Source organism: Amblyraja radiata, chromosome 6, assembly GCF_010909765.2.
Source record: "Amblyraja radiata isolate CabotCenter1 chromosome 6, sAmbRad1.1.pri, whole genome shotgun sequence".
NCBI lineage: Eukaryota > Metazoa > Chordata > Chondrichthyes > Rajiformes > Rajidae > Amblyraja > Amblyraja radiata.
The window spans coordinates 40,157,684-40,229,772 of NC_045961.1; the positions used below are offsets into that span (position 1 = coordinate 40,157,684).

Consider the following 72,089-nt stretch of genomic DNA (forward strand, 5'->3'; position numbering starts at 1 on the left):
AGCAAGTGGGAATACCCCCCCCCCTCCCCTTATGTATCTCATCTTGACCTGTCATAATTTTGTATATTTTCGAGTTATATTTGCTATCCTGAAACTTAGAAATCTGACTCCTAATGTGGACACAAGGCACTGCAGATGCTGGAATCTTTGACGAACCACAAAGCGCTGGAGTAACTCAGCAGATTTGGCAGCATCTATGGAGGGAATGATAGGTGACACGTTGGGTCGGGACCCTTTGTTAGAATGGATATCCACTCGGACAGATACCTACATGTGTTATGCTGCCCATAGTTAGTTACGTTAAGTGACTGAGAATTTGGCAACACGTTGTGAAACAGAGATCGTATCCGAACTGGATCGCAGTAGGGTGTCTGTGGAAAGGAATTTGGAATAGAACAGAATCAAACAGCAAGAGACCCATGGGATCACATTGAATCTTATCAAATCAAATGAATGTGCATGCTCATTATCTTGATTAAACGAACATTTGACCTTGAATTGTGGTTAACTCATCAGGAAGGCCCAGCTCTCCCGCCCAGGGAGGAAGTAGTTGGATGGAGGGCCAGGAAGCAGACCGGCAGCAGGAGGGAGTGCACTGGCTTGATGTTAGAGTGGGCCGCTGAAGAACCTGCAACAGCATGGGGCTCAGCTGGACCGGGCGCTGCTCTAAGAGGACGAGCCCGTGGACCGGACACGACCTGCAGCGGTGGAGCAGCGGCAGAGGACACGACAGCTATGCTTAGCCAGGCCGACCCTGCGACGCCGCTAGGACAACGGGCCTTTATGGTCAGGCCATAACCCCTGCATTTGCAACAACTGACATTTGAAAATAATGTCAAATCTGGCGACTCTGTATACTCTCAGTGTACTACTGCTCTATGCTTGTATTGCATCTGAGATGTTTATCTAAGATATATCTAAATGCTTTTGTACAGTGATACTTGTACTGAGCAGAATCCAAAAAGATTTCACTGTGCCACGGTACATGTGACAATAAAGTACTATTGGACCTTTGAAAAGTTATGATTTACTTATCAATTAAATACTTGGTATATACGACATCTAGGTTTCCTGAATGATAACAAGGTTGAGATGTTATCAGAAAGTTTTGCTGAGAGTACCATTCTGCTCAAGCACATATATCTGATGTTGTGACAGTTTTTGTTTCGTTTAGTTTAGAGATAGAGTGTGGAAACATGCCTTTGGCCCATCAAGTGCGTGCCGACCAGCGATCACCCCGTACACTAGTTCTGTGATGTTCGACTTTCGCATCCTACACAATAGCGATAATTTACAGAGGCCAATTAACCTCCAAACCCGCATGTCTCTGGAATGAGGGAGCAAACTGGAGCACCTGGAGAAAACCCATGCAGTCACAGGGAGTACGTACAATCTCTTTATAGACAGCACCCGTAGTCAGGAGCACACCCGGGTTTCTGGCGCTGTATGGCTGCAACTTTACTGCGCCTCTGTGCTGTCCCACATATACCTCACAGAGATGAGTGGAGAAAGATTTAATAGGAACTTGAGGGGTAACGTTTTCACACAAAGGGTGGTGGGTGAATGGAACGAGCTGCCAAAAGAGGTAGTTGAAGCAGGTTCAAGAAACATTTAGGCAGGTACATGGATAGGACAGGTTTAGTGGGATGGGCCAAATGCAGCCAGGTGGGACTAGTATAGATGGCACGTTGATCAGTGTGGGCAACTTGAACCTGTGGACCATGCTGTGTGACTATGAGATTTACCATAGAAACAGGCCATCGACCCACAGAGTCTACATCAAGCAGTGTAAGAATAAATAATGAGATGAAGTTGGGATAAATAGTTGCATATTAATGTGTGGACTCACATGGGGCTTATGAACATAGTGGTATCGGAAACAGATCTGATTTGGAGATGTGTGATGCTATGAAGAATTGGGGTATCCTGGATATGCAAAATAACATAATAATGTTTAATTCAGGGAGGGACATAGGGCAGCTATGGAAATTTAGTGTAAATGTAAAGGTGCAAATTCAGAACTGAAAAATGGTACAACCCCAGACACAGATCTGTGTTTTATTTGAGGTAGACATGAATCATTTGTTTGATATTATTTTTCCAGAACATTGCATAAATTTACATTTTGTTAATATGGAATTCCTAATATTACTTGCATAATTCCTAAAGTAGACTTTACATAGACACTGTAAGTTTTAAATAGTTTCATGGTGTTATCCTGCATATTTTTTTCATCATAAGCAAACATAATTGCAACATGCCCATTTCAACTACTGAGAATGAAAACATTGTTTAAAATAGAAACTTGTATATGAGGAAGACCTAATAATTTCAAGTGACTTATATCACGGGTTTGTTATGAAGGTCTTTCCCAATAGTTAAATTATTATTTTACCACCTTGTATTGTTTCCACAACATAGGCAGGCCCCCAGAACAAATGTTGTAATGAAATTATAACAACTATGGATGGTGGAAACAAGGAACTGCAGATGTTGGTTTACAGAGTCAAAGTGCTGGAGGAACTCGGAGTTTGGCAGCATCTTTGGAAAACATGGATTAGTGATGTTTTGGGTCGGGAACCTTCTTTAGACCTTTCATGAACTGAAACGTCACCTATCCATGATCTCCAGATATCCTGCCTAACCCACTGCTTTAGAGTCATCTATGGTGAAAACAGGCCCTTCGTCCCAACTTGCCCACGCCGACCAACAAGCCCCATCTACACTACCCACCTGCCTATGCATGGCCCTTAACCCTATCTCAACTGCCTCTTCTGGCCGCTTGTTCAATATACCCACCACCCTTTGTGTTAAAAAGTTACCACCCAGGTTCCACTTAAATCTTTCCCCCTCACCTTGAACCAACGTCCTAGAGTTCTTCCCCAACTCTGGGCAAAAGACTGCATTTTCCCAATTTATCCCTCTCACGATCTTGTATATCTCGTACACAGATCCAGATCAGAATCAGAGCTGATCTGGAGATGTGTGTGGTATGTAAGATCAGAGGTTCCTCCAGGGATACACTTGATCCCAGCTGCCTTTACGTGTCTCATGCCTCCTCCTTACTCTTGACCAGAGCCTCGGTTTCTTTCATCATCCAAGTTTCCTTATGGCCCTGTCCCACGGTACGAGTTCATTCCAAGAGCTCTCCCGAGTTTAAAAAAATCAAGCTCGTAGTAAGCACATAGAATGTACGTAGCGGGCACATCGGAGCTCGGGGACGTCTCTTAGCGGCTCGTAACGCTAACGGCAGGCACTTGGGAAGACTCGCTAACGGCAGGTAAGCACGGGAAGACTCGTGAAGATTTTTCAACATGATGAAAAATGTCTACGTGAGCCCCGAGTACCGACGAGTGGCCATTACCGTAAATCTCCGAGTTCGAACCTGGGCAAACTCGGGAGAACTCTTGGAATGAACTCGTACCATGGGACAGGGGTTTTAGCCCACCTGCCTTGCCCTGCACTCTTAACAGAAACATGCATGTCCTGGACTATTGTCAGCACTCCAAGTTACTCCAACATTTTGTGTCTTTCCTTGAAGAAACAGCATCTGAAAGTTCATTGTGGAGGAAGGAACTGCAAATGCTGGTTTGTACCGAGATAGACACAGTGCTGGAGCAACTCAGCGGGTCACGCAGCATCTCAGGAGAAAAATAATGGAGAAGGGTCCCGACCCGAAACCTCACCCATCCTTTTTCTCCAGAGATGCTACCTGGCCCGCTGAGTAACTCCAGCACGTTGTGTTTGTCTATCTACTATCTACAGTTCTTTGTTTCGACTATTTAACTCGCGTTTACTGTTCTAACCCGAAGTAAATGTAATTGTGTCAAACTGGGGTAAATATCAAGCAGAAAAGTCGCGTGAAACGCAATTAAAGGTTTGTAAAATCAGGTTAAGATTGGCAATGATGGAAACCCCTATGGATAAGTCATGTTGAGTGCGAGCGGGCAGACCGGGGGCGGACTCACCTCGCCCGGCACGCAGGCGGGCGGCTTCGCCACGACAGACCTTGTGACAGCTCCGGCTTCCAGCCTGGGAAAGGGGAGGCGCAGCGGCTGACGTGTAGGAAAGAAACTTGCGAAATCTCCGTTCGTGTCAGCGGCGGACGGGGGCTCCGGGCTGCAGTCTCGCCCTTTCCCGCAGAGACAACCGCTCCGGCAGCGCAAGGTAAGTGAACGTTTAGGGAGCGATATTGTAATTGTTGTTCGGTGTTTCTGAGGAACCGAGGGAATCCGCATCGTGCTTTTTGCAAAGTGGCTGTGAATGGGAGGCGCGTTGTTTTAGCAAAATAGACAGCGGGTTGTTTTGGCGTTTTGCAGCGGGTGGTGAAAGAGTTGAGCGAAGGTCCCTCGTGGGATCCCCGAGCTCTGGCCCGGGAGCGCGAGGCAGGGTGCACGTGCGCCCGCCTCCCCACACACTTTGCATTGAAACTAAAGGGCACAAAGTGCTGGAGGAACTCAGCGGGTCAGTCGGCAACTCTGGAGAACACGGATAGGTAACGTTTCGGGTCGGGACCCTTCTTACACACCTTTCTACACTTTGCATTGATCTCCTTGTGCTCTGCCCAAAGGTGATGCACGGTGGTCACGGTGGCGCAGCGGTAGAGTTGCTGCCTTATAGCTTGCAGCGCCGGAGACCCGGGTTCGATCCCGATTACGGGTTTGTACGATCTCCCCGTGACTTTAGTGGGGTTTCTCCTCCCACATTCCAAAGACCTACAGGTTTGTAGGTTAATTGGCTTGATAAATGTAAAAATTGTCCAGTATAAAATTGTCCAACTTCCAGTATAGGACTCTTCGGAAGTGATAAGCACAAGGTACACTGCCACCCAAGAAGTTGCACGGACATACTCTGTTATGTCATCCTTGAAATCCAGGCATCACTGACAACTATACACTCCTTCCAAGGCCTCTGTTTCCTTCTTAATAATTCCACAATTTCTGGATGGTATATACTCTATACATGTAAGAGTGCTTTTGCTCTTTAATAAATCCTATTCAGTTCTCTTCTATGGTATATATTATATGTGGTTGTTGTATAATATTTAACAAAAACATGAATGGAACATCAAGGGTGTTTATTTGAATCTGTAAACATGGAAATTCTGTTTCTGTGGAGGAAATGGGATCCAGATTAGAGAAGCTTTTCCCCACAGATATATTGTATTATACCAGATGGTGAGTATGTCAACAATGAAGCCAATTTCTTTTGTTATTGTTTAATTTAATTTTATTTATGCCTTGTTTCCTTACGATGCATCGGAGAAAGGGAAGCAAGATATTACTTATTAGTAGCTGTGTTTATGAAATCCTGCTGACACCAATTAAAATATTGCACAATACCAATCTTAAGCTAAAGTTTGGAATATTTTGTTTCCAAAGAAAACGTGGAAAATATTGGTGAATTTACATTTAAAACTTCTAAGAAAATAGACAATAGGTGCAGGCGTAGACCATTCGGCCCTTCAATGTGATCATGGCTGATCATCCCCAATCATTACCCCGTAACTGCATTCTCCCCATATCCCCTGACTCCGCTAGTTTTAAGAGCCCTATCTAGCTATGTGATGATTCACTGTAAGTAAATATCATCTTGCTGATATTTGCAAGAATGTTTCCTTCCTGACATTCCTCCAGCATTGTGTTGTTTGCTGAGTCAATGTAATGTTTTGCCTTTGAAACAAGTTATAGGAACTGTAAAAATATTGGGGGAGCTGTAGTTAGCATGGGGAAGCTCGATTAACGGGCTGCTCCTGTTTTTAACTGCATTGCTGACCACCTCCAGAACGAATTACAGAATCATGCCTTGATGATCAGCCAAATAGGAACCAAATGGTTTGTATTCTTAGTCAGCAGTTCACAGGGATATTTTCTCTTTGATACCAGGTAAGGAGAAGGACATGCAGTGGGCAGGCAGAAAATACTCAAGAGAACAGGTTGCAATCTAAATTGCTACACAAACAGGACGCTGTTTTTTAGATTTGGACCAGGATTTAGTTTTTGATATATCATTGAAATTCTAGTCAATTTAAGAGATAAAAGTCGTGAAGAGCCTCTACAATGGATTTGTAGTCTTGTGCTCCATATTACTATGTCAGAAACAAATAATCTACCCAATTTAGGTAAACAGTAATCCCGGAGCCCCCATAATAATCAAGTAAATTGCAGGAGAGTTTGGTTCATTATTTATCATTTACACATTTCAAGTATGTTTATTCTTGTGTTAAGATAGATTCATTTGATATGAAACTTCAGAGGAGATGGAGTGGAGCAGCAAAGTGTGATTGAGTGAAGGATGAGTATGATCTCATTGTATATTTCAGCCGTGAGATTCTGTATGGCCTGCTGGTCATTTGCAGTTAACCTCAGGAGATAAAGGAATGGTGGCTGAAGAGAGGAACAGAACTTGAAATAATTGGTGTTATTTTGTTAGGGTATTTGTTGATTTAAATTGCACTAATGTGCTGCGACTTTGACTGTAAGAGACCGCATTTCCCATGTGGGACTGGACTTAAAACAATCTTGTTGTCGGGCATTTATACTAGGAATTTCAATTCAGAATGCACATATATTTACCATCATATAACTTGATTCAATACATGTAACTACAGTTCCAGTTTATTCCTCACGTGGCTTTTCCTGGCTCATGACACTCAGAAGACTGCCTTGTAATGTCTTGCGACTGTCTTGCAGCAGTTGAGCTGTTGCCTTAAGGGCCTGTCCCACTTAGGCGATTTTCTTCGGTGACTGCTGGCGACAGGCATAGTTGTAGCAGGTCACTGAAAAAACGTCTACTGGACCCCCCCCCCACCCCCGACGACAATGTCTACGACAACCTACCACCTAGTTGACGTCAAGCTATGACAACCAGCGACTCAATTCTTCGCGACGTAGGACGTCCACCTACGACCACGCCTATGAAACTTACGACGACACATACGACAACCTACGACCACACAGGCGACAACCTACGACAACCGAAGTCAACCTACGTCCACCCGTGACAAGCAACGACCCTGTCGGCAACAACTGAATTCACGTCGTGTTGGCCGCCGAAACAATGTGATCACCCAGTTTCCTTCCAGTAGCAACTGCGCCTTCCTTCTTCACGGAGCCATTTTGCGATGTTCACCGTTGCTAACAAAAAAAATGTGAATGTCTGCGCACTCTCTACGCATGATCACATGGATCTACACACTTTTTTTTTTCAAAAGTCACCAAGTGACTCCTCTTGATGCCAGTGCCTGTCGCCGGTTGAAGCAGGTTGACGTAGGTAGTCGCCAATGGAATTCACCGACGTCATCACCCCGCGACAACCTACATCACCTGGCGACAACCTGCATTATCCTGGCGACAACCTATGACAGCACCTATGACAGGAGAAGACAAGCTACGTCAAGCCCACAGTCCTCGAAAGGTTTTGAAAATTTCAAATTCCAGCGGTGACAAGAAAAAAATTACGGCCCTTTAGGTGACTTGAGGAGACAACACACCCATACAGGCATCACCCCGCGACCATGTGGCGACACCCTAGTCACCGAAAAAATCACCTGTGGGGCAGGCCCTTTATACGTGCTATCTGCGTGTGGTTTGCATATTCTTCCTGTGGCCACATGGATTCCCCTTGAGTTCCTCTCTCATGCTAAAGATGTGATGTTTGGTAGATTAATTGACTATTGCAGCAAAGTGCCAGGAGAACATATGCGGATTTAATGGGTATGCGAGATAGAGTAGGATTCGGGAATATAAAGGGATGATTGAGTTGACGCTGACTTAAACAACTCTATGAGCTGAATGCCCTCCCAACATGTATTGAAAATAAAGGAAAGGAAAATGTACTAAAAATTGAAAGTTCAAGCCCCATCATTTTTCATTTGCGAATACTATGCAAAATGTTTCCAGAGTGAAAGTACATTCAGAAAGAGTCAGTGGTTAACATCAGCATCAGTAGATATGTGTTTTTTTTTCATTCAGAAGATATCTGATGATAAATAGCCATCCCACAGATAGTGCTGATGCTTTCAATTAAAGTTTGTTCTTAACAAATTTTGTGGTGATCTATTGTGTGATTCGCTGACATTGATTTGGGCCACTTATGGCTAGTAATTTTTGGCAGTGATGAAAATATATCATGCTTTTTTCAAATTTGTTGAAAGGTGTTATAATTTATATCCTTCAATTTTTGTAAATGCTGCACTGGAAAATAAAAGACGTTACATCTATATTTCAATTACTTAGTTTTACAAGAAATAAACCGGCTCAATTGTAACACTTGCACCTTGGCAAGAAGATAATATGTTCAAGTGCTACACCTATTTTGTACATTTAATTTAATTGAGTTATGTATCTTGATGCCCTCAATATGTCTTTCATAGGACACCACCGGAGAGACCTTGCAGAGATGCTCTATGCTGTTAACCATATAAAGAAAGGTCATAGTTTGGTTATGCACTTTCACTATGTTGCTCTCTGATTAAGGCTGACATTTGGCCAGAGAGGAAATTTAGTACAGGCAGAAAGGAAGTCCTTGTTTGTTTTGGTTCCAAAATCTTGAGACTGTAAACATTTAGTCCACTATTTTATTACTAAGTGTGAGTCAGTATTTATTTTAGACAAACATTCAGCCGACTAATAGATATATAGATATATAAACATAGACATCAAGTTATGGTGAGAAGTTCTAGGCTACTTTATGAGTAGGTTTGTTGACAGGAAGGGTGTCCTGAGTGCCCACATCTGCAGAGATGGCATCATTTCAGATCTTGCTGATGCAGACTCACGGAGTTGGAAACAGTATGAATTGTGAATGTTGGGTCTAAACCTTTGCCATATCTTGTGGAAATCGGAACTCTGTAGGTGTGAGTGATGGGGTGTTACAGTGGGTGCACATTTCAGATCTTGCTGATATAGACTTATTGCGTTGAAAACACAATTACTCGTAAGGTTTGTGATCTTTGGGTCTAACCTCTTGCCATATCTTGTGGAAATCAGAAGAATGTAGGTGTGAGCAATGGTGTATATCCATGCATGCACAATGTTTTTGGCTTGTAGGATATACAGACAAGCCAAAGAATTATGTGAAATTTGATTTATTTTAGCCATTTATAACCAGACGGGCCCATTCTTAGTCATGCTTTTGATGACACAAATGATGGAATTTATAGCAGTTTTCTTTCAGTTCACATTGCGATCGAGAATTTTGAGCAGTCCCTCCATTTCAGGGCATCATTATGTTTGGGACACACCAATGAAAGTAGTCATGTTTAGTATTTTAGTATTTAGTATTTTGTTGCATATTCTTTGCATGCAATGACTGTTTGAAATCTGCTATTCATGGACATCACCAGTTGCTGGGTGTCTTCTCTGGTGATGCTCTGCCAGGCCTGTATTTAGCTTATGCTTGTTTTGGAGGCAAGTGTCCTTCAGTTTTCTCTTCAGCAGAAAAAGGCTTGCTCAATTGGGTTCAGATCGGGTGATTAACTTGGCCACTCAAGAAATTACATTTCTTTAGCTGTGAAAAACTCCTTTGCTGCTTTAGCAGTGGTTTGGGATCATTGTCTTGCTGTAGAATGAACCGCCGGCCAATGAGTTTTGAGGCATTTGTTTGAACTTGAGCAGATAGGATGCATCTATACATTAACTGGAACACGTAAGAGGGAGCACATAATGCCTATTCTGGCCCTCCCTCCACTGGCTGCCTGTGTACTTTAGAGTTCATTTTAAGATTATTTTATTTGTTTTTAAATTTTTAAATGGTCTCACCCCGCCTTACCTCTCTGAGCTGCTTCATCCCTACGCTCCTACTCGGTGCCTCAGGTCAGCTGATCAGCTGCTCCTGGAGGTACCGAGGTCTAAGCGGAAGCTCAGAGGGGATAGAGCCTTCTCTGTTGCTGCTCCGACATTATGGAACACTCTACCTTTGCACATTAGACAGGCCCCTTCACTGTCCATTTTCAAAACTAGTCTTAAAACCCTTTTCTATTCCTTGGCTTTCGACCCTGCATGAGACTTTGCTCGTGTTTTAGGGTTTCTATTGTTTTTTTATTGTTTTTACAGTCTTTTAATTTTTTATTGTTTTGTTTTATGTTTATGATTAGTCATGTACAGCACTTTGTTGCAACAGTGGTTGTTTTTAAAGTGCTCTATAAATAAAGTTCAGTCAGTCACTTCAGAATTCATTATGCTACTACCATCAGCAGTTGTATCATCAATGAAGATAAGTGAGCCAGTACCATCAGCAGCCATACATGCCCAGGCCATAACACCCCCACCACCGTGTTTCACAGATGAGGTGGTATGCTTTGAATCTTGGGCAGTTCCTTCTCTCCTCCATACTTTGCTCTTGCCATCACTCTGATATAAGTTAATCTCCGTCTCATCTGTCCACAAGACATTTTTTCCAGAACTGTGGTTGCTCTTTTAAGTACTTCTTGGCAAACTGTAACCTGGCCATCCTATTTTTGCGGCTAACCAGTGGTTTGCATCTTGCAGTGTAACCTCTGTATTTCTGTTCATGGAGTCTTCTGCAGACAGTGATCATTGACAAATCCAAACCTGACTCCTGAAGAGTGTTTCTGATCTGTCGGACAGGTGTTTGGGGATTTTTCTTTATTATAGAGAGAATTCTTCTGTCATCAGCTGTGGAGGTCTTCCTTGGCCTGCCAGTCCCTTTGTGATTAGTAAGCTCACCAGTGCTCTCTTTCTTCTTAATGATGTTCCAATCAGTTGATTTTGGCAAGCATAAGGTTTGGCTGATGTCTCTAACAGTTCTATTCTTGTTTCTCAGTCTCATAATGGCTTATTTGACTTTCATTGGCACAACTTTAGTCCTCATGTTGATAAACAGCAATAACATTTTCCAAAGGTGATGGAAAGACTGGAGGAAAGACTAGTCAAGTCACATTTATTTATATAGCACATTTAAAAAACAACTCTCGTTTGTTATAAGAATAGCACAACAAAACAGACTACATACATATATACATGTAGCCCTCACACAGGAAAGGCTTGGGAGTATAGATAAGTCTTTAGTCTTGACTTAAAAGAGTCTAGGTGCTGATAACTCTCTTATACCTGCATTAAGGCGGCATTTAAACACACCTGAGCAATTTCAAATACTTGTGAAGCCATGTGTCCCAAATATTATTGTGCCCTAAAATGGGGGGACTATGTATTAACACTGCTGTAATTTCTATATGGTGAAACCAAAATGTATAAAAATGGCCTTTATTAAAATGTGACAATGTGCACTTTAACTACACATGATTTTTTTCTATTACAAATCTCAAATTGTAGAGTATAGGCAAATAAATAAATGAAGAGTCTTTGTCCCAAACAATATGGAGGGCACTGTATGCTTGGTGAATCACTAATTCAATAATTCACATTATCCTCTACGATCATTTTTGTTCAGCAAAAGTACTGTACGATCTGTGATGGAGGCAGATGGAGCAAAACAGGCTCAAAAGGCCAACTGACCTAAATTGGTTGCGCAATGAAATGCGGGAACAGATTTAGGTCAGTTGGCCTTTCCAGTAACTGTAAAACGGAATGGAAATAATGAAGTATGCAAAAGTAATTTACTTTTGTGGTCTGGCTGTGTTACCACAGAATTTTGTTTTACCAAGCTCAATAAATTTGCTTTACTCTCATTTGTACTTTGTTCATTTTTTTAATCTTGGCATCTCCATTGAAAATAAAATTCAGACTAATACTGCTCTCTAGACTTAAATGCCTTGCTAATCAATGGTGAAAATATGGATATCTCAATATCAATATCTGTTTTAATCGTCACTTGCACATAAAGTGCAAGTGAAATGAATTTGCCAGCAGCGGTACAATGATAAAGAACACACAAAAACACAATAAAAATTTAACACAAACATCCACCACAGCATTCATCACTGTGGTGGAAGGCACTAAAATTTGGCCAGTCCTCCTCCATTTTCCCCCATGGTTGGGATCTCAACTCTCCGCAGCCGCCGCTGCAGGCGTCCAGATGAGTAGACAAGGTAAAGTCCCGGTAAGTCCAGAATCAGTGCTTCCCCACCGGGCCAGCGAATGGAGCGCTCCCCTCTGGCGACCCCCGGCGAGGGCTCGCCCGCTCCGCGACGAGAGTCCCCCGCTGCTGAAGCCCCGGGCACGTCTCCAGGAAAGGCTGCACCGATCCTTGATGTTAGGCCATAGGGGAGGCGACATGGAAAAAATTGCCTCTCCATAGAGGAGGTGACCAAAGCGGTTTCCCCCTTTACCCCCCCCCCCCACACCAACACCCACACAAGACACACAGGGAGACACCAAAAACACACATTAGGCAACACTAAAAAAATAAAAAAAGTAGAAAAAACTAACACGCTGCTGGCAGGGCTGCCGGCTCGCAGCGCCCCCCCACTGACCAGATCTTCAAATCTTATCAGGGATTATATCATTTTCAGTCCTGTAAAATTCAGTATGAGGATTGCTTCAGTATATCTTTTTTTTAAGTACCAGTCCAACTTCCTGCAACTGTCTGGTCATAGCTGTGATAATAATTGACTTGATATTTTCAAATTTCATTAAAATCAAAAGTATTGTACTTGATGCTATGGTTTTAATTAGAAACTGAACAGTGTCCAAACTCATTGCTCTGACAGAGAGGACGACAGTATTTTGTGATGAAAGGAACTGCAGATGCTGGTACATACTGAAGATAGACACAAAGTGCTGGAGTAACTCAGCGGGTCAGGCAGCATCTCTGGAGAAAAAGGATGAGTGATATTTAAGTTTGGGACCCTTCTTCCAAATATTAGTTTGACTGAGAACCGGTCCATAAGAACGATCAGTGAAATTGAATGATGCATAATTAGACCACGAGAGGAATAGATTGGGTAAGTGCACAGTCTTTTTACCCAGAGTAGGAGATCAAGAACTAGAGGATATAGGTTTAAGGGGAGGGGGTAAAGATTTAATAGGAACCTGAGTGGCAACTTGTTTACACAAAGGGTGGTAGCTGTAATGAATGAGCTGCTGGAGATGGTTCCGTATAATGTTTTGATAGTCTTATGGATTTAAGTATTAGGTATGGTGGGGCACACAATGTTAGCGACAGCGTCGAAGATCATGATAATTTAGCTCCTGTCTCTCACCACAGCCTTTTCCTTCCCAGCGGTCGGCCTGAAGGTTATATCTGCATGGAGTTTCCTGAGAGACAGGAAGCTGCAGATGCTGGAATCTTGAATAAAACTAAGTGTTGGATGAACTTAGCAGGTCAGGCAACATCTATAGAGGGAATGTTCAGATGGTGTTTCAGGTCAGGACTTGACCTGAATCGTTGTCTGTCTATTCTCTCCAGCGATGCTACCTGATGGATTGAGTTCCACTTGCACTTTGCATTTGGCTGCGTTTCCTGAGATGGTGTGGCTGAAATATGAAGAAGATAAATGAATGATGGCAACATTAAAAAAGTATAATAGAGGGATCGGCCGAGTAGACGGGAGGAGGGTGTTATCATTAGCTAAAGTATGATGGATTTTGGGCAACATTTCAAGATAAGGGATAGGCATTTAGCACTGAAACAAAGATAGACGTTGTTACTCAAAGGATGCTGAATTTTTGGAAATCTCCACCACACAGAACTGTGGAGGCAAAGGCATGAAGTGGGTTCACAACAGATCAATATAGCTCTGATTGATCAATCCAATCAAATAAATCAGATTTTTGAGGAAAACTCCAAATACTGGAGTAACTTCAGGCAGCATTCTTGGAGAGTAACTGGGTGCAGGCATGGAGGGAATGGACAAGCACCATTTTGGGTCCGGGCATACCGAATAGTGAAAGGCCTGGATAGAGTGAATGCGGAGCGGATGTTCCACTAGTGGGAGAGTCTACAACCATGGGGCATAGTCTCAGAATGAAAGGCCACACCTTTAAAAAGGAGAGGAGGAGGGATTTCTTCAGTCAGAGTGTGGTGAATCTGTGGAATTCATTGCCACAGGTGGCTGTGGAGAGCACATGGGTATTTTTAAGATGGAGATTGACACATTCTTAATTAGTATGGATGTCAAGGATTATGGGGAGAAGGCAGGACAATGGGGTTGAGAGGGAAAGATAGATCAGCCATGATTGAATGACGGAGTAATCTCAGGGCTGATTGGCCTACTTTTGCTCCTATGAATTATGAACATGGCCAAACTCAATAGATTTTGATCTTGGAAAAATCAAGAATTATGAGGATGGGGCACGGAAATGATACTTGAGGTGGAAAACCTTAAACGTTGGAGTAGGTTGAAGAAATGAAGTTACCTCATTCAGCTTCTATGTCTTATGTTCAAATAGGAAGGGATATTGGAACTCCTGATTATACATTCCATATGGCAGGTTCCACACGTATATCACCCGCATATTTGTTTTAGGCAGTGTTCTTTTTTACAGAGGACAATGCGTTGCACTTATTAATCATAGCTGGCAGTTGGCCTAGGAGTGGGATCAATCTCTGCTGTGCAGCTTTGTATCATTGTGGATGGAATCCTGTAACTTTCTGAGTTTACTAAATGAAATTGTAACATTGCCTTTGTTTCAAGTCCTGGAGAGGTATTTCAATTTGTAGTTATCTCTTAAGGAGATGAAAGTTCTTTGAGTGGCAGAATTGCACCATTTGTAATTGACGTGAGATAGCGATACATTTCCAACCCCGGGATTAACTACACTGGGTGCATTGGCATGTTGAGTGCTTTTCAAAGTTTTTAGCACTGGCATGTGAAGGACACTGAGCTGTGCTATTTCACTATGAAATATGGGCTCTCCTCTTATCAGTAGGGGGTAGCTAAAATTGAAATATTGCAATTCGCAGTAATTAGAAAGGGAAAGAATTGGTAGTTTTTATGTACAATTCTTGCGTCATATGTACTGCTGTCAGAAAAGTTGAGGGTTTTTTTCACTAACTCCACCTCTTCTCTTCAAGAGAGTGATTTATTTATCTTATAATTCCTCTGACAGCGAAAAGCTCCAATTAGTTTAGACAACATCCATAATTTTGTTAGATCCTGGAGTCTATGCAGGTGTAACATTTGAGTCTGAACTTGTCCAAATCCCCCTCTCACTGCTCTCCCTCTTTCCTTTCCCTTGCTCTTCTGCTTGTTAACACCATTCAGCCTCCGGCTCACCCCTCCCTCTACACTCTCAGTCTTGATGCAGGATCTTGACCTGAAATGCCGACCATTCCTTTCGTCACACAGATAGAACATAGAACAGTAGAGCACAGGAACGGGCCCTTAGGGTAACAATGTTTGTACCAAACATAATACTAAGTTAAACTGATCTCATCTGCCTGTACATGATCCATATCCCTCTATTCCCTGCACTTCTATGTACCTCTCTAAAAGCCTCTTAAACACCACTAGTATCTGCCTCCACTATTACCCCAGGCAATGCATATCAGGCCCCTATCATTCTTTGTGTAAAATCTGGCAATGTGCACTTTAACCATATGTGATTTTTTCTATTACAAATCTCAAATTGTGGAGTACAGAGGCACATAAATAAATGATAGAAACATAGAAACATAGAAAATAGGTGCAGGAGTAGGCCATTTGGCCCTTCGAGCCTGCACCGCCATTCAATATGATCATGGCTGATCATCCAACTCAGTATCCTGTACCTGCCTTCTCTCCATACCCCCTGATCCCTTTAGCCACAAGGGCCACATCTAAGTCCCTCTTAAATATAGCCAATGAACTGGCCTCAACTACCTTCTATGGCAGAGAATTCCACAGATTCATCACTCTCTGTGTGAAAAAAGTTTTTCTCATCTCAGTCCTAAAAGAGCAGGGACTCGTCGCGGAGGGGGCGAGCCCCTTATCCTTAAATTGTGACCCCTTGTTCTGGACTTTCCCAACATCGGGAACAATCTTCCTGCATCTACCCTGTCCAACCCCTTAAGAATTTTGTAAGTTTCTATAAGATCCCCCCTCAATCTTCTAAATTCTAGCGAGTACAAGCCGAGTCTATCCAGTCTTTCTTCATATGAAAGTCCTGCCATCCCAGGAATCAGTCTGGTGAACCTTCTCTGTACTCCCTCTATGGCAAGAATGTCTTTCCTCAGATTAGGAGACCAACACTGTACACAATACTCCAGGTGTGGTCTCACCAAGGCCCTGTACGACTGCAGTAGAACCTCCCTGCTCCTATACTCAAATCCTTTTGCTATGAATGCTAACATACCATTCGCTTTCTTCACTGCCTGCTGCACCTGCATGCCTACCTTCAATGACTGGTGTACCATGACACCCAGGTCTCATTGCATCTCCCCTTTTCCTCATCGGCCACCATTCAGATAATAGTCTACTTTCCTGTTCTTGCCACCAAAGTGGATAACCTCACATTTATCAACATTATACTGCATCTGCCATGCATTTTCCCACTCACCCAACCTATCCAAGTCGCCTTGCAGCCTCCTAGCATCCTCCTCACAGCTAACACTGCCCCCCAGCTTCGTGTCATCCGCAAACCTGGAGATGTTGCATTCAATTCCCTCGTCCAAATCATTAATATATAATGTAAATAGCTGGGGTCTCAGCACATAGCCTTGCGGTACCTTGATGGGTCTTTGTCCCAAACATTAAGGAGGGCACTGTATATAGAAGGTAGACAAAAGTGCTGGAGAAACTCAGCGGGTGCAGCAGCATCTATGGAGAGAAGGAAATAGGCAACATTTCGGGCCGAAACGCTTCTTCAGACTGAAGAATCAAAAGCAATAATGGGCTCGTCTGGCTAAATTAAATCAAATTTCACATAATGATTTGGATTGTCTGTATATCTTACAAGCACAAAAACATTGTGCATGCATGGATATACACCATTGCTCACACCTACATTCTTCCGATTTCCACAAGATATGGCAAGAGGTTAGACCCAAAGATCAAATTCCTTACGTGTAACGATGGCAAGAGCAAAGTATGGAGGAGAGAAGGAACTGCCCAAGATTCAAAGCATACCACCTCATCTGTGAAACACAGTGGTGGGGGTGTTATGGCCTGGGCATGTATGGCTCACTTATCTTCATTGACAATACAACTGCTGATGGTAGTAGCATAATGAATTCTAAAGTGTATAGACGCATCCTATCTGCTCAAGTTCAAACAAATGCCTCAAAACTCATTGGCCGGCGATTCATTCTACAGCAAGACAATGATCCCAAACATACTGCGAAAGCAGCAAAGGAGTTTTTCACAGCTAAAGAAATGTTATTTCTTGAGTGGCCAAGTCAATCATCTGATCTGAACCCAATTGCCTTTTTCTGCTGAAGAGAAAACTGAAGGGGAATAGCCCCCAAAACAAGCATAAGCTAAATACAGGCATGGCAGAGCATCATCAGAGAAGACACCCAGCAACTGGTGATGTCCATGAATTGCAGACTTCAAGCAGTCATTGCATGCAAAGAATATGCAACAAAATACTAAACATGACTACTTTCATTTACATGACATTGCTGTGTCCCAAACATTATGGTGCCCTGAAATGGGGGGACCATTCAGAATTCTCGATCACAACGTGAACTGAAAGAAAACTGCTATAAATTCCATCACTTATGTCCTCAAAAACATGACTAAGAATGTCTGGTTATAAATGGCTAAAATAAATCAAATTTCACATAATTATTTGGATTGTCTGTATATCCTACAAGCCAAAAACATTGTGCATGCATGGATATACACCATTGCTCACACCTACATTCTTCTGATTTCCACAAGATATGGCAAGAGGTTACACCCAAAGATCAAATACCTTACGAGTAATTGTGTATGCAACAGAATAAGTCTATATCAGCAAGATCTGAAATGTGCACCCACTGTAACACCCCATCACTCACACCTACAGAGTTCCGATTTCCACAAGATATGGCAAAGGTTTAGACCCAACATTCACAATTCATACTGTTTCCAACTCCGTGAGTCTGCATTAGCAAGATCTGAAATGATGCCATCTCTGCAGATGTGGTCACTCAGGACACCCTTCCTGTCAACTAACTAACTCATAAAGTAGCCTAGAAATTTTCACCATAACTTGTTATCTATGTTTATTATCTATTAGTCGGCTGAATGTTTGTCTAAAATAAATACTGACACACTTAGTAATAAAATAGTGGACTAAATGTTTACAGTCTCAAGCTTACATAATGTGCAGATTTTGGAACAAAAACAAACAATGACTTCCTTTCTGCCTGTACTAAATTTCCTCTCTGGCCAAATGTCAGCCTTCAACAGAGAGCAACATAGTCAAAAGTGTATGACCAAATTATGACCTTTCTTTATGTGGGTAGCAGCATAGAGCATCTCTGCAAGGTCTCTCCGGTGGTGTCCTATGAGAGGACATATTGAGGGCATCAAGATACAAAACTCAATCAAATTAAATGCACAAAACAGGTGTAGCACTTGAACATATTATCTTCTTTCCAAGGTGCAAGTGTTACAATTGAGACGGTTTATTTCTTGTAAAACTAAGTAATTGAAATATAGATGTAACGTCTTTTATTTTCCAGTGCAGCATTTACAAAAATTGAAGGATATAAATTATTAACACCTTTCAACAAATTTGAAAAAAGGATGATATATTTTCATCACTGTCAAAAATTACTAGCCATAATTGGCCCAAATCAATGTCAGTGAATCACACAATAGATCAACACCTAATTTGTTAAGAATAACCTTTAACTGAATGCATCAGCACTATCTGTGGGATGGCTATTTATATCAGATATCTTCTGAATGAAAAAAAAATACACATCTACTGATGCTGATCTTAACCACTGACTCTGAATGTACTTTCACTCTGGAAACATTTTGCATAGTATTTGCAAATGAAAAATGATGTGGATTGAACTTTCAATTTTTGGTATATTTTCCTTTCCTTTGTTTTCATAACATGGTGGGAGGGCATTCAGCTCATAGTTGTTTAAGTCAGCGTCAACTCAATCATCCCGAATCCTACTCTCACATACCCATTAAATCCGCATATGTTCTCCTGGCACTTTGCTGCAATAGTCAATTAATCTACCAAACATCACGTCTTTAGCATGAGGGAGGAACTCAAGGGGAATCCATGTGGCCACAGGAAGAATATGCAAACCACACGCAGATAGCACGTATAAAGGGCCTGTCCTTGGCACGCAAATTACGCGACCTCGCCGTCGCGTTGAGGTGCACGGGCATTGGATCCCACTGAGAAGCATGGAAGGGTATGTAGTTGTGCGCGACATCGCGCGGGACTCCGAAATTTTTATAGCGAACAAAATCTTCGCGTGCCAACAGCCTGTCGCGTCACTGACGGCCAAAGTGGGACAGGCCCAAGACCCTGGCGCGACACAACGTCTCACCTCCAACAGCAGCAGAAGCAGGCAAACGATCGCCGAGGTCGGCCTGGGGCTCACGACCGTTGCAGTACGGATCTGCCCCTATTTCTACTCCCAGAGCGGGGCCAAGAAAATTGAAGACGGACACAAAATGCTGGAGTAACTCAGCGGCACCGGCAGCATGGGTGACGTTTCAGGTCAAGAACATTCTTTCAGACTGAAGAAGAGTCTCGACACGAAACGTCACCCATTGCTTCTATCCAGAGATGCTGCCGGTCCCGCTGAGTTACTCCAGCATTTTGTGTCCGTCTTCAAATGACGTCACGCGCTCCAGACGGCTGTGCGGTCGAATAAAGTCGCGTGCGACCTTCGTGGGATGTTGCGTAATTTGAGTGCCAAGGACACGTTAGTGGGACAGGCCCTTAAGGCAACAGCTCAACTACTGCAAGACAGTCGCAAGACATTACAGAGCAGTCTTCTGAGTGCAATGAGCCAGGAAAAGCCACGTGAGGAATAAACTGGAACTGTAGTTACATGTATTGAATCAAATTATGTGATGGGAAATATATGTGTATTCTGAATTGAAATTCCTAGTATAAATGCCCGACAACAAGATTGTTTTAAGTCCAGTCCCACATGGGAAATGCGGTCTGTTACAGTTAAAGTCGCAGCACATTAGTCCAATTTAAATCAACAATTACCCTAACAAAATAACACCAATTATTTTGTTCTGTTCCTCTCTTCAGCCACCATTCCTTTATCTCCTGAGGTTAACTGCAAATGACCAGTAGGCTATACAGAATCTCACGGCTGAAATATACAATGAGATCATACTCATCCTTCATTCAATCACACTTTGCTGCTCCACTCCATCTCCTCTGAAGTTTCATATCAAATGAATCTATCTTAACACAAGAATAAACATACTTGAAATGTGTAAATGATAAATAATGAACCAAACTCTCCTGCAATTTACTTGATTATTATGGGGACTCCAGGATTACTGATTACCTAAATTGGGTAGAATATTTGTTTCTGACATAGTAATATGGAGCACAAGACTACAAATCCATTGGAGAGGCTCTTCACGACTTTTATCTCTTAAGTTAACTAGAATTTCAATGATATATCAGAAACTAAATCCTGGTCCAAATCTAAAAATCATAGCAGTTGGTCTAGGAGTGGGATCAATCTCTGCTATGCAACTTTGTATCATTGTGGATGGAATCCTGTAACTTTCTGAGTTTACACAAAATGAAATTGTAACATTGCCTTTGTTTCAAGTCCTGGAGAGATATTTCAAATTGTAGCTATCTCTTTAGGAGATGAAAGTTCTTTGAGTGGCAGAATTGCACCATTTGTAATTGACGTGTATTGCGATACATTTCCAACCCCAGGATTAACTACACTGGGTGCACTGGCATGTTGAGTGCTTTTCAAAGTTTTTATTACTGGCATGTGACGGACACTGAGCTGTGCTATTTCACTATGAAATATGGGCTATCCTTCTCTTATCAGTGGAGGGTATCTAAAATTGAGGGTCACAATTTTTGTGCCAAACATAATACCAAGTTGAACTGATCTCATCTGCCTGTACATGATCCATGTCCCTCTATTCTCTGCACTTCTATGTGCCTATCTGAAAGCCTCTTAAACACCACTCTAGTACAGGCATGTGCCGTCAGGGTAGGCAAGGTAGGCAGTGCCTACCCTGACTAAAATTATAAAATGGTAATTATGAATTATAAATAGTAAAGGCACGGGAGAATTATGCCTACCAAAGAGATCGATCTCTTAAGTAGGCATAATTCTCCCGTGCCTTTCATCCGCAGCACATGTAACACGCGGACGTATGTGCAGCTCACATGCTGTCGACGCTGCTTCAAGCCGTCAATGACAACAGTCTATGAACGCAGCTGAAATTCTGCCTTTGCACCGTGGACTGCGTGCATGTGCTGCGTAGCATACTGCGCATGTACAGCGCAAGTTTCTTGGTGGTATTTCAAACATGGATTGTCATTATCTTAAGAGTATCATAAGAGACAAAGAGAAGAATGGAGTTTGTGTACAAATAATGTGGCAAGTAAATTTCTTTGAGCTATATGTTTTTAAATACAGGTGCACAACCTTTTATCCGGAGTTCGGGAAACCGAAAAGCTCCGAAAACCGGACATTTTTTCCAGGATATCGTCTGCACACCAAAGCTCGCGTTTCGCGCCAAACTTGACCCGAAACGACCCATGGTCAACCCAGGTCTGTACTACTGTAGCGGCTGCCTCCTCCCCGGAGACCGGGGAGACACTTAAACATCTGTAAATCATTGCTTAAATGTTAGTCAGTTAGTTTGGAGGGCTTTTATGTGAAGGGGGGGGGGGTGAAGCGGAGCTGGGGCTACGGGCGTCCGGCCGCGGGCGGCGCCGGTTGTAGCTCCGACCCCGGCAACTCTACCCCTTGCTGCGCGGTGCTCCAAATCCAGCGCGGCCCGCGGCCGGACGCCCGCAGCCCCAGCTCCGCGATGTTGTGTGTCGGCGGCCACAGCGCTCCGGAGCTTACCGCACGGCGACCCGGTAAGGCATTGCCCGCTCCCCGCTGGTATCCCAGCGCTGCGCCGCCGCCGACTCCCAACTTCGCGGAGCTGGGGCTGCGGGCGTCCGGCCGCGGGCGGCGCTGGATTTGGAGCGCCGCGCAGCCAGGGGTAGAGTTGCCGGGGTCGGAGCTCCAACCGGCGCCGCCCGCGGCCGGACGCCCGCAGCCCCCAGCTCCACGATGTTGGGTGTCGGCGGCCACAGCGCTCCGGAGCTTACTGCACGGCGACCCGGTAAGGCATTGCCCGCTCCCCGCCTCTCCGACCAGGTAGGGGACTAAGAATTAAAGTTTCCCCCTTCACCCCCCCCCCACCACATAAAATCCCTCCAAACTAACTGACTAACATTTAAGCAATGTTTTACAATGATTCCCCGATCTCCGGGGAGGAGGCAGCCGCTCCAGACTTTTCAAGCCGCCCGCGCTAACTACCTAATCTACGCTAAAAATCTTCCATTCGGAAATCCGAAAAATTCCGAAATCCGAGAAGTGTTTGGTCCCAAGGCTTTCGGATAAAAGATTGTGCACCTGTACTTTATTAAGAGATAAGGCTTTTGAAGACAAATTACTTTATAAAAGTCGACTGACTGCCTACTGGAGAGAACAATCTGCGCAAGCGTGGTTTTTAAAGATTTTTTTATGTCGACTGACAGATTACGGAGAGGAGAACAATCTGCGCATGCGCGGTTATTACAATTTTTTTTAAAGCCGACTGACTGCCTACCCTGAGTACGTGCCTGCTCTGGTATCTACCTCCACTACTACACCTGGCAATACGTATCAAGCCTCTATCATTCTTTGTGTACAAAATACACATTGCCCCGCACATCTCTATTCCACTTTCCCCCTCTCACCTTATACCTATGCCCTCCAGAGTTGGACATTTCCACCCTGGGGAAAAAAGATTCTGACTGTCTTGATTTGCTGAGTTCTTCCAGTAGTTTGTTTTAAGCTGCAGATCTTCAGCCTCTTGTGTCCCTGTATCTACATTTTATTTTTGCACCTGGAGAGCATGACTCATTGATACTTCAGTTTCTGCTTTGACCAAATTGATGATGTGGCTGCAAATCATGCTGAGGAATGTTTAAAAAAACAAATTTTCCCCCATTATGTCTGAAATTAGTACCTGTCATAATTTTGCACGATCTGACAGTTTCAAATAAAGGTTTCCTTTAAAATTATTTTAGATTAATTTGTCAGAAAATAATTTTATCATTCATACCTTGCATGAAAATGGCAGAAAATTAAACTATCACAAAGCATTTTAATTGCCCGGCATGACTAAAGAATAATACAAACTCATTTACTGGTTATAAAGGGAGAATGATTATAGACCACACCAGCTGATATGCTGAAGAGGTGAAGTCCAAAACAAGCTACGCCTCAAGCCTAGTTGTCCTAGTGCAGTTACTTCACAGGCATCTCCCCCAACACTAGACTATTGTCCAGGTTTCTTCTGCCGATAGAAAAATAGACCAATCCAATTCAGCCAATTACAAGTCTGTCAGTTTACTCTGAATATGAAAGTAAATGGTGGAAGTTGTGGTTGTTAGCATTATCAAGTGACATTTTCGCACCAATCCTTATCGATCCTTATCTAATCCTTATCTAAGGCTCATTGATCTTCAGCTTGGACTTTTCTCCAGACTTCATCAGACTCTTGAGAGCTCAATTGGACATCAATGTAGCATTGAGGTGAGTACTGTATTCCTGCAGAATTGAAGTCATGAAAATCTGATACCAATGGGAATCCAGTGGTAAGTTCTTCACGTTGTGAAGTCGTTATCCCACACAAATGAGGATGGTTGTGTTTGTTGGAGGTAAATTATCTCAGCCCAAAATGCTTCCGGAGGAATTCCTCAGTCTAGTTTACAGATACAGTGCGAAAACAGACCCTTCGGCCCACCGAGACCATGACGACCAGCAATCCCCACACACTAACACTATCCTACACACACTGGGGACAATTTACAATTTTACCAAACAAGCCTGTACGTCTTTGGAGTGTGGGAGGAAACCGGAGCAGCTGCAGAAAACCCACAGATTCATGGGGAGAACATACAAACTCCATACAGACAGCAGCTGAGGTCAGGATTAAACATAGAAAATAGGTGCAGGAGGAGGCCATTCGGCCCTTCGAGCTGATCGTCCTCTATCAATAACCCGTGCCTGCCTTCTCCCCATATCCCTTGACTCCACTAGCCCCTAGAGCTCTATCTAACTCTCTCTTAAATCCATCCAGCGGCTTGGCCTCCACTGCCCTCTGTGGCAGGGAATTCCACAAATTCACAACTCTCTGGGTGAAAACGTTTTTCTCTCACCTCAGTCTTAAAGGACCTCCCCTTTATTCTAAGACTGTGGCCCCTGGTTCTGGACTCGCCCAACATTGGGAACATTTTTCCTGCATCCAGCTTGTCCAGTCCTTTTATACTTTTATATGTTTCTATAAGATTCCCCCTCATCCTTCCAAACTCCATTGAACCTGGGTCTCTGATGCTGTAAGGCAGCAGCTCCGCTGCCTCGGCACCATTTCGCCCATTGAGCGTTTCGCTCATGGTGCCCTCGTGCCAGACATTTTTAGTTGCAACATCAGTGACTTCCATTGTAAGGTCAGAAATATGGATGTTAGAAACATAGAAACATAGAAAATAGGTGCAGGAGTAGGCCATTCGGCCCTTCGAGCCTGCACCGCCATTCAATATGATCATGGCTGATCATCCAACTCAGTATCCTATACCTGCCTTCTCTCCATACCCCCTGATCCCTTTCGCCACAAGGGCCCCATCTAACTCCCTCTTAAATATAGCCAATGAACTGGCCTCAACTACCTTCTGCGGGAGAGAATTCCAGAGATTCACCACTCTCTGTGTGAAAAAAGTTTTCCTCATCTCGGTCCTAAAAGATTTCCCCCTTATCCTTAAACTGTGACCCCTTGTTCTGGACTTCCCCAACATCGGGAACAATCTTCCTGCATCTAGCCTGTCCAACCCCTTAAGAATTTTGTACGTTTCTATAAGATCCCCCCTCAATCTTCTAAATTCTAGTGAGTACAAACCGAGTCTATCCAGTCTTTCTTCATATGAAAGTCCTGACATCCCAGGAATCAGTCTGGTGAACCTTCTCGGTACTCCCTCTATGGCAAGAATGTCTTTCCTCAGATTAGGAGACCAAAACTGTACGCAATACTCCAGGTGTGGTCTCACCAAGACCATGTACAACTGCAGTAGAACCTCCCTGATCCTATACTCAAATCCTTTTACTATGAATGCTAACATACCATTCGCCTTCTTCACTGCCTGCTGTTCATTGATGATGAATGTTTAATTCCATTCTCTAGTCTTTAGCAAATTAAGCTGTCCATTCCTGCATGGAGCAACCCTTGGTAAACACTAAATTATGGGCCAATCTGTGGGAAAATTCATTCATCTCACTGAAGTGCTAATCAAATGACTAGACCCAACTAGAGAGAGTCAAATCATGTGATACTCTTGATAGTCAGTGGAATAATATTGCTGAGTTGTCCTCTGTCAAAATTCTTTGGGAAGATAACCATTGACCAGGAACCTAACTGGGGGATCCACAAAAATATTGCACTGTGAAGGTGTCAAATGTTAGGCATTGTCACTTCCTCACACTTTCCCTTGCAACCGCAAGAGGTGCTACACTTGTCGCTTTACCTCCCCCCTCGACTCCATTCAAGGACCCAAGCAGTCGTTCCAGGTGCGACAGAGGTTCACCTGCATCTCCTCCAACCTCATCTATTGCATCCGCTGCTCTAGGTGTCAGCTGATCTACATCGGTGAGACCAAGCAGAGGCTTGGCGATCGTTTCGCCGAACACCTCAGCTCGGTCCGCATTAACCAACCTGACCTCCCGGTGGCTCAGCACTTCAACTCCCCCTCCCATTCTGTATCCAACCTCTCTGTCCTGGGTCTCCTCCATGGCCAGAGCGAGCACCACCGGAAATTGGAGGAACAGCACCTCATATTCCGCTTGGGGAGTCTGCATCTTGGGGGCATGAACATTGAATTCTCCCAATTTTGTTAGTCCTTGCTGTCTCCTCCCCTTCCTATCTCTCCCTCAGCCCTCGGGCTCCTCCTCCTTTTTCCTTTCTTCTACCCGCCCCCACCCCCCCCCCCCCCCCCCCCATCAGTCTGAAGAAGGGTTTTGGCCCAAAACGTTACCTATTTCCTTCGCTCCATAGATGCTGCTGCACCCGCTGAGTTTCTCCAGCATTTTTGTGTATCCTCACACATAAATCTTTTTACCTTTACAGATTATGACAGGCTACTTTCCATTTGCCTGAGTCAGTACAGCCGCAACAACACTCGAGATTCAACGCATACTAGGTCAAAGCAGCCCACTTGTTTGAAACCCATTCATCTTCCCAACATTCACTTCCATGTTGAAGTGCGTACCATTTATATATTGTATGAAAGCTAAAATAGCATCTCCAAAACACATAACTCCTACTATCTAGGAATGGGAAAACCACCGCCTGCAAGTATTACACCATGCTGACCTTCACCTGTCTTTCAGTGTTGTTGGTTTTCCCTTTTGAACCTTCATCGGAAAGGCTACAGTGTGTGTATGTGCGTGAGTTCGTGTTTTGGTATTGGTTTAATTACTGAGATGGAGTGACAAAGGTTGTTTTGCTTGTTATCTAAGCATTTCATACCATACTTGAGTCCACCCGTCAGTATAAAATAGAAAATAAACAGATTGCAGAATATAGTATTACAGCAAGATCGATTGGGAGATCGGGAATTCATCCTAATAGTGGTCCAATGAAAAGTCTGATAACAGCAGGGAAGAAGCTGTTCTTGAATTTGGTGGTAATTGCTTTCAAACATCTCTATCTTATGCCCGACAGGAGAAGAGTGAATGACCGGCTTGTAATTGATCCTGGCTATGTTGGCTGCTTTCCAATGACAGCGTGAAGTGTAGATGGAGTCAGTGGGAGGAGGGTTGGCTAGATTGTGTGATGTATGAGGCTGTGTTCATAACTCTCTGCAGATTCTTGCACTCCTGAGCAGAATATTTGCCACATCAAACTGAGATGTATCCAGATAGAATCATTTATATGGTGCTTTTGGTAGATCATTGGAGACATGACAAATTTCCTTAGTCTTCTGCTGAGGAAGTAGAGATATTGATGTGCATTCTTACCATAGTGTCAATGTGTTTGAACCAGGATATGTTGTTGGTGATGTTTACATCAAGGAACATGAAGGTCTTGATCATCTCCACCTCAGCACTATTGATGCAGACAGGGCCGTATATTCCAAACTCAAAGTCAAAGACCAACTGCTTTATTTTAAATTTGAGGGACAGGTGGTATCATAGGTCATGTGATAGGAGCAGAATTAGGCCATTGGACCCATCAAGTCAACTCTGCCATTCAATCATGGCAGATCTATCTCTCCCTCCTAACCCCAATCTCCTGACTTTTCCCCACAACCCCTGACACCCGTACTAATCAAGAATATATCTATCTCTGCCTTAAAAATATACATTGACTTGGACTCCACAGCCTTGTGTGGCAAAGAATTCCACAGATTCACCACCCGCTGACTAAATAAATTCCTCTTTGTCTCCTTCCTAAAGGAACATCCTTTAATTCTGAGGTTATGACCTCTAGTCCTAGACTCTCCCACTGGTGGTGACATCCTCTCCAATCCACGCTATCCAAGCCTTTCACTCTTCGGTACGTTTCAATGAGGTCTTCCCCCCTTATTCTTCTAAACTCCAGCCCAGTGCCAACAAACGCTTGTCTTGTCTGGGGTCTTGTCGTCATGCTACTAAACTCTCTATTTCCTTCTTGTATTCCGTTTAGTTTTTGCTTGAGATCTGGCTCGCTATGCTGAGTGTCACCTTCACACTTGTAGATGGAGTGAAAGCAGAATTTGTGTGTGTGTGTGTGTGTGTGTAAATGTTTCTGTGTCTTTAACTGTGTGTTTGTGCATCTTTATGCATGTATTTGTATGTCCATGTGTATATGGTAAGGGTGGGGTGTGGTTTCGTGGAAACTGCTCACCATCAGATTCAGAATGAGAATTAAGGAGGGATTTCAATACTCCCTTGCCTGTGGCACCCACATTCCTTAATAATATATTCTGAAAAGTTAATTTCAGTTTTGCATCCTCAACAACCTGCAATTTACAGTCTCCCAAAGCGAGTCATTTTTCCTGAGAAAATTATGTTTCGTCTGCAGTTCAGACTTCTCCAATTTAATTTAACTGGTGCATCAGATTCTGTTTGAAGCTGCTTAGTCGTTTTATGATTATTGATAAAGGAGACAGAAAATTTTCAGTTCAGTCGAGTGGAATCCCTGGGATGCCATATGGTTTGATGTGGAGGACATAGAAGCTGCCAGATTAGAATTTATTATCCTTGTTTTTGGTTTTTACTATTCACGTGTTGAATCTCTCCTCAAGAGAAGCTGTAAGTAGTCGATTTGCATGAAACATTCTATGAATATTTTCCCATCAGGGTATTTTTTAATTTTTTAAATAATCATTGCAGGAAAATGACATCTTCAATTCTTGTGCCCCTGTTCGGCTTCCTCACATTGACGTTGGCTTCACCTCCATCATTCAGTCCACCTACAGGTAAGTCGAACCATACTGTAGGTATGTTGCAAAGCCTACCTGAAGCGTCTTTGAAAATCTGCCGCTGCGGGTGTGCGCGATTTTGGCGCCGTTTAGAGGGGGCGGGTTTAAAACGCGATTTTCTCTAGGCTGTTCAAATCGAAGACGTTCAGCCTAGTTAATTATTAACGAAAAATCGCTGGAAGACCCCGTCGCAAAAGCTATTATTAGGTTTAAAGGCCTTGAATAATAGTTATAGTAGTTTAAAAATCAATCTCTAAACCCGCGACCGCCAGCAACCGCAGGGTCTCATAAAGCAAACCACAGAAGGTAGGTTGTATATTTTTACATTAAAAAGGGCTTCTAAAGATCCCTTTATACAAAGTTTAATATTGCGAGTAGCTCATTTTGGGCCCATTATATCGCGCAGTATTTTTCTGGGCATTTGGGGCACAAATCTACCGCAATGTGAACGTTCTAAACCAGCGCGTTCCACAGGGACCCACTGGAAAGCTGATTTAAATGGGCATTTATTTACAGCAATTGAACACTGAATTCCTTCCATTTGGCCTATAAATTAATGTAAATGAGATTTAAAAATCATGTTTTATTGTGAATTATTTGTGAATATTATTTGGACATTTAGGCTATTTAAAAATGTTAATCATTTATTAAGAAATGGATAGATGTTTAGATCTAGTAATTGAAGTCTGAAATTAGCTACAATTAGGTAACTAACTAATTATATGCTTTAATTTCAGGTCATCCAAGTAAGATTATTTTATATTTGTTTCAGAATGCTTCAATCTATGATAACTGAAAATGTCATTCAGTTCTCTTAATTTTTAAGAAAGTTATGGGCTTTTGACTGTTCACGATCACAGCTTTTTTGTTATGTCCATAGAAAATCAATAGGGAACAAGATGCTCATTTCCGAGTATGAAAATGGCCATAACTTTTTAAATACTTGAGATATGAAAGTGAATTAGGTGTCAAATTAAACTTATTTGTATGCTTTATCTGATGGGATAAATTACAGACTTGATTTTTAAAATCTCAAAATTTTGTAACATTGCTACATACTGCAAGAGATTCTGCTTAATGTAAACAATTCCAGGCTGTAGAGTAATGACGTCTCTAATCACAGATAAATCAAGTTCTAACTCGTCTGTACGTCTATTCAATGTGTTCAATGGTGCTTCATTGTCACTTTTGTACTGCACAGTGAAATTCTTTTTGCATGGATCACACATGCACGAGTTGCCAAATTCTGGTGCCATTTACAAAAAGTCCAAAGTCCGATCCACGCTCTTGATGTATTGAAGCGGCTCCTGGTCCAAGTAAGCCCCTGATGTCCCTCTCCCCACCTGGCTGCTATTGCTTCCCAAGGACGCCTCCTGCAGCCACCCTTGAAGGTGCTGGATGCAATACCCCAGTCCCTCTCCTACCAGCTTACTTGCAGCCATTGTCGCCAGCTGCTCCCTCCTCCTCGGCTCTCCGCTCTTTGGGGCCAAGCTTGGTGGTTTCCGCGATGGTGCAATCTGTGGCCCACCCCCACCAAGTCTTTCTTTGCCGCAGTGAGCCAGGCCTGCCATCGCGCATGACCACAGGGGGGCACTGCAGCTTCCCTTAACAGGTCACGACTCGCCAGGTCTTCCTCCGTCTGGCCACCGGTTCTCCTGGGCGGGTTCCCGACTCCACGGTATCCCGGGAGCCTTCTGCCACCACGCGGCATCTTGGGAACCATCAATTAAGTGGAATTGGTGGGTGTTACTTGTCCTTGAACACCAAAAAAACTAAACGACTCATGGCATAATAAATGGCTATCGCCTGACAAGTAGTGATTGAAAAGTTGATTTTTAGATTTTGTCGTTTAAAATAAATATTTCCAAGTGTACCACTTGTTGCTTAATTATTTAAACTATAGTTGTTCTTTTGTGTACAGTTCACTTAGTTGTATGGGTAAGTACAAATCAAAAATGTTTATGGTTAAGTCTTCGGATATTTTTCTCACTATCACTTGAGAACACATTACTCTTCCAAACAACTTTCATCCATCAAACCAAGTATACACAGAATCTAAGAAAGCAAAATCATCCAAGATGGTAGAGGAAGGAAAACCTAACTTGCAAACAAACACAGAACAATTAGATTATGTAACCTAATACAACCAATATAGCTTATTTCAGTTAATTCTTCACTTGTTTTTGATGGCCTTCACATGGGGAAAAGATTTTCACTATTTGCCCTTAATAATATTGTAAACCTCTATCAGATCATCCTCTGCTTCCTTTGCCCCTGAAGAAAACAAGCCCAACTCACCCAAATCTCTCTCCATAACTAAATTCTTCAGTCCAGGCAACATCCAAGTGAATCTTCTCTGCACTCTCTCTTCCAGTGTGGTGACGAGAACTGCACACCAAAGCCCACAGGAGATCATAGTTGCTGAGGCAGTGGTTAGTGTTCTGCAGTGTTCAAGAGCATGGTGGTTGCTGGGAAGAAGCTGTTCTTGAATCTGGAAGTCCCAGTTTTCAGGCTCCAATACCTTCTTCCTGATAGTTGTAGTGAGTTGAGAGCATGGCCAGGGTGGTGTGGGTCTTTGATGATATTAGCTGCCTTTTTGAGGCAGCATCTCCTGTAGATCCTTTTGATAGGGAGGGAGTTATGTACCAGTGATGGACTGGGCAATGTCTACCACCTTCTGCAGCCTGCTTCATTCCTGGGCATTTGAGTCATCAAACCAGGGCGTGAGGCAACTATTCACTGTGCACTTGCCGAGGTTTGATAGAGTATTTGACAACACACCAAATCTCCGCAATTTTCCAAGGTAGCATAAGCATCAATGAGCTTTCTTCACAATTGCATCAATATTCTGGGTCCAGGAACGATCTTCAGTGATATGCACGGCCAGGAGCTTGATGCTGACTCCACCGTTCTTCCATCGATAAAGACAGGCTCATGGATTCCTGACTTTCCCCTGCTGAAATCTACAATTAGCTCCTTAGTCTTGCTAACCTTTGAGAGCAAGATTGGTGTTCTGGCGCCATTCAATCAGATGATCAATTTCTCCCTTGTACTCTGACTCATTATTACCTGTTATTCATACGGCAACAATGGTATTGTGTGTGATTTTAACAGTCTTTGAAGAGGTGTCTGGCTACATCAGTACAGGGAGAATAGAGTGAGGACTGAGCATATAACCTTAAGGTGCTCCTGTGATGATGGTTATTGAGGAGGAACTATTCTTACTTATTTGCCGATTTTACATGGTGGATTGTTTAGATGGCCATACTGTATTTTTAAGAAAATAATCTTGAGTAAAGAAATTTATGTTTAGTTTAGTTTAGAGTTACAGCGCGGAAACAGGCCCTTCGGCCCACTGAGCCAGATCCCCGCACATTAGCACTACCCTACGTTTTTTACATTTACACAAGCCAATTAACCTACAAACCTGTACGTCTGGAGTGTGGGAGGAAACCGAAGATCCCGGAGAAAACCCATGCAGGTACAAACTCCGTACAGACAGCATCCGTGGTCAGGATCGAACCCGGGTCTCTGACATTGTAAGGCGGCAACTGCCGCCCAAGAGAAACCTTATTCTATCATTAGTAACCCAGCAGTGAATTGAGTCACTGAAGGCGAAATAAATGGCATTCTCATTCTTTGTTGCAGACTGCAACATCTGGATCTTATTAGAATGACTGGCCCAGGAGATATATTTCCGTTTTGATTTTAATTGCATAGAGGAAAGTTTGGGTAGATCTTGTGCTCTATAATAATCCACTTTTTGCCTCATGGTTTTGATTGTTGCTCCTCATTTTGTTTATAGAATCATGCCAGAACCAAGGTGTTAATTTTGACCGCATTCATATTCTGGAAAGGGAAGCAGTGGAGTTGAAATGCCCTCAATTGGAATATGTAAAGCCTGCAATGCAGAATTACAGCGTTATGTGGTACCACAACAAAACATCAGAAGTAATAACAACAGACAAGAAGAAAAGGATACACGTGGACAATGATTCTCTTTGGTTACTTCCTGCATTAATTGAAGATACTGATCATTATATCTGTGTTGTGAGGTAAGGTTCCAAGATTACTCACATGAGCGATTCTTAGCTCTCTCGATATTCAATACTCGCATCCAGACCAAGTAATGTTAGATGGTTCTACATTGGCGCTATAATAATCCTCAATAGAATTATTAATCCGTTATAGGCTCATTCATTAAATTTCCAATTGTAAATATTTCATCATTTATCAGAATTCTTTGGTGCACCAAGTTATTTCATTATCATTAGGTTTTCAAGTTTGATCGATGTTTCATATTTCAAACAGGGTGGCAGGCTACACTTTCAATAATTGAGTGATCAGATTATTGTAAGTCAGCCAAGTTGTCAACTTTCCGGTTACGCTTTGTGTAGCTTTGGGTTTATTACTGTCACATGTGCCGAGGTACAGTGAAAATCTTTGTTTTGCATAGAATCAAATCAGATAATACCATACATAAGTACAATCATTAAACTCCAGTACAATTGGTAGGGTGAAGAGAAAGATACAGTGCAGATCATTGTTCTCATCACTGTAGCACAGCAGTTCCATTGACAAAGCCCGATGACCGCAATGAAATAATGGTGAATCATACAGTACCCTAGTTTACGGAAGGACCATTCAGAAGCCTGATAACAGAGGGAAGTAGCTGTTTCTGAGTCTGGTGGTTCAGGCTTTCAATCTTATGCCTGTTGCGAGTGAGGTAAAGAAGGAATGACTGGGGTGGGAAAGGTCTTTGATTATGTTTAGATTTGCATGCTAACGAAACAGATCAGATATGCTATACGGAGACACAATCAGTTCAAATCAAATACAGTGGATAGAGTAAAGAGGAAGGAAGATATAGAGTGCTAAATATAGTTCTCAACAATGCAGCGCATCAGTTCCTTAAACAAAGTTCAATGTCCTCAATGGGGTAGAGGTGGATCGAACAGTAACCTAACTTATGAAAGGACCATTCAAAAGCCTGATAGCGGAGGGCATGAAGCTGGCCCTGAGTCTGGTGGTGTGAACATTTAAACTTCAGTCCCTATTGTGTTCAGTTCAGGGCACAATGTTATAGGAAAGGTATTGTCAAGCTTGAAAGGGTTCAGAAAAGATTTACGAGGATGTTGCCAGGACTAGAGAGTGTGAGTTATGGGGAGAGGTTGAGTAGGCTGGGTCTCTATTCCGCAGAGTGCAGGAGGATAAGGGGTGATCTTATAGAGGTTTCTATGATCATGAGAGGAATAGATCGGGTAGATGCACAGTCTTTTGCCCAGAGTAGGGGAATCGAGGACCATAGGACATAGGTTCAAGGTGAAGGGAAAAAGATTTAATAGGAATCCAAGGGGTAACTTTTTCACACAAGGGTTGGTGGGTGTATGGAACAAGCTGTCAGAGGAGGTAGTTGAGGCTGGGACTATCCCATTGTTTAAGAAACAGTTAGACAGGTACACGGATAGGATAGGTTTGGAGGGATATGGACCAAGTGCAGGCAAGTGGGACTAGTGTAGCTGGGACATTGTTGGCCGGTGTGGGCGAGTTGGGCCGAAGAGCCTGTTTCTACACTGTATCACTCTTCTGTTTGGGAGGGAGCAGGGAGAAGAAGAAGTGACCGTTGTGGGACGAGTCTTTCGTTATGTTATGCTATTCCAAGGCAGCATAAAGTGTAGATGGCGTCAATGGAGGGGAATCTGGTCTGTGTAATGGACTGGCCTACATCAAGCTGTGGGGAGATCTATAAGCAGGAGGATCACCATAAGAGGGGGTGATTGGTCCATGACAGTGGGAGCTGCATTATTGTACCTTTGCAGCAGCAGCTCTAGTGAAGCCTTGGAGTGGTTCCTTGTAAAAGAGGGTCAGATCCGGTGAGGAATGTTAAAGAAAACTTTAAAACACACTCCAAAGATCAGCAGAGCAATCAAGACTTAATTTAAGAACGTCAAATACAATGGCCAGTGAAAACAATTAAACTAGACTGTTCGCCGAACAGAGATTCATGTGATCTTCCTATATATTTTTTTCTCTTTATTGTTTGTTTACAATTCTAACCCATAACAGATTTCACAGGGGCACTTCAGCATTTCGTCTTTTTTCAGAATGGTCCAACCACAGTTGTAAATCATGCACTTCCAATAGGCACAGAGCAACTGACAGCTCAAGCTAACCCTCATGGTAGCTAAACAGATGCCTCGTTACCCTTTGACCATGTCATCCCTACCTCCTTGTATGATTATTATTTTAAAAGAAGTGCGCAATGTGCCGCTTGGTCCTTAATCAGTCTTGATTAGGAGTCCCACACATCAGCCATCATAAAGTACTCTGGTTAAGTTTTATGAATCCATGATGTTGTTTTCACGTTGAAAGAAAAATGAGGCCTGTTCATGTTTTCTCCTTCAATTATTCAACTTGCATGCTTTGTGCATTGAAATCAATTACCATTTTTATTTGTGAGATATGCATTCAGAGGCCATTCTAACATTTTGATGTGCACTCACAGGTATTCTACATTTTGCATCAAAGAGGCTGTTTCATTGACAATTAGTAACTCCACCAGTGCATCATGCCCACAGAATGGCATTTCCTATTCGTCAACATCTTATTCAAGGACATCAAAAGTAATTCATTGCCCTGAAATCGCCAACTATGTGGATTTAAATAGAGATTTTGCACTCAAGTGGTACAAGGTAAGGAATCCGTAATGTGGTTAATTGGTTTATGACATTGACTACTGTACTGATTGAAATGATGTATCATTTAAAATAATTTCTAGAAGTATTTCTTAAGTGCTGAACAAGAATACAACAAAAATAGATTGGGACCAAAAAAAACTGCCCAGGCCCAAGTTCAACAAGTTCCTACTTTCCAAACACTAGATTTGTGATGAGGGTAGGTTTGCTACCTTACAGCGCCAGAGACTCGGGTTCGATCCTGACTCCGGGTGCTGTGTGTACAGAATTTGTACATTGTTCCTATTTCTTTCTTATAATTGATACAAATAAAGTGAGAATGATAACAGCTTCTGTGTATGCAATCAAGTCCAGGTAATGGCACAAAGATCAGTCTGTGCGGAGAAGGGAACATCAACCAAATCCTTGTATATCATCGTGAGAATAAGGGGTAAGCCATTTAGAACGGAGATGAGGAAACACTTTTTCACACACAGAGTTGTGAGTGTGGAATTCTCTGCCTCAGAGGGCGGTGGAGGCCTGGTTCTCTGGAAACTTTCAAGAGAGAGCTAGATAGGGCTGTTGAAGATAGCGGAGTCAGGGGATATGGGGAGAAGGCAGGAACGGGATACTGATTGTGGATGATCAACCATGATCACATTGAAAGGTGGTGCTGGCTTGAAGGGCCATATGGCCTACTCCTGCACCTATTGTCTATGAGACAATGGGGAAAAATGTACCTAAAGATCTCATCTAAATATCTGCAGAATGTTGGTGGGTGTAACGAGTTCCACGCAATTGAGTGAGCGTTAGTGATTAAAGCAATTGGGAAATAAATGTCACTATGTTTTTGGAATTGGAAAGTAAACTTTATCCCCTTTTACTTTGTTAGAGCTGGTAAATCAAATTCTGGGATCAAAGGGAATTTTGTAGTGAAACAAGAATTAATATTTCAAGCGAATGTCTATGAGAGCAGGAGAAGTAAGAAACTGCACTTGTTTTTCCTACTGCTATGGTTCTGGCAAAAAAAATTACTGATCTAAAATGTTAACACTCATTATCTTTCCACAGTTTAATGCCTGACCTGTTGAGTATTTCCAGCACTTTCTGCTTTTATTTCAGATTTCTTCTGCAGTGTTTTGATTTTCATTGGCGGCATGTTCGTCGTTTTCCTGCTGACATTGTCTGAAAAATTGTTTTGACACAAAACATAGTCTACCCATGGTCTCCTGAGATGCTGCCTGACCTGCTGAGTTACTCCAGCACTTTGTGTCCTTTTATGTATTAACTAGCATCTGCAGTTCTTTGATTTATGTTGTAGCTGCACTGTTGTACCAACAGGTGGCAACATTTGGACAATATCTTAACTTCCATCGCTGGAAATTATTTGGCATCATCTTTCAGCATGCAGTTTGAATTTTTATCGAGTTGCCTTTAAACTGCTGGAGTTCTTAATCTTACTTTAGTTTGCTAATACACTGAGGTTTAGTTTAGTGAGAGAGTATGGAAACAGACCCTTCGGCCCACTGAGTCCAAGCCGATCATTGATCACCCAGACACTAGTTATTACACTTTCACATCCACTCCCTACACACTAGGGGGAATTTATAGAGGCCAATCAACCTGCAAACCCAGTACAATTTTGGGATGTGGAAGAAAACTGCAGCATCCGGAGAAAACCTGGGTGGTCACGGGGAGAATATACAGGCAAAGCAATGACTGCAGCCGAGGTCAGGATGTAACTTGGATCTCTGGTGTTGTAAGTCAGCAGCTCTACTGTTACGCTGGTTGCAAACATCTGGGGCTATTTTTTGACCGAGTGGAGCCATAGGAATGTTGCAGACCTATCATTTATTTTCTCCAGTTGGAAAATCTGGGCTATAGGATACGTGGATATAGAATAGTAATTGTATATTCTTTTGTTTTCAGAACTGCAATCCTATTTCATATGGTGATTCAAAATACAACTACCACAAGAATAGAGGGTACCTTACTGTAAACAATGTGGAGCCTTCAGATGCAGGAATATATGTTTGTGAACTAGAGTTTATGCATAATGATTTACAATATAAAACATCAAGAACTATTGACTTTGATGTTAAAGGTACGTCTGTTGTGAGTCCCAACAGGACGGTAATGCATATGCCTTTCTTCGAAATGTTTTCCTGAGTTTTATTCTTCAATTGTAAAAAAATACTGTTTGCAAGAAATGGAAATTTCAAAATCGTATTTTTGAAGAATGCTGATTTCATTTTTTATTATTATAAATGCTTCTGATAGAATGCAGAACAGTTACTTTGGGAAGACATTAACAAGAAGATCAGACTATATACCTGTAGTCATTATTGCCATCTTGAACATGGAACCGAATGTATCAACATTCCATTTAATTAAGACGCATTTAAAATAAATTTCTATGCTGTCCACACTCAAAACTCTAGGTACATACAATAAAAAGGCTAATGCAAGTCAAATATAATTAATATTTAATCAAAGTGCTATTTTAAAGTAGTCATGGTCTTCTTTAGTTATCAGAATTAAGGGTATGATTTTGTTGTTACTTTTGTACATCAAGTCAGACTTTACCAATCTAAAAAACCTGCTGCATTTTACTCACTGTCTGCTCTTTTTACAGTTATGTATTTAATATGCAAATCACAATAATGATGTTTTAAAGGTTGTTATTTTTACAAAGTATGTTGGTGAATTGTTTGAATGTATAAATGCCTTAAAATGTGCTGAGATTATTGTAGATCAACAAATTAATTGTTAAACAATCAGTAACACCATCTAGTGGAATAGGATGGTTTGCTATAACCAGCACGACTTCCATATGTGATGATATAAGAGAGATATATGAATCATCATTAGGCACAGGTGAGGTGCCGAAAGACTGCAGTGCGGCTAATATTGTGCCTCAATTTAATAAGGGCTGGAAAATACAGATCACTGAGCCCAACATTTGTGGTAGGTAAGTTACTGGAGAAGATTCTGAGGGATAAACATAGAAACATAGAAAATAGGTGCAGGAGTAGGCCATTCGGCCCTTCGAGCCTGCACCGCCATTCAATATGATCATGGCTGATCATCCAACTCAGTTTCCTGTACCTGCCTTCTCTCCATACCCTCTGATCCCCTTAGCCACATCTAACTCCCTCTTAAATATAGCCAATGAACTGGCCTCAACCACCTGTGGCAGAGAATTCCACAGATTCACCACTCTCTGTGTGAAACAAAATGTTGTCATCTCGGTCCTAAAAGACTTCCCCCTTATCCTCAAACTTTGATAAGATACATATGCATTTGGATAGACAAAACTGATTAGTTCAAGTTCAAGTTCAAGATTAGGGATAATCAGCATGGTTTTGTACATGGAAAGTTGTGCTTATGAATTTGATTGGGTTGTTTTAAGAGGTAACCAAAAAGGTTGATGAAGGCAAGACTGTAGACATTGTCTACATGGACTTTAACGAGGCCTTTGATATGGTTCCGCATGGTAGGCTAATCTGGAAGGTTAAATCACATGGGATCTAGTGAGAGCTAGCCAATTGAATGAGAATTGGCTTCATGGAAGTAAGCAGAGGGTGATGGTGGAATGTTGCTATTCAGATTGGAGGCGTGTGACAAGTAGTGTGTCTCAGGGATCGGTGTTAGTTCCACTGCTGTTTGTGGTTTATATATGAATGACTTGGATAATAATGTACAAGGCATGGTTAGTCAGTTTGCACATGATACTTCATATATTGTAGATAGTTCTGGTTAAAAGAAATTACAGCAAGATCTTAATTAGCTGGGCAAATGGGCTGAGGAATGGTTCAATGGAGTTTATTGCAGATGTGCCAAGTGTTGCATTTTGGGAAACAAAACAGGGCAGGATCTTCACAGTAAATGCCAGTGGGGGGATCTTGGAGTGCACCTGGGAGTGTAGGTACATAGTTCCCTGAAAGTGGTACCACAGGAATGTGGTAGAGGAGGATTTTAGTACAATGATCTTCATCAGTCATGATATTGAATATGGGAAGGTGGAATGTTTTCTTACAGTTGTACAAGACATTGCCACATTTGGAGTATGTCACCTTGCAATAGGAAGGATGTCATTAAGTTGGAAACTGTGCAGAGGATTTCCAAGGATTTTGACAGGACTTGAGGACCTAAGATAAAGGGAGAGGTAGGCTAGGACTTTATTCCTTAGAGTGCAGGAGCCTGACAGGTGATCTTATAAAGGTGCACAAAATCATGAGGGGATTAGATCGGGTGAATGTGTAGAGCCTTTTTCCCAAAGTACTGGAATCAAGAACCAGAGGACATAAGGTTAACGTGAGAGGGGAAAGATTCAATAGGAATCTGCGGGCAACTTTTACACACAGAGAGTGGTGAGTAAATAGAATGAGCTGCCAGAGGAGGTAGTTGAAGCATAACAATTAAAAGACGTTTGGAGAGGTACATGGATAGGAAATGTTTAGTGGGATTTATGCCAAACACGGGCAGATGGAACGCGTTGATAGAGCATCTTGGTTGGCATGGGCAAGTTGGGCCAATGGGCCTGTTTTCGTGCTGTATGACTTTGACTTAATCAATAGGTGGCACAATGGGCTAAGTGTTCGGCTGGCAACCGGAAGGTAGTCGGTTCGAATCCCGCTTGGAGTGCATACTGTCGTTGTGTCCTTGGGCAAGACACTTCACCCACCTTTGCCTGTGTGTGAATGTGTGTGAGTGATTGGTGGTGGTCGGAGGGGCCGTAGACGCAGATTGGCAGCCACGCTTCCGTCAGTCTGCCCCAGGGCAGCTGTGGCTACAGAAGTAGCTTACCACCACCGAGTGTGACTGAGGAGTGAATGAATAATGCGATGTAAAGCGCCTTGAGTATTAGAAAGGCGCTATATAAATCCCATCCTTTATTATTATAATAGGTGAATTGGTGGAAGTGGTTAAAAGCTAATATGGAGATCAGTGGGTCAAATGGCATCCGACACCACCTTAATGACTATGATAAATGTGATCTTTCTTCTTTCATGCCAGCATTTCAGCATCAATTTTTATTTTGTGTGCAAGATCATTAATCATAAAATAAACAATAAGTCTGTATACCTTGCTCTAGAATACTTTATTTTCATTTTCACAGGCTGTAAAGCGACTGTAGGTCCAGAAATAATGCACCCCGAAAATGGTACAATTGAAATATCACCTGGTAAGTTGATTTTCCGTTGTCAAAAAAGGTGAGGATATAGTCAGAATCGAACCTGGGTCTCTGGCGCAGTAAGGCAACAACTTTACTGCTGCACACTGAGCTTTTGCTGTATCCCAGCTGAAATCACCTTTTCAATGTTCACTTTGTGCATAACATTTATTATAACATAATAATTTATAATATTTAAAAAATTACATTTGAGTAAAATCATGCAGTTGCTTATATGTAATATCGCTAGCAAATGATCTTAGTTTAAAAAATCGGATCCTTTTTAGATGTAGAATTCCTCACTTTCACCAGTGAAATATTTTTTTCTATTTAATAGAATGTAAATTTACAATAACATTTATATTTGTTTAGATAGATCAAGATGCATTAATTCTAATATTATGACGATTAGGTAAATCAGAATGTTTGCATGTTGTTTGTGCAGGTTCAAACTTCAATTTGTCCTGTGTGGCATATGCTGGATTTTGTGAGTCTTCTGTCATACTTATATATTGGCTAGTAAACAATGAATTTATTGAAGACTATATCAACGAATCTTTCCAGCTTGAAAAAAGGTATCCATTTCTGAATTTTCTGGGCTTGAATTAACACACAATTGAGTATCATTAAGAAGGTTCACAGGAGCTGTTGGGATTTTTGACTTAAACTCGTGTAAACTTTTTTCCATTAGGAAAACTAATGACGACCAAGGCAACTATCATCAACTGAATATAATATTAACCAATTTCAAAGAAGAGTATTATAACAAAGCATTTAAATGTGTCGCAGTAAATGGTGTGGGAGCTCAAATTGCAGCTGTTTATTTTAGAAAAACAGGCAAGTAATTCATTACAATATTTAAGAAAAGCAAAAGTCTTTGTTCAAAGGGCTATTTGGTATTTCTGATGTGTGATTTCTGTTTGATCTTATTGAATGTTAAATATTGACAATATCCGTCGATGTATTAATCCAGTCTGACACGACTGTGCGATGCACTTCTACACTTCTGGAAGATAATCAAGTTTGCATTTTGGGTCCTAAAAGATCATGTTTATGCTTGTGTTAGGAATTCAGAGTGAGCATTAAAAGAAAAGAAGGCCTTGAAATTGGACTATGCGGCACTGAATTTTTACTTGGCTTGCAGTACAATTACTATGAAAGGGGCATCTACTGCTTGTGTCATAAAGTCCAGGAATTCCATTCCATGGTGCTCTATGCACAGGGGACACTGGACATCACAGTGACATTCAGTAATGTACAGTGGTGCCACTTGATTATTTTTGCTGGACCTAGACCTGGACAGTAAACTGGACTGGTCCAGGAATGCTGAGGCACTGGATAAGAAGGGACAGAGCTGTCTGTACTTTCTGAGGAGGCTCCGCTCTTTCATCGACTGCAGTAAGATGCTGCAGATGTTCTATCCATCGGTGGTGGCCAGTGCCATCTTCAATGCTGGTGTAGCAGGGCAAAGGCAGTGGATGCCAACAGAATCAACAAGCTCATCAAGAAACCTGGCTTCATCCTGGGAGTGGAATTTGATTCATTGGAGGCGGTCTGGGAGGGGAGGATGCTCTTCAAACTGCAGAGCATCTTGGACAATACAGCTCACCCCCCTGCGCCCCCCCCACCAATGACACATGTCAACCTGAGGAGCACCTTCAGCAACAGACTAGTTGCACCAAGATGTAGCACAGAACGCCACAGGAGATCCTTTCGCCCAGTGTCTATCAAACTGTATCTACTGGAGTAGAGTGACTCCCCTCCTTCCCATACCCTCCAAGTTTTGCACATCCCCAATCCTGGAGTTTCCACTCGTCACTTTAATTTCATGTTTCATGTATCTTGTTGTGTTTTATGACAGTCCATCTGCATCCCTTTTGATCATATCTTTAAACACCAGCCAAACCCACTCACACCACTCGAGCTCACATTACTCTCCTTGTACCCATCCTCCACCCATCCAAATCTGCTCCCCATTCTGCCCTTGCCCTGATAATTCACTCACATCTCCAACCCCAAACACCAATTCACATCTGATTACAATTCCATCCGCCCAGAAACCAAGACCTGTGCATCTTGTGTGCTGTAGAATTTTACATTGCCAGATCCATGAATAAAACAGCCATGGCCACGAAGCAGGGATGGTTCAACGTGCCTTTGTTAATCATATTTCAGTTCGAAGGTTTAATTGGGTTTGGGTTATGTAAGTTTTATATGTTGTGCTTATGCACATACTTGACGTAGAAGTGCTTTCAGTTGAATTTTGACATATTGCAATACTTGGCAAACCACGCAGTGTTTCTATTCCAATATCCAATTTTATTGCATCCCTTCTTCCAAAGATTAAAAGCTGTAGCATTGGACGTCTGAGATCCACCTTTTGGAATTTCTTCCCTATACCCCTTTCTCTGCTCCTTTTGACATCTTTTGAAAAGGCAGAGGCTTCCCAATGACATTGGTGGGACAACACAATGTTTTGTACAACTGATGACCAAATAATTATTTTTTTTACAGCAATAAACTTGGCTCTCCAAGCACTTAGTGTGAAGCTGACCTTGCAGAATTTGTTCCATCTCAATTTTCATTAACATTCTTTAAACCTACTTTTTTCCACCAAATTTTAAACATCTGCATAACCTCCATGCTATGGCTTGCCAACATTTTGAACATTTTTATCAGATCTCTATGGCGTTATGTAATATACATTGGATTTGGGAATAAATAATATTCCTAAATTCCATTTCTCAGAATTACTTGAATTGTGCATATCAATTTAGATTTATTTAAAAACATACTTTTGTCATTTATATTTTTCTAACTATAATATAAACCATTTTTAGAACTGCTTATCAATTCTATTTCAACATGAAAATGTCTGCTTTTATTAACAGAAAAGAACTAGTTGGGAGTATATGCTATAAATATACAGGTCGATATACAGGCCAATGCTTTTGACGTTGTATGTTGCCAAACCACAGAGTCAGTCAGTCCAAAAAAATTGCGTAATGTTTTTCTTTCCATTTTGCAGAATTATAGTGTAAAATGTTTTTTAAATGAGTGTTGTTCAATTGTGTTGCCTTTCTGTGGTAATCCCAAGCAAGTAAATTGTGCACATTCAACGGTCAATTTTACTAAAATTTACTCTTTGTTTATGTTCAGCTGCTGATTTTACACGAGAGATCGTAGCTACATTTGGTGTGTTTGCATGTGTTTTATTCATCTGCATTTGCACGTACAAGATTTTCAAGATTGATATTGTCCTGTGCTTTCGTGATACCTTTGTAGTAAATAGTTCTGAAAATGGTAAGCGCAAATTTTATCCTTGTTTAAGAATATTTGCATATGAACTTCAAGCTATAATTACAGAGCCAAATACAGTTTAATTTAAAGGTACATTAAGTCAAACACTTTCAAGAGAGTTATGTTGGTGCTCTGTTTGTTTTCAGATGGGAAGAAATATGATGCTTATATCATATATCCACAAAGCACTTGTTCACCAAACAGTCCTGATGTACTTATCTTTGTTATGAATATATTGCCACGAGTTTTGGAATTCCAGTGCGGATATAGGTTGTTCATACCTGGAAGGGATGATCCTCCTGGAGAAGGTAAGACTGTTTGTTCAATGGCTCAATAAAACTTTATCGTCACATCTAGGTACAGTGAAATTCTTTATTTGCATACAGTTCTGTGACAATCATACCATACATTAGGCACCATAGTACTAAGTTTAAGATTGTAAGATAGTAGACCACACCGAGTCAGTACACAAAAGTCGCCATGTTTTGGGTGCCATCTTGTACACTTTAAGTCTGAATTTGTAAAAAACATTGTTAGAATCTTAACTTGGTCATAGAGGCCCGTTGTTCTGGTGGCGGCACTGGGTCGGTGTTGAAGAGATTGGCTTGGCAAGGCGATGTGTTGATGTCATTTACCGCTGCTCTGCGCTGCTGCAGCCCACGTCCATGCCGCCCGCTCGGCCACTTGGAATGGTGCCTGATCTAATGGAGCCCTAAGCTGTTCCAGAGCCTCCAATTCCCACTCTACTAACTCAACCACTACGATACCTCCTTGACATTGGCATGAGAATGTGCTGTCCTTCACCTTTGACAACCATCTCAGTCTCTGTGCCTCGGGTCGCCTCCTGCAGCCCACCCAGAGACTCTCCAAAAACATCGGGCCCCAAATGCTCACGGTCATTGATCTTTCCTTCTGTCCGCCGCTGCCGCCATTCATGTGAGAACGCTCTACGCCGCAGATCTTTGCATGTTGCATTAATAATCAATATAAGCATAGATGTTCTAAATATGGACATAATTCCACTCATAATATTTAACTATAGATAATGCACTCCCGGAGTGAAGATACTTGTACCTATTTTATTCATGCAGTTGCTGTAGGCATGGCAAGCAAGTTTAACCTTTATTGCTCAATATTAATTGCTCTTGGGGTGGGAGTTTGCAACCTTCACGTGGTCCACCCTGTTTCAACGAATGCAATCAACCTGGCGTGCACAATCAAATAAGATCCAATAGAACAAGTTGTCTTACAACTTTAGGCTGTGCACGCCATACGCAAGAAGAAGAGGATTAAATGCTCTTGAGAAGGTGCTGGTGAATTGCTGCCTCTGACTCCTGCAGTCCATTGAACCTACAGAGCATAGAACAATGCTGCACAGGAACAGGCCCTTTGCCCCACATTGTCCATGTTAAACATGATGCCAATTTAAACTAGTCACCTCTGCATACGCATAATCCATATCCTTCCATTCCCAGCATATCTATGTGCTTATCCAAACGTCTCTTAAATGCCACTAATGTATTTGACTCCACCACCACCACCACTGGCAGCATGTTCCAAGCACCTGGCAATCTGTGTAAAATACTAAACCCACACACCTCCTATAAACATTGCCCCTCTCACCTTGACACTATGCCCCCCTAATCTTCCACCCTGGGGAAAAAGATTCTGGCTGTCTACCCTATCTATGCCTCCTGTCTGTCAGCATACAGCATCGTCCATGTGATGAAGATATTCCGATTCTGCTATTGGGATCGTTTTCCATGATTTTGACCCAGAAATAATCACCATTTGTTTCTCGGTCAGAATGATATTTGAATTGGAATGTGTAGGTGGTGTGCCGACTGTCGTTGCACTTCTAAATGATGGACATTGCAGTTTTAGTGCAAATAAAACGTGCTTCTAAACTGTGTACTCTGTTAGAATCAGGGCTGCAAGATTCAATACGTTTTTTGAAAGGTCAATTCTGTATTAATCCTTCCACCCTTTTCTCCACTTTTGTAGCTTTAGTTGAACAAGTAAAAACAAATATTAAAGAAAGCAGAAGACTGATTATTTTGATGGCAAAGTCTTTGGATAAATGGCTGTTTGAGCAACAAGTTGGATTGCACGATGCATTGCTGTGTGACGAAGTGAAAGTTATTCTAATTGAGCTGGAGCATCACGATGATTATAGTGACTTTTCAGAATCAATGAGACATATTATACAAAAGAAAGGAACCATTAAATGGAAAAAAAAAGAATGGACTGCAAAATCTCCGTCTTCAAACTCAAAATTTTGGAAACAAGTGAGATATAATATGTCATCAAAATCTCCCCAGTCACAGGAAAATATTCACCTCATTTAATATGCACCAAATGGAACTCAATCCATCTTTGTATAGACTGAAGATTTCTAAAGTTACTCCCATAGGTATTTATGTAAAATGAAGAGGTGTATTACAAAACACCAGGGATTAGTTTATACATGGGTTTTCCGTTACGATCTAGGAGGTCGGAAGAATTCCATTTTGGAATATTATGAACTTCAAGGAAATTTAAACCCTTTAATTTTTTTCAAAACTTTATAGTGTCATATGATTTTGAAGGGTATACCTTTTTAGTTCATAATTTTATTTTAAAACTGTGCAACATCTGTACTTTATATTTAATATAGCATATAATGTCCAAAAAATAGATTTTGTTTTGTACATTTTCAGTAAATAGATTCAGATTCCTCATTTTGTCATATCTAAAGATTACTAAGCACAATCTAAAAGCAGATTTGTAATGTTGGATATGTACTATCGAATATGCTTTTAATCATACATAAGATCCATTTTGTAGAAACTAGATTTTTTTTTTAGATCCTTTTTTAAAAAAATATAATTTTGTTTTGTGGAAGAGTACGTTACAGAATGTTATGAATTTGACACCTTGCACAAACCTTAAATACACCCCGTGTGACTATTAAAAGTCAATAATGAGAAACAACCATACAGAGCTCATTTGTGTGAAATAACATAATGAACCAGATCGGGTGGCGCCATTGAGTATGGCTGCCTCGCCTGCAGCTGTTCTTCCTTTCATCTTTTTATTTTTAATCTGTCAAAAAGTTTTGTTTTGGAGGTCTTTGAGTCTTTTTATGTGGGGGAAGGGGGAAACTTTTTCTTAGTCACTGCCTGCAGCACTGAAGTACCATCGCGGAACGGACGATGCCTTATTGGGGTCTCCAAAAATTGTTAAATATAGATAAGAATCTCAGATGATAGGATGAGTTGGGCTGAATGGACTTAATTTGCATTTTACACACCCTTCCATTTCCTTGTTTTTAGGCTTTTTGGCAATGTTTTAGAACACATATAGCAAAGAGTAGGCAGTCTTTTTGGTCTACATCGACTGGAAGGCTGTTGGAAATTTGGCTCGGAACCACATTCACTGAAGTACAGATTCTTCTGCTGGTTTCCCTGGAATCCTTGTCCTGCAATAATTTATGAGGAATCATTGGCTCCTCTAAATTAATTGCTCATGCCAATGGGAGTGCGAACCAGTACTGTTTCTGGTAAAGGTGCAAGTGGAAGGATGAATGACCAAACATTAAAACATATTTTGTTGGGCTAGACTGTACATGATTGTTTAAGCTTCATCCTGGTCTCCAAAGCAGACAAAGGTGTTTGTCTTAACACTCAACCAATGAACAATTATCTTTGCCCTGACAAATGTTGGAACTCGGTTAGCAACCAAGTCACAACAGGGATCCATCCAGTGTCTGAATGGGAGAAATCTATCCGCTCTGGACTAAATCTTTGTTGTTTTAAACTATAAAACTCTGGTCTGTGTTTAAAATTCTATAGTTATCTGAAATGTTTAATATTATTGATTTAGCAACAACTGACTGTAAGGTTATTGTTAATTTGCTCATCTTGGTTTGCAAGCCTCTCTAAGGAATGGTTATTGAGCTACATCAAAATAGTAGGATAAAAAGATGCTGCTTGCATGAAACAGCGAGAAATATTAAACAAAAACAATTGGATAAAATATGTGAATCGATATGGCTACATTGTCACAGCAACAAAATGCACTATCAAGGGCTGTTCTTACTTTAAAATTAAAATTAGATTGTAAGTTTGATAAATGTTTAAATTATGTGGCATTTTCATTATTCTAAGTCACATTAGCTAGCTCCATGCATGAAGCCTTAAGGGCCTATCCCACTTTGCGATTTTTTGGGAGACTGCGAGCGTCAGTGACTGATGCCCGTAGTCACCCTAAAAACCGTCAAGTTGTAAGACATACTGTTACTTATGCTGTTGGGGTTAGGGCTAGGGTTAGGGACCACAGATCGGCTGTAAAATATTCTTCCTTCAATGCATGGATTTTAAACATTAATATATTAAAATGAATACAATAAAATCAATTGTGCAAATGAAAATATGTCTGAGTCGTTCAGTTTTATTTACAGATGTATTGGTCTGCTTCCAGATCCAATCACCATCGGTAACTTTTCACAGGAAAGGATTCAGTGAGTGTAGACAGATCTCCCCTCTCCCCTCCACTCCCCATCTGTGGTCCCTAGCCCTAACCCTGACCGGGCGTCAACCGCAGGACAGCATACGTCAGCATGTGACGGCGCAGAATGTCGCCTGAAGATTTTAAACATTCCAAAATCCAGGGGCGGCAGGGAGACACTGCGCATCACTACATGCGTCACGCCCCGACCACGCTGCAACAACCTCTTTTCAGGCTGTCGCAGAAAATGTCATCCAAGTGGGACAGGCCCTTTACTGTTCATTACATTAAAACAATCTTTGCCTGGGTAGTAGTTTCTCTGGCAAACAAATAATCTCTTACACATAGAATAATGCAAGTAAAGACTAAAACTGCTCAAGGGGGTAGAATAACATTTATTTATTCTACAATGCTATTAATCGTTCAGTACATCACAATACTGCAAGAAAATAATTCTGTAAAATTCAAATTGCTGGAAGAACTCAGTGGGCCAGGCAGCATCTGTGATGGGGAAATGGATTTCAATTTCCAGCTTGTGTAGGAAGGAACTGCAGATGCTGGTTTACACCGAAGATAGACACAAAATTCTGGAGTAACTCAGCGGGTCAGTCTGATGAAGGGTCTCAACCCGAAACGTCACCTATTCCTTTACTCCAGAGATGTTGCCTGACCTGTTGAGTTACTCCAGCGGTTTGTGCATATCTTCATTTTCCAACTTTGCTGTTTCTTGTGTCATCAGAAATTATTGCAGTTTGACAGAGGAAGTAATGCTCAAACGTAATATACTATCATGCATAGTTCTGATAAAGGACAGCATTTTGATGTAAAACCTAAAACCACTACCGGAACATCATCCTGTTTACAAGTGCTAAATATCTGTCATCTGCAGAGCCATTTCAGGTATAATTTAAAGGAACATTAAAGTGTGATTTTTACCTTGTGTAAATTACTTTCCCAACATTAAGAAAAACATGATGTTGATGTAAGGAATAATAAATTGTAATTAAAACAATGGTGCTGTGGTTTGGCAGAAACAAAGGCCCATTTCCAGTGCACACCACAGTGCATGGTGACCTGACCCTCTCACAGGTGATGGGGTGTCTAACTAGCTAAAAGAGCATACTCTAGGTTGGAGACCCTTTAGTTGAGCTTCTCAGCACCTCTGAAATTTCAGAATGCTCCAAACAGAGCTTTGCTGGTTGTCACCTGGGAGCAGATTGCTTACCTCCAAGATCTGAGGAATGCCTAGTTTAATTTAGAGATACAGCATGGAAACAGGCCCTTCACCGAACTGAGCCAATGCTGACAATTGATCACCCATTCACACTAGTTCCATGTTGTCCCACTTACTCAACTACTCCTTACACATGAAGAGCAATTTTTCAGAGGCCAATTAACCTACAAACCCGCACGTCTTTGGGATGTGGGAGGAAATCAGACTGCACAGAGGAAACCATTGTGGTCACAGGGACAACATGCAAACTCCACATAGAGAGCATCTGAGGAAGTAAATAGCAGGAGAGCCACCTAGATTTTCAGAAAACCTCTGATAAGATGCCACATGGGAGGCTGCTAAGGAAGATGAGAGCCCATGGTATCAAAGGGCAGCTACTAGTATGGATATCAGGTTGGCTGGATGGCAGAAGGCAAAGGGTGGCAATAAAGGGGGCTTTTTCTGGTTGGCTGCCAATGACTAGTGGAGGTCCGCAGGGCTCAGTGCTGGGGCTGCTGCTCTTCAACGCTGTATTAATGATTTGGATGAGGGGATTGAAGGCCTTGTGGCCAAGTTTGCAGATGATACGAAAATAGATGTAGAGTAGTGTAGAGGCAGGTAGCGAAGAGAAAGCAGGGACTCTGCAGAAGGACTTGGATAAGTTGGGAGAATGGGCAGAGAAGCGGCAGATGGTATATAGTGTAGCAAAGTGTGGAGGCATGCATTTTGGTAGCAGGAATAAAGGCGTAGAATCCAGAGATCGGAGGTGCAAAGAGACTTGGGAGTGCTGGTGCAGGATTCCCAAAAAGTTAATCTGCAAGTCGAATCAGTAATAAAGAAAGCAAACGCAATACTAGCATTTATTTAGAGAGAGCTTATATACAAAAACAAAATGTTATGCTGTGGCTCTATAAGGCGCTGGTCAGGAATATTGTGAGCAATTTTGGGCACCATATCTGAGGAAGGATGTGCTGGCTCTGGAGGGGATCTAGAGGATGTTTACAAGAATGATCCCAGGAATGAGTAGGTTAACATATGATGAGCGTTTGACGGCAGTGGGCTTATTTTAGAAGGATGAGGGGGGGGATCTCATTGAAATGTACAGAATAGTGAAAGGCTTGGATAGAGTAGATGTGGATAGGATGTTTCCACTAGTGGGAGAGTCTAGAACTACAGGTCATAGCCTCAGAATTAAAGGATGTTCCTTTCGGAAGGAGATGAGGGATTTCTTTAGTCAGAGGATGGTGAATCTGTAGAATTCTTTGGCTGTGGAGGCCAGGTCAATGGATATATTTAAGGCATTAGTACGTATGTCAGAGGTTATGGGGAGAAGGCAGGAGAATTGGGTTAGGAGGGAGAGATAGATCAGCCATTATTGATGAGTTAACTGGTCTAATTCTACTCCTATCACTTATGATCTTATGTTCAAGGGTGCTGACAAAGTTACAAAGTATCCCACGTTACTTGTATACACTCCTGATGTCACTACACATGTCCAACAATGTCTGTGGGGTAATAAATGCTGGTAACATGTTTAATCTGTAATGCTTTGACCAAAAAAGGGCTCTCCAAGCCCAATGGTTTGTAAATGACTCGTCTAAATGTTAAACTTCAGTTTTATTGCACAAGGTAAGCAAGGATAAGCTCCTTCCTCAATATGAGCTCTGATGAATTATTTGTAATCTGCATTCAAAGTGTTGGTTGGAGCACACCTTATCTCTACATCAGACGTATAATTTTACAGTGGTGTTTCAGCGTTGATACTGTTTTATTGCCAAATGAGTTAACCATTGGAAAACGCTGAGAATCGTTCGCTCTGTGCACCAGGTAGGTTGTGATCTATTTATGTGCTTGTGGGATCTTGCATAATCGACTATTATAGGCAGAGCATCGTTAACTAATTTAAATTCAGAAATTGCATTTACTGATCTTTTATGTATTATGTACTTCTAAATGTCAATGTTGAAATGAACATGGTGACTTGATGCTTGTAATTTACTTTTGATCGTAAACTAAGACAGTTATATTTCAGTTTTTAATTAATGTAATCTCATAATATGTGAAATTGCTGTAACTGAAAATTATCAACTAATAATGTTAGAATAAGCTAGCACTTGGGGAACTATTGCTGCAAACCTGGATCAAACATTTCAGTGGTATTGTTTCACAATACCAATAAATTGCATCACAATGTTTAACTTGTATTTACCAAACGTTTGTGAGATCAGGCTTAGCCATGCTGAAGAATATTTCTGAAAAATTGTTTTGTTACTATGTTAAGACTAAAGATATTCAGTAAAAACAAGACCATGAATGATATAATCATAAATAGAGTGCTACCATTACCACATTCATTACATGTAATGAAACAGTTATTCTTAATCTAACCGTGACCATAATCCGATGAAATTCAATTTCACGTTTGACGAATAGGAAGGTAATATAGAAAGGTCTTGAAAGAGTGGATGAAGAGAGGAGAGTATGTTTCCCATGGTGGGAAAGTCCAGGATCAGAGGACACAGCCTCGGAATAAAAGGACATATCTTTTGAATGGAGATGAGGAGGAATCTCTTTAGCCAGAGGGTGGTGAAACTGTGCAACTTCTTATTCCTACTACCAAAATACATGACTGCACACTTTGCTATGTTGTATTTCATCTGGTATTTCTTTGCCCACTCTCCCAGCCTGTCCAAGTCCTTCTGCAGAATACAACCCCTTCCTGTCGTGGATGGAATACCCCCCCCCCCCCCCCCCCCCCCCCCCAATCTTTGCACATTCCCAATAGACAAAAATGCTGGAGAAACTCAGCGGGTGAAGCAGCATCTATGGAGCGAAGGAAATAGGCAACGTTTCGGGTCGAGACCCTTCTTCAGACAACATCATTGCCACAGATGGCAGTGGAGGCCAAGACACTGGGTATTTTTAAAGAAGAGATTGAGTAATAAGGGATCAAAGGTTATGGGGAAAAGGTGCATGAAGGGAGATTTGACAGAAGAATATAAAATGATGATAGGCATAGATAGGGTAAACAGTCAGAAGCTTTTTCCCCAGGGTGGAAATGTCCAACACTAGAGAGCATAGCTGTAAGGTGCGAGGGGCAAAGCTTAATTGAGATGAGTGCAAGTATATTACGCAGAGTGTGGTGGGGGGGCTCAAATGCATTGCCAGGGATGGCGGTGGCAGATATGATAGTAGCAGATATGATGGTAGCATTTAAGAGACTTTTAGATAGGCACATGTAAGTGCAAGGAATTGAGCAATGTGGATCATGTACAGGCAGGTGAGATCAGTTTAACATGGCATAATGTTCAGTGCAAACAATGTGGGCTGAAGGGCTCATTCCTATGCTGTACTGCTCTGGTCTATGTTCCATGATCATATAGGATCAGCAAATACTTCTGAGAGTTAAGAGTTCTCCTCATCAAATAATTCAACCGAAGAGGTGAGGGAAAACATATTGGAATGTTTGTCATCTTTTTTGTGCACTCATAATAAAGTGGTTCATTTGGCAAAAACTTGGCAGAATTTTGTCAACCTTGCCAAGGAAAGGGCCTGTCCCACTATACGAGTTTACCCAAGAGCTCTCCCGAGTTTAAAAAAAAATCAAACTCGTGGTAAGCACATAGAATGTACGTAGCGGGTCCGTCGTAGCTCGGGGATGTCTTTTAGCAACTCGTAACACTAAAGGCAGGTACTCGGGAACTACAGTAAGCACGTGAAGACTTGTGAAGATTTTTCAACATGTTGAAAAATGTCCACGAGAGCCCCGAGTACCTACGAGCGGCTATTACCGTAATTCTCCGAGTTCGAATCAGGGGAAACTCGGGAGAACTCTTGAATTAGCTCGTACAGTGGGACAGCCCCATTACCAATAGAAATCAGTAGTCACTCCCTCTGTCAAATCCTCCATCATACCTGTATAGGAAAATTTGATCTCCAGTTTAGATGCAGTGATCCTGCCTTTGCCTTGAGAAGTCTAACGGTAATCATTTTTCTTATTATTCAGGAAGTGACATCTTTATCTCCCAACCGCCTACCTCATCCGTAATAGAGATTAGAGAGCATCGAGACCAAATGTTAGCAATTATTTATCAGGATTATTATAATAATAATTACACTGTGAATTATGCAAAAATCCAGCAAAGTGGCAAATGCAGATCAGACAAGGTCAAGACAAATGAAAGGAAACCTGATCTTTCATAAGCTGTCCTCTCTTCTATCCTGGATGTTGTTTCTGCTTTAGATAGACTCTATCCATCTCGGACACTGTGAAGCACAGGATGTTGCTTTGGCTCACTTGGTTGCAGATTCACTTTTATGCAAAAAGATTCTAGGTTCAAGATTGTGTGATTATAGGATTGTAATCTGCAGCGCAGAAGTTTTTTAGAGAGCACAGTGAGAAACAGTGCCTCATTGCCATCGAGCTTGTTTCCAGATGAGAAGCTGAATCAAAGCCCCTGTCTGCAAGTATAAGACTCTTCCACTTTATTTCAGAAGAACCAGCTGATTGATCCCCAGTGTCCTGGCCAATATTCATCTCAACTAAGAACATAGTATCATTAGCACAGCACTGCCTAATTTCCTGTATCTTTACTATATCTGTAAAGTTGTAGCAGCTTGACGACTGTTTGTTACTGATGAAAAACAAAATCCAAGGAGGATCCAGTGTGAGGATGCCACCCTATTGCAACATGCTGGTCAAGCAAAGGTAAAGTACATAATCACCACTATCTTACTTTAAACAAAAGATAATAAGATACATAAAAATTGGCACAATTTCTTTTTTATTTGAATGTCATGTTTTATGACTGACATTTTACATTCTTCATGTGTGAGATGATCTGTTTGTAAAAGCTATAATATAAATTAAACAGAGAGAACAGACAGCAAGAGTAACAAAAGCTTTTATGGAACCAAACGCGTGGGAAATCATTGTTTTCATCCACAATCTTTGAAACTGTGTTAGAGAACAATGGGAGAAAAGGGTGAGAAATTACAGTAAACCTACAAATGAACATTAAAAAGATAGCAGTCCAAAAAATTAACATGATTTTTGCAGGAAAATTTCAGTGAAACACTCAGCAATTGCTGACATTACTCCATGTAATTGACACCATTTTCTGCAATTGCCCTGGGAATGAACGAGTAATAGTTGTGTTTCATTACCAGAGCATGGGACGGGAACTCGAGTAAATGCCATGTGTTTAAATTGCAGACTTACCGAAGGCTCCCATTTCAGGTCAAATATTGTGAAACTGATCCATTCCCAGTGGTTTGAATAGAAATAAATGGTTATGAGAGCCTTGGTTACTTCAAAATACATTAATATAGAATATTAAATGGTGTTTCCAAGTATTTAGAAGCACATGATAAATTAGGCCAATGTCAGTGTGGTTTTGTGAAGTAATGATCCTGCCTGACAAACCTATTGGAATTATGTGAGGATGTAATAACAAGGTAGACAAAGGAGAGTCAGTGGAAGTTGTTTACCTGGTTTTTCAGAAAGCCTTTGAAAGGATGCCGCGGTCTGCTAAAGAAGATGAGAACCCTGAGTATCAGAGGGAAGATACTAGCATGGATAGCAGGTTGGCTGGATGGCAGAAGACAAAGAGAGGCAATAAAGGGAGCTTTTTCTGGTTGGCTGCAGGTGATTAACAATGTTCCGCAGGAGTGGGTGCTGGGGCAGCTACTCTTCACATTGTGTATCTCAATAATTTGGATGGGAGAATTAAAGACTTGGTGGCCAAGTTTGCGGATGACACGAAGATCATCCGCAGGTGGTGTAGAGAAAGCAGGGACTCTGCAAAAGGACTTGGACAGGCTGGGAGAGTGGGCAAAGAAAGGGCACTTGAAATACAGCATAACAAAGTGTGCAGTCATGCATTTTGGTAGAAGGAATAAGCAGTTATGCTTATTTTGTGAGCAGTTGTGGGCCCTCTCTCTGACACCCTGGTCAAGCTGAGGAGTACCTTCAGCAACAGACTGCTTCCACCAAGATGCAGTGCAGAACACCACAGGAGATCCTTCTTCCCTGTGGCCATCAAACTGTATAACTCCTTCCCTTCCTCACTGTAGACAAAAGTGCTGGAGAAACTCAGCGGGTGAGGCAGCATCTATGGAGCAAAGGAAATAGGCAACGTTTCGGGTCGAGACCCTTCTTCAGACATCATTGCCACAGATGGCAGTGGAGGCCAAGACATTGGGTATTTTTAAAGAAGAGATTGATTAATAAGGGCATCAAAAGTTATGGGGAAAAGGTGAATGAAGGGAGATTTGACAAGAATATAACATGATGATAGGCATAAATAGGGTGAACAGTCGGAAGCTTTTCCCCCCAGGGTGGAAATGTCCAACACTAGAGGTGTAAGGTGAGAGGGGCAAAGCTTAATGGAGATGAGCAGTGCAAGTTTATTACGCAGAGTGTGGTGGGGGGTTCAAATGCATTGCCAGGGATGGCGGTGGCAGATATGATAGTAGCCGATATGATAGTAGCATTTAAGAGACTTTTAGATAGGCACATGTAAGTGCAAGGAATTGAGACATATGGATCATATACAGGCAGGTGAGATCAGTTTAACATGGCATAATGTTCAGTGCAAACAATGTGGGCTGAAGGGCTCATTCTTATGCTGTACTGCTCTGTGGTCTATGTTCCATGATCATATAGGATCAGCAAATACTTCTGAGAGTTAAGAGTTCTCCTCATCAAATAAGGCAACCACATTCAACCAAAGAGGTGAGGGAAAACATATTGGAATGTTTGTCATCTTTTTTGTGCAGTCATGATAACAAAGTCAAGTCAAGTTTATTTGTCACATACGCATACGAGATGTGCAGTGGAAATGAAAAGTGGCAATGCCTGTGCATTGTGCAAAAAACAACAAAACAGAATAGAACAGAATCAGTCATTACATATGGGTGAGAGAAAAAACCCAGCAATTTTAAAAAGACACCACACAACAGTAAATTGGTACAGTAAATTAGTCCCTGGTGAGATAAGAGTTTACAGTCCTAATGTCCTCTGGGAAGAAACTCTGTCTCATCCTCTGTTTTCACAGCATGACAGCGAAGGCGTTTGCCTGACCATAGCAGCTTGAACAGTCCGTTGCTGGGGTGGAAGGGGTCCCCCATAATGTTGCTGGCTCTGGATCTGCACCTTCTGATCTATAGTTCCTGCAGAGGGGCGAGTGTAGTTCCCATAGTGCTTGTGGCCGAACGCACTACCCTCTGCATAACCTTCTTTTCCTGGGCAGAGCAGTTCCCAAACCAGATTGTGATGTTTTCGGACAAGATGCTTTCTACAGCCGCTGAGTAGAAGCACTGGAGGATCCACAGAGACACTCTGAATTTCCTCAGCTGCCTGAGGTGGTAAAGGCGCTGCCTTACCTTACTCACCAGTGTGGCAGCGTGTGATGTCCACGTCAGATACTCAATGATGTGGACTCCCAGGTATTTAAAGCAGCTCACCCTGTCCACAGTATCCCCATTTATCTTCAGTGGCGTGTACGTCCTCGGATGTTGTGCCTTCCTAAAGTCCCCGATCAGCTCCTTAGTTTTTTTTACATTTAAGAGGAGGCTGTTGTCCTGACACCAGAGTGCCAGATCAGCCACCTCCTCCCTGTAGGCCTTCTCATTATTTTCGGTGATCAGGCCCACCACCACAGTGTCATCAGCAAACTTGATTATAGAGTTGGAGCTGAACCTAGCCACACAGTCATGTGTGTACAGTATGGGGCTGAGGATGCAACACTGGGGGGATCCTGTACTCATGGTGGGGGTCTTTGATGCATTTCCTCCCATCTTGACTACCTGGGGCCTGGCAGTGAGAAAGTCCAGGACCCAGGAACACAGGGGGGTGTTGAGCCCCAGTTCCAGCAGCTACTCAGCAAGTCTGGTGGGGACAATGGTATTGAAAGCTGAACTGAAGTCAATGAACAGCATCCTCACATAGCCCCCCTTCTGGCTGTCAAGGTGAGAGAGAGCAGTGTGCAGAACCTGGGAGACCGCATCGTCCGTGGATCTGTTCGGACGGTATGCGAACTGTAGCGGTTCCATGTTGCGAGGGAGGAAGGCGCAGATGTGGTTCTTGACCAGCCTCTCAAAGCATTTCATGACTACCGAGGTGAGGGCCACCGGTCATTCAAACAAGCTGAAGAGGCATTTTTTGGTACAGGTACAATGGTGGATCTTTTGAAGCAGACAGGGACCACGGACTTGGCCAGGGAGAGGCTGAATATTGTAGTGAGCACCAGAGCTAGCTGAGTAGCACAAGACTTAAGTACTCGCTCAGATATGCCATCTGGACCTCCAGTTTTCCTAGTGTTCACACGTGTCAGAGCTCTCCACACGTCGTGCTCGGACAACGAGAATGTGTATCCATCCCCAGCGGAGTGGTTCATTTGGCAAAAGTGGTTCATTTGGCAAAAACATGACAGAATTTTGTCAACCTTGCCAAGTTACCAATAGAAATCAGTAGTCACTCCCTCTGTCAAATCCTCCATCATACCTGTATAGGAAAATTTGATCTCCAGTTTAGATGCAGTGATCCTGCCTTTGCCTTGAGAGGCCTTAAGGTAATAAATGGTAGCAGGAGACAAATAACTGAATCATTTTTCTTATTATTCAGGAAGTGACATCTTTATCTCCCAACCACCTACCTCATCCGTAATAGAGATTAGAGAGCATTGAGGCCAAATGTTAGCAATTATTTATCAGTATTATTATAATAATGACACTGTGGATTAAGCAAAAATCCAGCAAAGTGGCAAATGCAGATCAGACAAGGTCAAGACAAAAGAAAGGAAACCTGATCTTTCATTAGTTGTCCCCTCTTCTATCCTGGATGCTGTTTCTGCTTTAGATAAACTCTGATTATTACCAACCACTTTCTGTTATTTGCACTATCAGTTTATTTATTCATGTGTGTATATATTTATATCATGGTATATGGACACATTTATCTGTTTTGTAGTAAATGCCTACTATTTTCTGTGTGCTTAAGCAAAGCAAGAATTTCATTGTCCTATACAGGGACACATGACAATAAACTCACCTGAACTTGAACTTGAACTATCCACCTCAGACTCTGTGAAGCACAGGGTGTAGCGTTGGCTCACTTGGTTGCAGATTCACTTCTATACAAAAAGGTTCTAGGTTCAAGATTGTATGATTATAGGATTGTAATCTGCAGAGCAGAAGTTTTTGAGAGAGCACAGTGAGAAACAGTGCCTCATTGCCATCGAGCTTGTTTCCAGATGAGAAGCTGAATCAAAGCCCTTTTTTGCAAGTATAAAACCCCTCCACTTTATTTCAGATGAAGGCTAGCTGATTGATCCTCAGTGTCCTGGCCAATATTCATCTCTCAACTACGAACAGGGTATCATTAGCACAGCACTGCCTCATTTCCTGTATATTTACTATATCTGTAAAGTTGTAGCTGCTTGACGGTAAAGTACATAATCATCACTATCTTGCTTTAAACAAAAGATAACATACGTAAAAATTGGCGCAATTTGTTTTTTATTTGGATGTCATGTTTTATTTAGGAATTCGTTGAAATGACTGACATTTTACATTCTTCATGTGTGAGATGATCTGTTTGTAAAAGCTGTAATATAAATTAAATGGAGAGAACAGACAGCAAGAATAACAAATGCCTTTCTGGAACCAAACGCGAGGGAAATCATTGTTTTCATCCATAATCTTTTTTTTTTTATATTTATTTTATTAGAAGCAAGGAGAAAGTAATCGACATAACAGTTATACAATTTTTAGTACTGCTTCAATTTTAACATTTTATAAACTAATAACTAAATTGGATAAAGGAAAAGAAAGGGAAAAAGGAACAGGTTGGGGGAGTGGGCAGATGCATGGCAGATGAAGTTTAATGTGGATAAATGTGATGTTATCCACTTTGGTAGCAAAAACAGGAAGGCAGATTACTATTTAAATGGCATCAAGTTGGGAAAAGGGGAAGTACAGCGGGATGTGGGGGTCCTTGTACATCAGTCTATGAAAGTAAGCATGCAGGTACTGCAAGCAGTGAAGAAAGCGAATGGCATGTTGGCCTTTATAACAAGAGGAATCGAATATAGGAGCAAAGAAACATAGAAACATAGAAAATAGGTGCAGGAGTAGGCCATTCGGCCCTTCGAGCCTGCACCGCCATTCAATATGATCATGGCTGATCATCCAACTCAGTATCCTGTACCTGCCTTCTCCCCATACCCCCTGATCCCTTTAGCCACAAGGGCCACATCTAACTCCCTCTTAAATATAGCCAATGAACTGGCCTCAACTACCTTCTGTGGCAGAGAATTCCAGATATTCACCACTCTCTGTGTGAAAAATGTTTTTCTCATCTCGGTCCTAAAAGATTTCCCCCTTATCCTTAAACTGTGACCCCTTGTTCTGGACTTCCCCAACATCGGGAACAATCTTCCTGCATCTAGCCTGTCCAACCCCTTAAGAATTTTGTAACTTCTATAAGATCCCCCCTCAATCTTCTAAATTTTAGCGAGTACAAACCGAGTCTATCCAGTCTTTCTTCATATGAAAGTCCTGACGTCGCAGGAATCAGTCTGGTGAACCTTCTCTGTACTCCCTCTATGGCAAGAATGTCTTTCCTCAGATTAGGAGACCAAAACTGTACGCAATACTCCAGGTGTGGTCTCACCAAGACCCTGTACAACTGCAGTAGAACCTCCCAGCTCCTATACTCAAATCCTTTTGCTATGAATGCTAACATACCATTCGCTTTCTTCATTGCCTGCTGCACCTGCATGCCTGCTTTCAATGACTGGTGTACCATGACACCCAGGTCTCGTTGCATCTCCCCTTTTCCTAATTGGCCACCATTCAGATAATAGTCTACTTTCCTGTTTTTGCCACCAAAGTGGATAACCTCACATTTATCCACATTAGACTGCATCTGCCATGCATTTGCCCACTCACCCAGCCTATCCAAGTCACCTTGCAGCCTCCTAGCATCCTCCTCACAGCTAACACTTCCCCCCAGCTTCGTGTCTTCCGCAAACTTGGAGATGTTGCATTCAATTCCCTCGTCCAAATCATTAATATATATTGTAAATAGCTGGGGTCCCAGCATTGAGCCTTGCGGTACCCCATTAGTCACTGCCTGCCATTCTGAAAAGGACCCGTTTACTCTTACTCTTTGCTTCCTGTCTGCCAGCCAGTTCTCTATCCACATCAATACTGAACCCCCAATACCGTGTGCTTTAAGTTTATATACTAATCTCAAACAAAGAGGTCTTTCTGCAGCTGTACAGAGCCCTAATGAGACCACACCTGGAGTATTGTGTACAGTTTTGGTCCCATAATTTGAGGAAGGACATTCTTGCTATTGAGGGAGTGCAGCGTAGGATTACAAGGTTAATTACCGGGATGGCTGGACTGTCATATGCTGAGAGAATGGAGCAGCTGGGCTTGTACACTCTGGAGTTTAGAAGGATGAGAGGGTATCTCATTGAAACATATAAGATTGTTAAGGGTTTGGACACATAGAGGCAGGAAACATGTACCCGATTTTGGGGGAGTCCAAAACCAGGGGCCACAGTTTAAGAATAAGGAGTAAGCCATTTAGAACGGAGACGAGGAAACACTTTTCTCACAGAGAGTGGCGAGTCTGTGAAATTCTCTGCCTCAGAGGGCGGTGGAGGCAGGTTCTCTGGATGCTTTCAAGAGAGAGCTAGATAGGGCTCTTTAAAATAGCGGAGTCAGGGGATATGGGGAGAAGGCAGGAACGGGGTACTGATTGGGGATGATCAGCCACGATGACACTGTATGGCGGTGCTGGCTCGAAGGACCGAATGGCCTACTCCTGCACCTATTGTCTATTGTCTATTGTCTATAGAAAAAGGGAAAAAATGGAAAGAAAGAAGAAAAGAAAAAGAAAAGAATGAATTTCGAGAAAGACACAAAAAAGAAAAAAGAAAAACCCCAGAACTAACGAAGAAGTGAAAGAAGCGGAGATATATCCCACTACCCTTCCCTATGCCGGCTCACCCAACCCTAGCCTCGGTTTTGAGTTTGTGTTCAACCATTGAAGAATTGAAGAAATTCAATGTAAGGAGACCATATTTTGGAAAATGTATCTGGTTTGTCAGTCAAGAGAAGCCTTTTTTTTCTCTAGATGTAGTGTCTAGGTCATTTCCGTGATCCACATCTTCACTGTGGGGACTGTTATCTTTTTCCAGAATTTAAGTATAAGTTCTTTCGCAGTGCGGGGCTGGGGCTGAGACACTCCTGTGCGGCCGGCACGGCTTACGGCTGGAAGGCGCTCCCGTGTGAGCAGCCCGGTGCGGGGCTGAGACGCTGCCTTGTGGGCGGCCCGGTGCGGAGCGGAGACGGTGCTACGGCGGCTGAGGTGGCGTTCTGGCGGCGGCGACCTGGATCCGGGGCTCGGCCGCGGGCCAATGGAGGACAATGTCGGGAGCTCGCAGGTCACAGGCTGGTGCCTGTTTTCCGGAGCACCCGTTGCAACAGCTGCGGGCAGCTTCGACCACCCCCCGGGCCGCGGAGCTTGAACCGCGGGACTAATGCCATCGCCCGGTGGGGTATCGCCTCGGCGCAGAGGGAGAAGAGGAGGGAAGAGACAGTAACTCTAAGACTTTTGCCTCCATCACAGTGAGGAGGTGTTTGGTGAACTCACTGTGGTGGATGTTAATTTGTGTTTATTGTGTTTTGTTATTATTACATGTATGGCTGCAGGCAACAGCATTTCGTTCAGACCGAAAGGTCTGAATGACAAATAAAGGATTCAATTCAATTCAATTCAATTCAATTCAATTAAACCATAGGCAAGGAAGTGTCTTTGAGATATCGTTAGATTAGGGCAGCCCTCTGACATTCCTAATATTAATATTTTTGAATCTGACTCCAATTGGATTTTAAGTGTTTTAGAAATTATATTGAATATTCCCGTCCAGAAGTTTTGTATTTTTATACAGGATACAAAAGAATGAGTTAGGGTGGCTTCTTGAAAGTGACATTTATCACAGAGAGCAGAGACAGTTGGGAAGATCTTGTTCAATTTGGTCTTTGAGTAGTATAACCTATGCAATACTTTAAATTGTATCAGGCAATGCCTGGCATTTAAAGAACAGTAATGTATGTATTGTAGGCTTTCCTCCCATATATCTTTCGAAATGGGTAAACCCAGCTCGTCCTCCTATGCTCACCTATAAATCTCAGAGGGTGGGGTGTCAATATTTAGAAGACTGTTGTAAATGTAAGATATCAACTTACTTGTATCGACATGTCTATTCAAACAATCGTCTAATATATCTGGACCCATAAGAGGACAGTCTTGTGTATATGTTTTCACGTAATCTCGGATTTCAAGGTATCTAAAAAAATGATTGGCATTCAAGTGATATTTCTCCTGTAGTTCTTGAAAAGAAGAGAGAGTCCCCTTCTTATAGAGGTCTCCCACAGTATTAATTCCCAGGTTCTTCCATTGAACAAACACCACATCTAACGTAGACGGTTTAAACGAGGGATTATTTGCAATAGGAAGAAGGAGAGACATATTTCTCAATTTAAGACTGAATTTCAGCTGTTTCCAGATACGGATAGTACTATGTATTATCGGATTTTGCTCATACGTTGACTTATTCAAATGTATTGGAGATAGGAGGATCGAGCCTATACTAAAAGGCAAACAATCTTCCCTCTCCATTTGTAACCAATTTACATGTTGACATGTATCGTCCAACCAGAAAGTTATATTTTTAATATTAGTTGCCCAGTAGTAGAAAAGAAAATTATGTAGAGCTAATCCTCCATTTTCTTTGGATTTGCACAAATGTCTTTTGTGTATTATGTGGGTTTTGTAGTCCCAAATAAAGTTAGTGACAATAGTTAGGTATGTTGCAAAACTTACCTTCAGCGGCGCTGCAGTTCTGTTGCTGCCCATGTGCGCGACTTTGGCGCCTTTGAGAGGGGGGCGGGTTTAAAACGCGATTTTCTCTAGGCTATTGAAATCGAGGTTGTTCAGCCTGCCTAGTTGCTGACGAAAAATCGCTGCGACATTAGTTCGCTGCAGTTATTTAAAAACTAAATTGGGTTATTTAATTGTAAAAATCATCCTCTAAAGCCGCGAACACCGACAACGGGACGGATCTTATGTAGGGGACAAGGCAAGGTAGGTTGTTTATTTTTACATTAAAAAGTGCTTCTTAAGATCCCTTTATTCAAAATTTTAAGTTGCGAGTACGTGACTTGGGGGCCAATTCAAACCCGCAGTATCTTTCATGCTGACATGGGCTTCAAATCCACCGCAATGGCAACGTTCCAAACCAGCGCGTTCCAGAAAAACCCACTCGCAGGCTGATTTAAATGGCCATTAAGTTACAGCAATTGAACACTAAATTCCTTCCATTTGGCCTATAAATTAATGTCAATGAGATTTAAAAATCATGTTTTATTGTGAATTCTTGTGTGAATGTTCTTTGGACACTTAGGCTATTTAAAATTGTTAATATTTTCTTAAGAAATGGATAGATGTTTAGATCAAGTAATTGAATTTTGGAATTAGCTACAATTGGGTAACTAACTAATTATATGCTTTAATTACAGGTCATCCAGGTAAGATTGTTTAATATTTGTTTCAGAATGCTTCAATCTATAATAACTGAAAATGTATTTCAGTTCTCTTAATTTTTAATAAAGTTATGGCCATTTGACTGTCCTTGATCACAACCTTTGTGTTAAATCAATGGAAAATCATTAGGGAACAAGATGCTAATTTCCGAGTATGAAAATGGCCATAACTTTTTTAATACTGAAGCTATGAAAATGAATTAGGTGTCAAATTAAACTTCTTTTTATGCTTTATCTGATGGGATAAATTGCAGACTTGATTTTTAAAATCTCAAAATGTTGTAACATTGCTACAATAGTCAATTAAAAAAAAAAAAAGCTTTTAGGGAGATATATCGGTATTGATTGAAATAAATATAAAAGTTGCGGAAGGAAGATCATCTTTATAGCATTTAATCTACCAATAAGGGAGATAGGAAATGTTTTCCAAAATTGGATGTAGGCATACAATTTAGTAATTAATGGTGGGAAATTTATTTTAAACAAAGAGGAATACTTTCTAGTCACGTAAATTCCAAGATATCTGAACTTTTCAGTAACGATTCTGAAAGGAAATTGTTGGAGTTGAGAAGGGTCTTGTTCTTTTATTGGCATGCTTTCACTTTTGTTCCAATTTATTCTGTATCCAGAAAAAGAACCAAATTGTTCTATAATATTTAAAACATTTGGAATACTAATTTGGGGATTGGTAATGTATAGAAGTACATCATCTGCATATAACGACATTTTACTGGAGGTATATTTGGTATTATATCCATAAATGCCTGAATCCAACAATCCTTAGGTTCTGACGTTTAGAGCGCCCTTCCAAATCTAGACATTTTTCTGTTACTTTAGATAGTAACCCAGAGATACGCTCCACCTCAGCCATCAGCCTGTGTGTTGTCTCGACATTTAAAGCCGCAGTAGACTCCAATTCCCGAATAGCCTTGCTTTGTTTTTGTGAAGTAGCAAGAATAGGTTCCAACTTACGGCTGATGTCGGTTTCAAGCCTGTCGATTACCCCTTTCAGGTCGGAGTTAACCTCCTCTATACGGGCATCGATCTTATCAATCTTCCCACAGATTTCTGCCTTCACAGCCAAAAGTTCATGACACAGTGCTGAACGGATCTCCTCCACCAAACCCGGAGTTTACCTTGCTGCTTCCTCTCGGGGGTGTGCCATAATCGAGGTCGAGGCTTCTTCGTGGCCTTCAGTAACTTCTGTAACTTTTGGTTGAAGTTTCGGGCGTTTGGGCAGAAGCCTAACGGGCATATTAAAAGTACCAGGGTCGTGTTCTGATGACGTCACGTGCGCGACTGCTGAACGTCTGCCGATGAGTATTTCTAGATCTGTCCGGTTTAAATTTTCAATAGGTTTTTGGCGTTAGACGGTGCGGAGGTGAATAGCGCGTGCCATGAGCCACCATAGCGCCACCGGAAGTTTATTCATCCATAATCTTTCTAGAAAAATGGGAGAGAAGGGTAAGAAATGGTAGTAAACTTAAGGGCCTGTCACACTGTACGAGCTAATTCAAGAGTTCTCCCGAGTTTCCGCTGATTCGAACTTCGAGAATTACGGTAATATCCGCTCGTAGGTACTCTGGGCTCTCGTGGACATTTTGCAACATGTTGAAAAATCTTCACGAGTCTTCACGAGCTTACCGTGTTTCCCGAATACCTGCCGTTAGCGTTACGAGCCGCTAAGAGACGTCCTGAGCTCCGACGTACCCACTACGTACATTCTACGTGCTTACCACGAGTTTGATTTTTTTTTTAAACTCGGGAGAGCTCTTGAATTACCTCCTACAGTGGGACAGGCCCTTTACAAATGAACATTCTTCTTCCTCGTGTCCGGCTATCTTCTATATCACTTCTTTCCAGTCGGTCAGTGACGGTTGACGGTTGACGGTCGGTGGTTGCAGAATTGACTACTTCAGTCAGTCACTGTGGTACAGTTTCTGTCGTCAGCATTGCCCGGATGCGCCACGTGGAAGCTTCTGATTGCATCCCACAAATGAACATTAAAAAGATAGCAGTCCAAAATATTTACATGATTTTTGCAGGAAGATTTCAGCGAAACACTCAGCATTTGCTAACATTACTCCATGTAATTGACACCAGTTTCTGCAATTGTCCTGAGAATGAATGAGTAATAGTTGTGTTTCAGTACCAGAGCATGGGACGGGAACTCGAGTAAATGCCATGTGTTTAAATTGCAGACTTACTGAAAGCTCCCATTTCAGGTGAAATATTGTGAAACTGATCTGTTCCAAGTGGTTTGAATATAAATAAATGGTTGTAAGAGCCTTGGTTACTTCAAAGGACATTAAGATAGAATATTAAAGGGTGTTTCCAAGTATTTAGAAGCACATGATAAATTAGGCCAATGTCAGTGTGGTTTTGTGAAGGGGTGATCCTGCCTGACAAACCTATTGGAATTCTGTGAGGATGTAATAACAAGGTAGACAAAGGAGAGTCAGTGGAAGTTGTTTACCTGGTTTTTCAGAAAGCCTTTGAAAGGATGCCGCGGTCTGCTAAAGAATTTGAGAACCCCGAGTATCAGAGGGAAGATACTAGCATGGATAGCAGGTTGGCTGGATGGCAGAAGACAAAGAGAGGCAATAAAGGGAGCTTTTTCTGGTTGGCTGCAGGTGATTAACAATGTTCAGCAGGAGTGGGTGCTGGGGCAGCTACTCTTCACATTTTGTATCTCAATAATTTGGATGGGAGAATTAAAGACTTGGTGGCCAAGCTTGTGGATGACACGAAGATCATTTGCAGGTGGTGTAGAGAAAGCAGGGACTCTGCAAAAAGACTTGGATAGGCTGGGGGAGTGGGCAAAGAAATGGCAGATGAAATACAGCATAACAAAGTGTGCAGTCATGCATTTTGGTAGAAGGAATAAGCAGTTATGCTTATTTTGTGAGCAGTTTTGGGCGTTATATCTGAGGAAGGGTGTGCTGGTGTTGAGGAGGATCCAGGAGAGGTTTTCGAGGAAGATCGCAGGGATGACTGTGTTAATATATGATGAGCGTTTGATGGCACTGGGCCTGTACTCGCTGGAGTTTAGAATAGTGAGGGGTCCTCATTGAACCTTGGCAAGTAGTGAAAGGCCTGGATAGAATGGATGTGGAGAGGATGTTTACATCAGTGAGAGAGTTTAAAACAAGAGGGCATAGCCTCAGAATAAAAGGAAGTAGCTTTAAAAGATGAGGAGGAATTTCATTTGCCAGGGTGGTGAATCTGGAATTTGTTGCCACAGACGGATGTGGAGGCCAAGTCACTAGATATTTTTAAGGCGTAGATTGACAAATACTTGATTGGCAAGGGTGTCAAAGGTTATGGGGAGAAGGCAGGAGTTTGGGGTTGAGAGGGAAAGGTAGATCAGCCATGATTGAATGGCAGAGTAAACTCAATAGGCTGAATAGCTTACTTCTGCTCCTATGACGAACTAATAAAAAGCCTTCTTGACCATCCTTTCTACCTGTGATGCCACTTTCAGTAAATTATGTACCTATACACACGTAGATCCCGCTGCTCTACAATACACCCCAGGGCCCTACCATTCACTGTGAAGGAGCTGCCCTGGTTTGACTTTGCAAAATACAATTTCACGTGTTAAATTCCAGTAGCTATTCCTTAAACATACTTACCCAGCTGATCAAGTGCGTGCTTTAATTCTTGATAATGATTTTCACTATCTATGATACCACCCATTTTCCTGTCATCAGCAAGCTTACTAATTATGCCATCTTATCCAGATTGCTGATATAAACCACAAACAGCGGACCCAGCACTGAACTCTGATGCACACCACTGGACAAAAGTCTCCAGTCCAAAAAACATCATTCCACCACCATCCTCAGCTTCCTTCCATGAAGTCAATTCTGCATCCAGTTTAAGAGATCTCCCTGGATCCCATTTAATGTAACCTTCCAGAGCAGCCTAACATGTGGAACATTATCAAAGGCCTTGATGAAGTCCATTTGGACAATGTCTATGGCATTATCTTCATTAACCTTTTTGGTTGCTTCTTCATAAACTTACTTCTATTTCCTCCCCAAAATCCATCAACGTGGGGGCATAGTTGGATTCATGGGAGGTCTTGGAGGGGAGCATCGTGCTCAATACAGCTCACCTCCTCTATGACACACTGGTCAACCTGAGGAGTACCTTCAGCAACAGATTGCTTCCACCAAGATGCAGTACAGAACGCCGCAGCAGATCCTTATTCCCTGTACAACTCCTCCCCTCCTGTCGTGGGGTAGACGGACTCCCCCCCCCCCCCACACACACAGACAATATTTGCACATCACCAATCCTTTCCACTCATCACTTTCATTTCATATTTCATGGATTTTATGTTTTCTAACTGTTGGCAAATCAATTTCCCTCCTGGGATAAATAAAGTTCTATCATATTGTATTAAACCAACCTGAAATGAGAAGGAACGTGATCAACGACTTATGATATAATTCTGTCTGTCAGAGAACCTGACTTCTGATCATTATCCTTAGCTCCCACAACTAAACAATTCTTTGATTCAATCATGGTCCTGGTGAGATAGAACACCTGGTTGAATGGTGTTGCAACAAACAAAGGACAAAGGACATTTATTGTCACATACACCAATTGGTGCAGTCAAATTTGAGTTACAATGCAGCACACAAATAAGATAAACACACTTTAGAATTTAACATAAAACAGTAAAAATATCCCCCCACAGCAGAATCATTGTTTCCCACTGTGAGGGAAGGCAACAAAGTTCAGTCCTCTTCCTCTGTTCACCCGTGGTCGGGGCCTATTGAGGCCTCCGCAGTCGCCGCAATGGTGGCCTGATGTTTCAGGCCCTCGAACGGAAGAACACTCTCAGCGGCCTGGAGCCTCCGAATCGGCCGCTTCCTACCAGAGACGGCGGCTCCCAAAGTCCACAGGCCGAGCTCGGCGGAGATTCAACGCTGGCGACCCCGGCAAGGATACCAGGCTCTGCGATGTCAAAGTCAGCGCCGCCTGCGGTTGGAAGCTCCACCGCCCGCAGCTGGAAGTTCCGTAGACCACAGCTCCATGGTGTCAAAGTCGGCAGTCCCAGCACTCCAACACGGCAACCCCGGTAAGGCATCGCTCGCTCTGCGATGGAATCCAGTGCGGCGCCGCTACTGAAGCTCTGGCCAGTCTCCGGCAGGAAAGGCCGCGCTAATCCAGATGGTAGGCCGCGAGGAGGGGGCGAAGATGCGGCTCGGAGGAAAGACGCATCCTCGACCAAGTAGTGACTAAGAAAAACGGTTTCCCCCTTCCTCCCATCCCCCACATAAAAAGACTAAAAGACCTCCAAAAACAAACTTTAAGACAGACTAAAAATAACAAAAAGGATAACAGCTGCTGGCGAGGCTGCCACACTCAATGGCGCCACCACTCAGAAGAGAGTTAGCGGCTTCAGAGTGAGCTGTTAAAATTTCAGATGTTTGGCCTGAACTGTGTAGTGTATTTGGGTGCTTAGAACTGACTCAAAAGAACTCTCAGATACAGGAGTAAACTAACAAGCTACTTTATTGCAGGACGCCACCTTGAGTCTCCCCTTGCGCATTATATACATTACACTGTTCCCCCTTTAGCTTGGAGGCGAATAACACAATTTCTATTACATAAAATATAATTGATTAACACACTGTTGCAAAATTATATTATTACAGTCATCTTACATTACATCCTCATAACTGTAATAATCGTATCTAAACTTAGCACTTATAACGGTTCATTCCACTCATCTTCCTTAAACCAAATACATTACCCCTTGCTTTATGTGTTATCCTTTTCCGTTCCCTTCTGTGTGAATTGCACACTCTTTCTAATCACTCTAGCTCTACCATGTATCTCTGCCTCTTCCCTTTTAAAATATCCTAATCTAATTTGCAGATTTCTTCCTGTTCTTGATATTCTGCTAAAGTTAACATTTCCTCTGTTTCTGGTCATAATTTGTAGGTGGGATCTGACACATGACTGCAGGTTTTCGTTTTTCAGTCGCTCTCTGTCGCTCAATTTCCTGGCGCTACGTATTTATCTGCTCTTGTTGTACAATGACATTCTGCAATGCATAAACATTTGTCCATTGCTCAGTGAAGGAAGCTCCATGCTAGACTATAGTGAAGTGTCCTAATCGCAATTGGTCCTGCATACCTTTGTCGCGACCGACAAGCCTCTCTTCTTTAGACTTTTCTATTAACAGCTTTTTGCTCATCGTCACACATTTATTTAACCGTTCTTTGCAACGTTTAAGCATTTTCTGTTGTTCATCTATTTGTCTTCTTAAATCACCTTTCTGGTTATTCATCAAGAAGTAGGATCTATATTGTCTTTGCAATACAACATTGGCTTTGATTTGCGCTCTGTATATTTCTCTTACTACATAAGCACGGTAGTGAGACTGCACTACAACTGCTGTATAAATCAGTTTGAGGATGTCTTTCCTATATCGTTTAAGCCTTTTGTATCGTTTAAGCCTTTTCTGTTGTGCATCTACTTGTCTCCTTAGGTCTTTCCTATACCAACTCCTACGGAGTATTGACTGCACTTTTACAGTAGCTTTCTTTTGCTTAACCCACTGCCTAACCACCATGTTCTTGTAGGCAGTCTGAATGGTAATAGTTGCATCCCTCATTGACTGATATTGCACAAACTGGGAATGCCCTATTTTGCATGCTTTGTACCATCTCTGGATCAAAATGACTGCTTGTCACATAGCTCTGTAGCGTACCCTTGATCGGTAACCACGGTATGCAGCTTGCAGAGTGACTACAGCCGCCTTTTGCATCAAGAAATGCTTTCTTGTAATGCACATTCTTATGAATGACTTAATACAGCGTGCTGCCTTGATTTTCTCAACGAATACTCTGGCTTTGATCCCGCGGTATAAGGCTTGAATACACACCACTGCTTCTCTCAAACTCTTATACTGTCTCACTTGGACATCTCTTATCTGGCATGCTCGGTATCGTTGCTGTACCGCAATGGCAGGCCAGCGTAGTTTCTTAAAATACTGACGCTGTTTATGCATCCGACAATACGACCTTGGCAGATTTGTGCGTGCACCGCAATTGCCTTCGAACAAGCATTCCACGGTAGGCTGCCTGAAGCAGTACAACGCTTCTGCGGACCTTCATGTAAGTTTTGCGATCACTTTCCATTTGAAGGTGTGCCCTATAATGGGTTTGTACTATTATAGCTGCCAATCTCATTGCCTTGTATTGACGGTATACTCTGTGCATTCTAAATGCTGCTTGTATTACCGTTGCTGCCTTCTGTTTGTTCCGGATTTCTCTCCGTACCTTCATACCCCTGAATGCAGCTTGAATAGCTAGGGTTGCCCTCTGGATGACAATTTCCCTTTGCCTTTGACTTCTGCCACTTTGCATTTGACCTTTGTCCCTTAGCACTTGACCTTGGTCCTTTTGCACTTGACCTTTGTCCTTTTGCACTTGACCTTTGTCCTTTTTCACTTGACCTTGGTCCTTTGAGGGACTCTCTGCCTTCTTTAGTTCAGGCTCCTTGCCTCTGGATACCCTTGGAAGTTTTGGCAAGAAATGAGCCATTAATGCCTCCTTACACTCCTCATACATTTTATCTGTGGGCTTTGCTGGCTGCAGTAACATACGTAAGGTCTGATAACTCTCTCTTCCTAAGCCTAATATGAACCATGCTCTCTTCTTCTCCTCTGCAGCGATATAATTTGAAATGAAACAAGCCTCCAAGACTTCGGTCCATTTCTCAAAATTACACCCATAATCTAACTGGGGCACGTTTCTTACAATTTGAAAAGCCATGCTACCTGTTGCTATTCAGGTGCACTATCTTCTGTTCTCTCACTGTGTATTCTGCACTAGACTTAATCCTTCTACACACTATGAAGTGATCCAGCCCACTGACTATTACTAATTCTTATAATAATAGATTTATACTATTAACCAACATTTCATGTTAATAGACATTTAGAACATTTTAACCATATTCCTGCTATGCACACAGATTTACTATTAATAACAGTGGCCAATGCATTACATCCAAACAGTCCCACTTTTACTGTGAAGGAATAGTGAACAATGTATTACATTCAACAGTCC

General features: G+C 42.1%; 1 protein-coding gene across 2 annotated transcripts; it reads left to right on the top strand.

Annotated features, from left to right (window-relative positions):
- The first annotated feature begins 4,048 nt into the window (after window positions 1-4,048).
- On the top strand, window positions 4,049-46,643 carry LOC116974279 (interleukin-1 receptor type 1-like). Of its 2 annotated transcripts, XM_033022594.1 has the most exons (12): window positions 4,049-4,167; window positions 23,520-23,601; window positions 28,432-28,517; window positions 32,326-32,575; window positions 35,026-35,212; window positions 37,124-37,298; window positions 40,317-40,382; window positions 40,816-40,945; window positions 41,062-41,207; window positions 43,530-43,673; window positions 43,817-43,978; window positions 45,675-46,643. In XM_033022594.1, the coding sequence occupies exons 3-12, from the start codon at window positions 28,436-28,438 to the stop codon at window positions 46,016-46,018; spliced, it is 1,686 nt and encodes a 561-aa protein (XP_032878485.1). In that variant the 5' UTR covers window positions 4,049-4,167; window positions 23,520-23,601; window positions 28,432-28,435; the 3' UTR covers window positions 46,019-46,643. The 2 variants fall into 2 exon arrangements, with proteins under 2 accessions (XP_032878485.1, XP_032878486.1); XM_033022595.1 differs by lacking the exon at window positions 23,520-23,601.
- The last annotated feature ends 25,446 nt before the right edge of the window (window positions 46,644-72,089 follow it).

Bases quoted from the DNA above. Each gene is read 5' to 3' on its own strand.
- LOC116974279 (XM_033022594.1), top strand. From the start codon at position 28,436: ATGACATCTTCAATTCTTGTGCCCCTGTTCGGCTTCCTCACATTGACG. The intron at 40,946-41,061 runs GTATCCATTTCT...TTTTTCCATTAG, and splicing joins TCTTTCCAGCTTGAAAAAAG to GAAAACTAATGACGACCAAG. The intron at 41,208-43,529 runs GCAAGTAATTCA...GTTTATGTTCAG, and splicing joins TGTTTATTTTAGAAAAACAG to CTGCTGATTTTACACGAGAG.